The sequence below is a fragment of the Porites lutea genome, chromosome 3 (genome assembly GCF_958299795.1).
Source record: "Porites lutea chromosome 3, jaPorLute2.1, whole genome shotgun sequence".
Classification (NCBI taxonomy): Eukaryota; Metazoa; Cnidaria; class Anthozoa; order Scleractinia; family Poritidae; genus Porites; species Porites lutea.
The window spans coordinates 35,588,925-35,657,369 of record NC_133203.1 but is presented as its reverse complement, the minus strand read 5'-3'; the positions used below and the strand labels follow the sequence as shown (position 1 = coordinate 35,657,369).

The 68,445-nt window shown below is 39.5% G+C and overlaps 1 protein-coding gene and 2 pseudogenes across 1 annotated transcript; 2 read left to right on the top strand and 1 right to left on the bottom strand.

The window, feature by feature from the left end:
* Window positions 1-22,659: 22,659 nt before the first annotated feature.
* On the bottom strand, window positions 22,660-49,853 carry LOC140932215 (uncharacterized). The gene is made up of 7 exons (XM_073381848.1): window positions 49,766-49,853; window positions 47,293-47,487; window positions 38,009-38,269; window positions 36,677-36,994; window positions 34,260-34,604; window positions 26,903-26,950; window positions 22,660-22,856 (listed from the first exon to the last, which is right to left on the bottom strand). The coding sequence occupies exons 2-7, from the start codon at window positions 47,399-47,401 to the stop codon at window positions 22,660-22,662; spliced, it is 1,278 nt and encodes a 425-aa protein (XP_073237949.1). The 5' UTR covers window positions 47,402-47,487; window positions 49,766-49,853.
* Window positions 49,854-58,358: 8,505 nt separating this feature from the next.
* Window positions 58,359-60,709, top strand: LOC140932213 (uncharacterized; annotated as a pseudogene).
* Window positions 60,710-60,724: 15 nt separating this feature from the next.
* On the top strand, window positions 60,725-61,542 carry LOC140932212 (uncharacterized; annotated as a pseudogene).
* Window positions 61,543-68,445: the final 6,903 nt, after the last annotated feature.

The following is a 68,445-nucleotide window of genomic DNA, read 5'->3' as shown; positions in this document are numbered from 1 at the left end:
CCCAAAAACAGTACCATTCTGGACTCACCCGTTTCGGCCCCATTTTTGGGGCCAAATTGGCTCTTTTCATTTTACAGTGTAGACTTTGGTTTACGCTGGGCTCAGAAGACGAAACCGTGTTTTCTGACACTTAGAACCTTTTTTCAGCTCGACTGCCGGTCAAGGTTTTCAAAACACTAAATGGCCGGCAGTCCCATGTTCTCTGTAAATTTCACAAATCCAAAAAATTCAGCCGTTCTGAACTATCATAAGTCGTGATCCTGATCAAACCAACCGGTTTTGTGGGATTTCTATATCATGTTTTTGTTGGTCTCGAGTCTTTGGATGTTCGTTGCTATTTATTAAGCATGCCGTGACAGGCGACGTTTGACGTCATAACATCTTGACCTTTCATACGGCCTATGCGGAAAACCGGCGGGAAAAGTCTCCACGCGTTAGTTGGGTCTGCTGCTTCTGGAGCAGAAATACACTTCAACATTATCTTGTTGACGTTATGATGAAAGAAAAAAGCTTTTTTGTACAACGTAATCTTAACTTTGCGTTGATGTATAGAAATAATATCGAGTTTTATTCGTTCCTTGCCATCGAGTGGAATGCGAAATTTACTGAGAATATAGGACTGCCGGCCATTTAGTGTTTTGAAAACCTTGACCGGCAGTCGAGCTGAAAAAATTTCTAAGTGTCACAAAAAACGGTTTCGTCTTCTGACCCCAGCGTAAACCAAACACTAGACTTGAGATTTATAAAGCATTTCAGGATCGCTTGATCGCTTAGGAAAATTTGGTCAAAATGTTGCGCGACTTAAGGCGATTTAAGGCGACTTTAGGCGACTTAAGGTGAAAAAGGTGACATTTAGGTGAGTTACATGTTAGTGTCAATATGTTGCAGTTAATTTTTAATTTCAGTTAATTTTTGGTTTCCCTTTGTTTTAAATTCATTAGCATACATAACCATACCCAGAAACGATGGAAAAATAAAAATTTACTGAAATAAAAATGAACTACAACATATACAAAATCAAAATCTGATAACACTACCTCTCTAGGGACACAATGTTGTAGCATAAGTTAATTCAGTCTTGAAGACATCTACATTAGTCTTCCAAATTTTCAACAATCTCAGCTACCTAATATTTTGAACATTAAATATCAAGGTAGCTTGTGTTGCAGGTGTATTCTAACTGTGGTTAGTAACATTCGTGAAGCAGCTCTAATATCCTTGTTCTGGGCCCTGATGCACTAAATGAATTACCAGCATTTTGAGTTCCCCTTCAACATGATTGGCAAATGGACAATGGCATTTTTAACAGTCCAGTCCTGGCATGTTCTCTAATCCTGATACACACACAGGGGGGCCAGAACTAGGATTTTGCCACTGTTTTGCAGATGGACTTAACCCAGAGTTTAGTTCCATCTGTGGCACAGGCTAATATCAAGGGTGTTGGTTTAGTATTACATTAGCAGAGACAAAATCTGAGTTAGAAGCAACCAAAAGGGTAAATTTTCTCTTGGTCTTTAAATGCATTATTTCATAATATAAGGGACAAAAAATCAATGGTTCCTGCATTTCTTTTTCCAAAAAATAAAACCATAAAAGTAGAGTATTTCAATACATCTCTGTAACATACTGTGAGCTGGTTTGTAGCAAAAACTTTATATTGAAGTGTCTTTTTTTCATAATTTGACAACAAACATTTAAGTAATTAATTTAAAACATCTAAAATCACTTATCGATATCGCACATTATGGAAATGACGATCCCCATTGTATGTCTTGGCAGTTGCTCTGCCAATGTTTGTCCCCACACGCTTGGCTAAGAGGATGTTTTTCCAATGGAATTCAAAACAAAAAGTTTGTAGTTCTCGCCGTATATATATTGCTCCTTTCCTGTCTCAGTCAAACAAAACACTTCCAAATACTTGCTTCGCTAGTGAACCGTACTCTCTTATCCATGGTCTCTCTGGAAACTTTCCAGTCGGGTTGATTTCATGAGTGCATTTATGCACCAGCAGAAACGTAAACAACTAAGCTTAGCTTCAACCAACCTCTCTCAGTCTGTTCCACGCGGCAGCGTTTACGCTCTCAGCACAAAGGAAGCATTATGCGTCATGTTTAAACCGATGGCAGTACCAAGTGTAAACGTTTCCATTATTATGTCAGAAATTTCCATTTAAAAGGAGATCTTTATACAAAAACGCGAGGTACAACATTCTATCCGCCATTTTGCTTCTCCCAGAATTCCACTGCAGTCGCAAGCTAATTTCCATGGTTTCTCGGTCCCGCCCTCTCCCCGCCTCCAGACCAGTTAGTCACGTGATCAAAACATACTACTTTCTGGGCGGCCACAACGTAGAGGAAAGAACAGTATTATTTCGCTTTTCTACGTTCTTCATCAATAATGATCGATTACATCAAATCGTTTGGCAGGGAGCAATCACGACAACATAAACAAAGAGCAGTATTACGCACCTTCGATGTACAAAGCTTGAATTTCTGTCTGGAAGGGAAGACCTAAAGAGACGACTGTACAAGCTAAGCTAAGTGTTCAAGTTTATAAGAGTGATTGTGTTTCTGTCAATGATAGATGGATATAATTCGACGGTAAATACAGATCAGAGGTTGTGTGCCGGAGAAAAAACTTATCATTAGTTGCTCTTAAAATCTGGGTCGGTAATTTACATGGACACTTTTTTCGATTGACCTTTAGACTTGTATTAACTGCCAGAAAATTTAGATTAATGTTGTGGCGGCAATAATTGTTTTTTTTTCTCCCTTCAACCTACCTGTATTGATCTTAGTTACTTGAAATGTCTTTCAATGTTGGACTCTCACAAAGCAGTAGAAAAGAGTTTTAACTATATTTTGTTCAGGGTGCAAAGAAAGTCGGCTTTACAGCTTGCCTAGCATACACTAGCCTGAAAGCCATTTTGACTAACCCCAATTTTTTTTATGAATGGGACTGATTACAGTTCTTCTGTAATCTGAATTCCCTAAAAAACTTTACTTGCCAGCCAGGCAAGTTAAAAACGCAGTTTACTAGCCCAATCATAAAATCCAGTACCCCAGGGCTATTGCCTGGACACTACTCTGTCTACTCTCTTTGCACACTATTTAATGTAGTTTAGCTAGAACTTGAACCTTTGAATGCCTTTTTAAACAATATTTTTACTGAGAAATATGAGACAAACCTCCCGGATGAAATTAATAAAATACCTGTACAAGTGACTGGATAAAGTTGTGTACTATATGTTGTCATTTTTGCATAAACAATACAGGAATGATTATTCTTGTATTGCTTACCACTAATTATTACGTGTAGTAAATTGTTTAATGTAATTAAATGTATAAATTAGAGGGCTGGAGAAGAAATTAATGGGTCTTAAGTCACCGTGGGAGTTTTTTTGTGGGGGGTGGGGTGGGTCTGTGGCTAATATTATTGAACACGGGTTATTATACACTTTATGAGAAATCATGCATTCTGGAAATAGAAAACTAAAAAAGTAATAACTACAAGACAATTTGAACCTCGTTAAGATTTGAATGATTTAGTGACTTAAGGAAACTAAAGGCAACTTTAGGCGACTTAAGGCGATTTTAGGCGACTTAAGGCGATTTTAGGCGACTTAAGGCGACTTTGGGCAACTTTAGGTGACTTTAGGTCCCAGAGTAGGCCTTTAATCGACATATGATGGTTTAGATTAGCTAGAATCTTTCGATTTTTTGAAATTTACCGAGAATACAGGACTGCCGGCCATTTAGTGTTTTGAAAACCTTGACCGGTTACCGACCATATAGCCACAGCGAAAGAATTAAGGTATTACTAGTCCGTTGAAATTAAATTCCCAGAATTGACTGCAACAGGTACTCCGTAACTGGATCAAATAACATTTCATGATCTTCCGCAGGGTTTGTAGCCGCCAAAAATGCCAAGCCTTCCAGTCGCAGGAGTTGGGTCCTACCTATCATCATTATTTCATCAGCAATCGTAATAATTAAAAACACCAATGGAATTATAGTTTACTGTGAATAAAGCTCGGGTATCTTATCATACTAGTAATAACCAAAGATTAGTGAGTGTGCCGGGCGACAACGACCGAAGGTCCAAACGCTTCAGTTGCTCCTCGCTGTGCTTTGCGTACGTTTCGCCTGAGGAACTTACATGAAACACCGAGAAAATAATGTCTGTGATATACATGTACGATACTCGATTATTTAAATATCATATAAAACTTAGTGAACATGAGTGGCAGTAAAATCCAGAGGAAAAGGAAGCATGGCGGACATTTCACTCGTTTCAAGAGTAAGAACTAGGCGAAATAATGGCTAAAAACATGGCAAAAACAGTAAGAGGACAACTCGAAGGGCGACATCTGCTATTTGGAGAATATTTGCGGAGCTGAAAAACCCTAAACGTACAATATCGAAGATGATGATGATGTTTTTAAAGTAGGAATTATTTTGAATGGATAATAAAACAATTATTGAATTCGGCTTTCGTATCATTTGAAGAACTATGGAGATCTCGACGGGTAACTCAGGCACCCTCCTCGATCTCCATAATTCTTCATAAGATACTCAGCCTCATTCATTAATTGTTAATTAAGGTTAGTCAGTCAGTCCTAGCAGCACGCTCTTAACTGTGGTACAGACACGGATGCTTTGTCATCCAATCGTAACTTATACAACTAATCTTTTGAATGCAAGTGATTTAAGAGCACAACTTAAAACTATTACAGAACTTGTGTGTGAATAAAGTTTAACTTGGCAAAAAAACGATCGGCTGTGGGTGTTTTTCCCAAAGGGTCTGGTCAATTTGTATGTTCTAAGACATTTAATTGCTTTGATATCACTCTAATTGCATAAAGCAGAAGGCGAAACGGCCTTAATTTCTCTTTCGTCAGAAAAAGTCACCATTCTGTAATTGGTGTCGTTAGTCATATTGAATACTTTAAGAACCGTCTATGCTGTACAAGTTGTGGGAAAAAAAACAACTCTGGTCGCCATCTTAGAATGAAAGCGAGCCTTAGTACGCATGAATTACCGCGGGCAAAGTGGCTGCCATTTTGCAAAGTTGCATGTAAAGATTTTGTCACGACACGGTATGTATGATTTATTGCCGGTCCATGACACGGTATGTATGATTTATTACCGGTCCCTTTGATGAATAATGTGGTGGTTACAACTCAGAATTGGTGCGAATGTAAAGCAGGAAAATAAGTGGATGTAGCCATTCAATAGGTTTATTGTATTTATTGGTGCACTTCCAAAGGTCAAATCTCAAAACTGTGCCTGTAGTTCAAAGCAAAACATCGCTTCCACAGACATGGCATCTGCTCAGAAAGGGACGTTTCCTTGACACAACCAGGAATGTAGTAAATTACACTTGAAAGTACTCAATTAAAAATTCCGTAAGCTTGGACATAGAGCTCTTTTTAGTGAAGCTTGGCCCGAATACTTGTAACTGCCTAGGTACAATCCCCAACGTACACTACGCTCCCATTATGCGTCTGTAATAAAAATTTATTTAGGGTACTTTCCAGGAATCCTTATAACTACTTTATTTAATGCCTTACCCACAAAAGTAAGGTGGTGTCCAGACTTTAATACTTTTTAAAAATAATTGGTTTACAATATTTTAAAGTGTAAGGCCAGCATGCGTTTAAGTTGAACCTCGTAAGTTGTCTTGATAAGGTTTCTTATGCACCTATCAATGTAAAGCCGGCGGGGGGGAGACAGGGCATGGGGTGGGGATTTCACATTTTTCAAAAATTTGCAGTCAAATTCCCTAACCACGGGCAAATTATTCCAGTCAAATGCAACCAAATTTCCCCACCCCGGGCTGCACATTGCTGTCAGATATCCCAAGGCTAGACCCAAGGAAGGCACAATAAAAATATCTCCAAATAAAACTATGCAGTCTTTATATATATATTTATATTACGTTGCTGCCTCACCAAAGATACATGTTCCTGTTACAGCTGCAATTATACGTTTTAACCATAATCCGTGTTACACTGCGTAGAATACAGAAACCTTTAGGAGAAAGTCCAAGTTTTGCAAGTTTAAATATACCGTTCTTAGTAAAGGGTACAGAGAAAGTCAGTTTTGTACGCTTACAGTGATTGTAGCGAATGAGCATACACTGATCAATTGTACTTGCAAAAGTCGACTTGGTTGCTCTTTACCTCCGTTTACTTTGATACCGCGGTATCTTAAGAGGTTCAATTGATCAAAAACACACTAAAACAAATGAAATTTGAAGACAAAACAGTGAAATCCACCCAGTTTTGCTTGTTCTCGTTGGCCTCCATGATTTCCAGGTCTTTCCAGACCATACGGCGCATGCGTGAAGCGTGGAAGTGGGAAGCATATTAAGGAAGCATATGTTCAGACTCAGTCTTTTTCGTCCGAGTCGCCAGTGAAATATCTCCACGTCGGGCGAAGAAGGATTCGAATATCCCCTAACCTAGGAGAACAAGATCAGTCAAATGCCCTACCCCAGGGCCAACGAAGACAACCAAATCCCCACCCCATGCCCAGCCTCCCCCCGCCCCCCCCCCCCCCCCCCACCGCTTTTAGATCAGTTTACAGTTTTAACAGTTTTTAAGGGCAGTATACAAACAGTTAGCTTTTTTAGTAACATTATGTAAGTAGTTAGTTTTTAGTTAGTGTTATGACAGATGTAAAGCTACAGTGCAGAAATACTGTCAATGAATCGTTGTTGTTATTATTATTATTGTTATTTATTATCATTGTTCTCGGATGTCCGAAGATGAAAGAGCCGAATTTCTGACTAAAACTGAACGGAAGAAATGCAAGAATACGCAAAACATGTGTTATCTACTTTTTACTATACGGAGTATCTTCAACAAAAAAATCTGTGTTAGACGCAAGCGAGCCAAAAAATAGGACAGAGTCTTAAAGAAAGTCCACGAGGTATGCTTGTTAGAAAAAAAATATTTTGGATGAGTAATAAAACATTTATTGAATTCGGCTTTCGTATGCTGTGAAGGATTTTGCCGATCTCGGAGGCTATTATCCACCTCAGCCTTCGGCATTCTCCTCGATCTGCATAATTCTTCGCATATTTAGCCTCATTCAATACCCAGAGGGGTACTCCCTTATATAAGCCAAATTGGTATGTGCCGTCCCAAAGGGTATTGTTTTTGCTCCGATTTGGTCTGAAAACTGGTATAGACCTTGCCCAATCGGGTATGGTTTTCGAGGGAACTACGGGAGTGTATGAACTTAGTTATCGTTTCAATTCCAAATGAATAAGAAAGAAAGATAAATATGTGAATTCGAAATGGATTTTAAGAAATCTTTTTCGTAGGCGTTCTGATCTAAGTAATGATGGAATAATTTCTTAGAAGCCAGATCTGAAAACGGAGGTAAAAAATAACATTTTTTGGCCTGAAATGGGGTCAGGATTTTTGGGAACCAGGCGGCACACCCGAGAAAGAATTCCTAGGAGTAGACCCCCAGATTCAATAATTGGTAATTACAGTAAACACCCGCCGATAAGAACGCGCGGAAAGAGCCTCGTGGCAGAAATTTCCCGCTTTGACACCCAGAAATACGTATACAAGAACCTGTTTGGCCAAGCTAGATCAAACAGCCTTATGGTAAACAATCTAACCAAGGAGTGTAACTTTGAATTGTAAATTTAAGTATAACAAGAATAACATACTGTACTAAACTGTATATCAGTAAATTGGTAATCAGTTTCGTTATGGTTATAATAATAAAATTGTGAATGAATAAAATTTTTTTGTATTTTTTTGGTAATCAATACTCTATTAATCGCCTTCATAAAAATTCGCCTAAATTGCCAATTTGTACCCCAAAATAAAGGAATCTATTTTGCCAGACTTCAAAACGAGTAAAGCTGAGTAGGTTCTTATTAGCGGGTGTTTACTGTATTTGCTGCTAAACAGGAGCATTCTTGTCTGCGGCGCATGCACTCTGAGCCTTGTTCGTAAGTTATTAGCGGTTTCAAATCAAAAGATAAAAAGTTCTCACCGCGCTCGCGGCGTTGATTTAAATTTGTTGTGGTACACGCACATATAGTATCTTCCACCTTACAGTTACTATTTGCAAGGGAAAATGTTAGCATTTAGTCACGGAAACGTTGCCTCGTTCAGGTCTTTTGGCTGCCTGTTTTTTATTTCCATGTTACGTCTTTCATTTCATGCAGGTTAGTATGCATTATTGTTTCCAATTCCTTAGTGGATGGCTGCTTCCTCTTATCAAAAGAATTTGGATTGCCCAGAATTTGAGTTATTAGGGGCTTAAATATCTACACCATCTGAAATATGGGAAATAGTGGGGGCTATTTTGGAGATAAAAGATTGTGTTGAACGGAGCTGATTAGGTATGCAATTTCTTGCATGCTACCCATGGGAATCAATCCAACTGTGACAACAGACTGAACTCACTGACTAGATGAGGTCGCACGAGTGAGTTAAATCAAGGTTTAGTTCTTTTTAACCGGCACCAATTTGCAACGGATTTCTGTATACCCTCAAATAGCATCTATGGATCTAGATGGACAATGAAACCAACGATGTAAAGTTTCAGGCCGGGTTTTCATTTAGAAGAGTGTATGATTTTCCACCTGCGTGAAAAGCAGAAAACGCACTGAAAGAAGCCCTGGGGCGGGAATGTGGCTTACATCTCAATGTTGTTTTTGTCAATCAACCTCTATTTTGCTCTGTATAGTTACACGATATACTTATGGTCAGTTGCATTTCGCTGATATTAGTCAGAATAGGGACTCGGGACACTTTTGGGGGGGCTTAACGAAGAGAGCCTCTGGTACTGATAAGCATGAGATAATTCATGTGTAAAAGTATGTTATGGTTCAGTTCTTTCGTAAAAAATATTTTCTTTTCATTTAAATTCATTATCATACATTACCATACCCTCAAGCAAAGAAAAAATATTAAGCTAAAGATAAAAATGAACCTTATATATTACATATGTCACCATATGTCTCATGCCCCGCTTAAAATCTTCAACACTTGCTTACTTTGCTTTTGTGAAGCTATATTATTTTAGATTTTTTTTACAAGACAGATGGTTATTTTTGGAGCCATCAGAAATGCTAAACAAAGCTGCATTCATAAATTTTACAGAAAAGATGTCAAAGGATGTGAAATTTAGAACAATTGTCCCTCCAAAAACTCAGACTGACATTGAAAACTGTAAAATTATCATTATATCGATTTATCTTTGTCTCAGTAAGCTACAATTCTGAAATCCATTTGTTCTCTTTCAGGAATTCATTCCGACTGAATGGGCCCTTGTTTCTTTTTTATATATAGTTAATTACATCAAAGGCGGCCCAAGCTCACTACAGGAACGCGGACGTGACTCTTGCTTGCGAGCTGTGTTGTGTTACAAAGGGTTATTTACAAAGGCCTGTATGGGATGTAAACGGCTTTTCTTAAAAGAGAGAAAACATGTTATGTTTTTAAGTAAAATCGACTTACCTTATTGCCTTGTTGTATTCTTTGTTAATGCCTATAAAAGAGGTGACACAACGGCAAGTTGATCATTCGAAGCTAAGTCTGTCACGGGTACTCATCAAAATGAAGAGAAAGGTAGATTTGCTTGAAGAAGAGCACGAGAGTGAACATGAAGAAAGCGAAAGTTTGGTGACGAAAGCGAGGATGCAGAACCGAGAATAAAAGAAGAACCAAGAATAAAAGATGTTTTGAGTCATCTTTCTCGCGCAGTGCTGGAAAAGCGTGCTTCTGAATTGCTGCATAGTATGGCCGCGTCCAAAGATATTCTTTTCTGGATTCCCAGCGGACAATTACTTCGAAATAAACACACTATTCCGTCACAAACATCGCTGAGCTACTTGAGTATGTGTTACTCCCTCATAACAATGAGCTTACCAAGCCTCGTGCGCTGAATAAGTTTCTAGATGGACTTGCAGAGTTAGGAATCGATAAAGGTTTAATCGAGAACAAAAAGTTGTTAAGTGATTTAATAGAAAAGGAAAAAGGCTACTGAAATGTAGAAAATACTTCCAATAACGAGAGTAATAATGAGGAGAGTTCATCGGATATTGAAAATCAGGAGGAGGAGGAGGAAGTGGCTCCTGAGAATGGCGTTGAGAAATTCTAAGCTTGGGCTAATATATCTTCAATAAAACCACTACCCTCTTGTACTCGCTTGGACTCGCTTCTTTGATTTGTAAGGGAAATTTGGACTGGCCAGGTTAAGTAAAGCATCCTTATATGGCAGCAATATCCGCTTATTTTCTTTGGTGATGGGAATGTGTCCCATGAGTATATTGTATAAGACTTGGACTAGTGCATGTAGTTGCTGTGGAGTAGCTTTCTTGAAAAGAAACTGGCGCTGATTAGCAGGGCAATCAGCTAACAGTTGAAGAAAACCACGATTGTTGTTCACTACACTAGACATTGCTACAAAATGAACTAAGAATGGCAGTTGGTAGCCTCTTATAGAATCTCGTGGAGGGAAAACAAAGGAAATGAGGTGGTTGTGGTGGTGCAGGGAAAACAATGGAAATGTGCTGGTGGAGGAGGAAAACAGTAGAAATGTGGTGGCAGTGGTGGTGGTGGTGGAGGGAAAAACAATACAAATGTGGTGGTGGTGGCGGTGGAGGGAAAACAATAGAAATGTAGTGGCGGTGGTGGTGGTGGAGGGAAAACAATAGAAATGTGGTGGCGGTGGTGGTGGTGGTGGTGGTGGTGGAAAGAAAGCAATAGAAATGTGGTGGTGGTGGTGGTGGTGGTGGTCTTAGGGGAAGGCACTTAAGAGGCAGTCTCCCTAAAAGCGTTCCACTCGATTTTGGACTCGAAAAAACTTTTGCCTTATGATTTTACCATCAGCACTACTACCTAATAGCGAAACTGCAGTTAGAATGAGGAAATTGATTATTTTACTGCCATTCCCAGCATTTCATTGCTGGACGGCCGTTAGCGGCTAAAATATGCGAATTTTAGTCTCTGTTGTACAGGTTTTTTAACGATCGTTCTAAAGTTCTTCGGGTCATCAAATCCTAGACTATTTGCACTCATTTGGAAGCATATTACTTCTTCTTACTGTTCCAATACCGTTTAGGCATTATCTTTCCGTAATCAGCAAAAATTGGTCGTCTTTATTTCGCTAATCCAATTAAGAAAGTAAACTGCACAAAAAAATGCCTCAAAATCATCAGAAAATTCTCAAAAGTGGCACCTAAACTAGACCTAAAAACATGTTTCAGTTAAAGATTAATAGCTATTTTGTCAAGTTATGCAATAAAACTTGTGGCACAACACGATTCAGAATTGACGGTTTCAACTCAAATACAGGCAAATGTTCAATTTGCGTTGCGTGACGATACGGCTGCTGTCACAGCAAAATCCTCAGTTATTCAAATACTTGCCACTTTTAAGTAAGATATGCCTCATTTTCCCACCAAAACTATATTTAAATTCCCTTTTTCCCTTTGCCAATGATATATATTGTTCAAAAATTAGTTCAGCAAGTAAAAGATACCTTTCCAAGCTTCATTTAATTCCACTCTCCCGAACATTCGTGTTTAATAAGTCTGTTATGTCAAGACGGAAAAATACCTTTTCAGAACCAAACCTCTTCTAGCTTAAAATGTGGTCCAGTCTGAAAAAGCTGCATTGACCAGAAGTTACACCGAGCCATCATATTATAAAATCGAACGTTAAAAGAAAAGTAAATTTCCCACTGCTTAATTAAATATGGGTGGACAGGTCAGAAAATGTTTAACTTGTACTTCGCCCCATGTAAGGGTATCCGGATTCCGGAATCTGGAAAATTTTTGCTTGTAGGATCCGGAATCCGGGAAAATTCTGATATGGAATCCGGAATCCCGGGCTTTGGAATCCAGAAAAAAGCTCAAGAACCCCACTAAGGCGATGAAATCTAGGATCCAAGTTCCACTGGAAAAGACTAGAATCCAGCACCCGGAATCCAGAATCCATGGAATGGGATCCAGAATCCGAGACTGTCTTGTATTCGCTAACATGGGGCGATAGAACTGGACTGTGAACGGCGAATTACTTCTCACTATGAAACCGGTCATCCATCGAACTAAGTGAAGCAGAGCCAATACTCTCAAAAGATGGTAATCATTGACCTTAGGAAAAATCATGTGGAGCAGATGGTGATCTGCTTCTCCAGGAGGACTCCCATACATATGTGCTCGTCGTTTGCAGATTTTGGTCTCACTTCGGTTGTTTGGGACGGAAAGTAACTAAATATGCTCATTCAGGTATCGCTTAGGGTTGTGCATAAAGAAATTTGCGGAAAAAAAACCGTGACGCTAACCTTACAGAAATCTCCTTTAGGGGTCACTTTAAGCTTGAGCCACATCAACATTGGCCTCCGGTTTAAATAATAAATTAGTATATACACACTCAGTGATCTTGCTGATTTAAGCAATCTGATTGGTTCGCTATCTCGGACTATTCAACAATATTCACCTCCTAGCGACTGGATAATGTGTGAGCTCGTTTTTTTTCCCATTTTCTTAGAGAAAGATCTTTTAAAAGTCGACAAAATCCTAGGGTTGACTTTTTTTCAGCCAAGAAAAGACTTCGAAGGATTCAAAACGGCGTTTTTCCATTTACTGTTGTTGAGTTTTGTGGTCGATGGATTGTTTACAACTCCCGTTTATTCGCCTAGAAGAGGCCGTTTTGTGAACTCAGCGTTTCCTAACAAGAAAAATTTGGCTATATATATATATATATAAACGATCGTTAAAAAAACTGTAAAACGGCATCTAAAATTTGCATATTTTAGCCGCTAACGGTCGTCCAGCAATGAAATGATGGGAATGGCAGTAAAATAAACAATTTCCTCATTCTAACTGCAATTTCGTTATTAGGATGGATAGTAGTGTTGATGATAAAAATATAAGGCAAAAGTTTTTTCGTGTCCAAAATCGAGTGGAACGCTTTTAGGGAGACTGCCTCTTAATTAGTATGGAGCCAGGGGCGGATCTAGGGGGAGGGTGCAGGGGGTGCGCGCCCCCCCCCCCCCCCCCGAGATGACCTGCGGTTTTCTAATACAACTGGTATTCTGCAAAAAAAAAACTATGTGGTTTATTGGTGTTGAAGAAGAGCAAGAGACGAGTGCACCCCCCCCCCCCCCAAAAAGAAAATCCTGGATCCGCCCCTGGGAGGAAGGCCGTAAATTAGTATACAGGAAGACACAAAAAAATACATCCAGTTACAAGCCCTTACGATCCTCCTCCTTTATTGCGGATCCTGTTTTAAACAGCCTAACTTTTTAACTCCATCAGATGGTACCTTTTCCATCATATTGATCACTGGTAATAAGTTGGAAGTTTACAGCCACTGGGTTCCTTTTTGTTTACTGGTGTCGCCTTGAAAGAATTGACATCTCCGATATCTCTCCGTCATTGGATTTGTGAAAAACACTCTCACTACGGTGTTTAACATAAGCAGAATCACATTCACAGTCCTCACATTCAGAGTTATTGTCAATGTCTTGTTTTTGGAAAATATTGATGTCTGTGCTAAGGCCCATGGTCAAATATGGTCCGGCAGGCGGCAGATGTGACCCTGTGCATATCTGAGAGACTGAGACTCTCCTCAGGCCACCATGCTTATGGCTCAAAGATGGCGTCGTCTTCGAATACATCCACTTCCACCACTTCCAGTGCCGTACCGAGAGCTTTAATCTCTAGAGAACGTGTTCCTAAAAGTAATACTGGAAAGTACAAGGAAAGAGGTAACTCAGATCCAAAGAACATGAGTCCTCGTGATCGAATCGAAGAATTCCCTGGGGAAAATTTGTGTCTTCGAGGTGGAAAACTGTTTTGCAATGGGTATAAGGAGATATTGAGCTCTAAAAAGAGCATTCTCAAAAACCACTTGGCTTCCAAAAAATATGCCGCAGGCAAAGGGAAGTTAAAAGTTAACTGCGGGCTATAACTTTCTGACCCGGATTCACAACCCAGAAACGGTTGATTTTGGTATCATTTGTTAATCAGTTGGCTTTTCGAGGAGCGCACATGGGCATTTGCGAAGCTAAAGACTGTAAGACTGGAAGGTGGACTATATGAATGTTCACTGAAAGTCAAAATTTATAGAGTTAAGCTACTGACGATCTTTATTTTCCTTAAAATCAGTGTAAAATCTAAGAAGCATAATTTTGGCATAATTTGTAAAAATTATGAGCATTGCTAAAAGCATAATATGCATTTTTTTGGAGCACAATTTACCAAAGCCTAATTTGGCAGCATAATTAGCGTTGCTAGATATAGTCCAGTCAATCTAGGCATTTTTGAGGCTCAACATCAAACTAATTTTCATCATTTTTTTTTTCGACACCATTAAAGTAAGCATTTAAGAATAAAAATCAACGATAAAAATTTTGAATGACGTTTCGATGACTCGCTCATCATTTTCAAATTCTAAAAAGTTAGATTGTTAAAAGTTCTTTATATATTAAGAATGCGTGTGAAGTCTCGTTGCAAGTGATTAAAAACTACAATGTCGAATGTAGTGAGTATTAATTAGGTACTAAATAGTTTCGCTGTTATTGAGTCTGATTGAGTGTTCAGTTTGGGTTTCTTTTCCTGGATAAAAAGCATTTCGTAGATCAAGCATTCAAATTTCCCACGACATTTCTTCAGTATAGTGTTGGCTATTTACTACCTAATTAACACTCACTACATTCCACATTGTAGTTTTTAATCACGTGCAACGAGACTTCACACGTATTCTTAATATATAAAGAACTTTTAACAATCTAACTTTTTAGAATTTGAAAATGATGAGCGAGTCATCAAAACGTCATTCAAAATTTTTATCGTTGATTTTTATTCTTAAATGTTTATCGAAAGCGTCTGTTACTTTAGCATTAAAGTAAGGGTGGCGTACTTACCAATATACTAAAAATCCGCCAAAATCCGTTCGGCGGAACATGCCAAAATTGAGCATTAAAAATTTTGAGCTTTTAACACAGTACACCCACGTTAGTTGAAACTATATGTTCAAACAAAAAATGCCAAAAAAATGTGCTTGTCACTTTTCCGGAAAACTTAATGCGCTTTTCACGAACATACGAACTCTAAAGTTCAAAAGCCGCCTTCAAAATTGCGTGATCACATAATTACGATCACAAGCAACGAACCTTGAAACACAGAAACACATAAAACGGATCGAAATCCACCAATCACAAATCACAAAACTTGACCTTTTGAACCTGTTAAAGATGACTGACGGCAGCGAAAAACACAGTCGTCAGTTGGCTTTTGAACTTCAGAATTCGCGTGTTTGTGAAAAGCGCAGTAAAAAGAAAACAAAAATAGCTGCTTCGTAAGAAGTGCTTCTTTTTTGCACACAAGATCAATTTTAAACACGGTTGGCTATTGCACAGGAAGCCCGTGCTCCGTTCCAGGAAGCCCAAAATAACAGGGGGTTTACAATATAATAGACCGAACTGCCAGCTGTATAATTACAACAAATTTAGTTGTCAGGCTTTAAATCTGGAAAATGAAATCCGTTACGGCCAAAATAGAGCTCCCCCCTCAGACAGTCAAAGAGATGTCAACATAAAAAGTAAGAGCGCAGTCGGTGATTTTTTTTTTTCTTCTCATCCTTTCTTTCTCCTTGCTCTTTCTACTTTTTTGTTTCCTTTTCCTTTCCTTTTCTTTTTTGTAGTTCAATAAAGACACTTTAGTTCAAGAACGACAACAAAGTTCAATAACAACTACACGAGTTCAGAAAATGACATAAGCATTACTAAAACCCAGTGAAAATTCAGTTTTAAACACTGCGCAGTTAAACAAAGACATAAAAGTTCAAGAACGACAATATAGTTCAATAACTAATACATGAGTTCAGAAACTGATACAAGCAACAATGTTTGTTTATTTAGTTAATGTTAAGGAGGGGGTCCATCGGGACTGGGAATGTGGGGCGCAGGCCCCTTTTATAGCATATTTTTTATTTTTTTACATATTCGGACTGTACGTTATTGACAGATAGTCAAGTGACATTGTTCATCCTTTGAGATCTTTTAGGCTTGCTTAGCATTGTCTCATCCTCCAGCTTGCTTAGTTTCATTCTCCACCCAACATAGCTTTGTGGCAAAATCCCAGAAGGCGTGTCTTGGCAAAGCCGCAGTTATCCCACGAACACAGGCAGCCCAATAATTTAGCCTCCTTGTTTTACTGTCTATACTGATAAATTATATTCCTCAACGCTCAGCCATTGCTATGGTTTATTGTAGATGGCTTTTTGCGGATAGATTAACAAATTCTTATTAAGTTATTGGTTATTGGTCCGAGAATAGGTCTACATTTGTATATAGGTTGATAGGTTCTCATTTAGTTACAGGTTTTCATTTAGTTATTGATTCCAGAAGAGAAATTTGTATTTAAATTATTTTGTTAATGCACCTGAGGTTTTAAAGTTGTAAAAATAAGGGGCTGTATATTCTTTTGCTAGTGGGGGAGGGGAGGGGGTGGGATTAGTTTGTGGTGTAGTTTAGGGAGTTGGTGTGGAAACATTTTATTATCAGATCTAAGAGATGTTGAATACGCCATATGCATGATTATACTGATAATAGTATCTATATTTTTAGAGATGTTAACATGTAATTCGGGGTTATATTGTCTATGTTTATTTATTTTCTATACCTGGATTTTTGTATGTCTATAAATATCTTTTTTTAATAATTTATCTGATAGGTTTCAAAATAAAATGCTTCCTTGAGCGAGAAGGTTCTGTGGATGGTGAGGACTGATACTAGTGCATGGTGGTGAAGAATGTTTGCTGTGTAGGGTGGAGGGGGTGCCTGCCAATTGGAAGCCTGTACAGAACCAGTATGGGTGATAAATTTCACAGAGATAGTGGTGTAATATAGGAAAGCGATGGATGGAGGCATAGGTGTGGATACGGTGGAAAAGGAAAAGATTCTACAGGATGCGAGAAATAAGTTTATTTGCTACATATACAGTACAGGTTCGCCCGTTTGGACACAACTATCAAGGACTTCGCATGCCATTTCCTTACCAACAACAATTTGTATTGGAAAACTTGATTTGCATAATAAATTTTAACAAGGTCATGCTGCTGTTTGAATCTCTTTTTATATTTTTATATTTTTTGGTTTCTGCCAAAATTTGGTTGGCCAAGCGGCCTAGCTGCCCCGCCATTAGTTGTAGCTGGGCAGCCACCCGCTTGGCTTCTATGGTGGCATTCCTAATTTCTGTGGCTTTTTGCACCAATTTTTCCTCCTTTTCCTTCAGTTCTTTTTCCTTTTTTTTTTATTCTTTCTTCCTTTCTTCCGTCTCTATTGCAGCTAGGCAACTGCGGACTTCTAGCTCCTCCTCTGGGGACAGCTGCAAAAATGATTAACCCACCTATATAGCTTTTCTATTATTTGTTAGCTTATCTTTTCCCGGACCGCACGATTATGTGATACGATGAGCTCATCCTTTTAAACAAAAAGCACCTTAGTTCAACAAAATGTTGAAAGCCTTGTCTCATCAGGAGCTCAGAAGGCAATCAAGGAAACAGGTTAGGGAAGGGAGGCAAGAGAATTTGCCGTAGGGGATTGGGGCGGGTTACGGAGAAAACCTGTTTCCACACGTTTCGACGCCATTATGGCACCATTTGGCTGAGCCCTACGTGTCTTTTGTTACTTAAAGATGCTCCTTGCTATATCTAAAAATCTCATACCTGGATTTTGGGCTGTTTAGTCTTCGGGCAATTTGGAGTGCCCATGTTGGTGGTCTATAGCGGGAGAGGGTGAGTAAATTTTGGTCTAGTTCTTTATATTATTTACAAATTTAGTCTTAGCGTAAACACAGAAGATTATGTGCTATGGAGGCTTACCTTTCTTATGCTTTCTGGTGAACGTGAGGGTTGTATATGGGAGTTTCGATGGTCTGAGGAATCACTGTGGGTTACGCGATTACATTGATTACGCCAAGATTTTTTAAAAATTCAAAAAATTGCTAAAAAATGCTAAGCGACTGAATATTTGTATACTTTGAAATACTCCTATGCGCGAGCAGACGTTAAGTTTGTTTGTAAGTTTGTCCGTTAGTAAAATTTACGTATGTAAAAGTTGCAGAGGATGCAAACGACTGCAATTTTCTTATGTACGTTTTCAAAAATCCAGCTAGATAATATTTTGGCTTTAACGGTTAACCGTACGTTAATTTTCGTTAATGTGCCGACATCTGCGAATATAAGGCTTTAATTTTTTTTTTTTTTTTGAAGCTTTTCGTTTTCTTCTTTTCAAAATTGAATTGGAGCGGAGGGGAGTATACTTTTACTGATTCTTTACGATGCACAACAATCAAGGCAACGTTTTTGAGCGGGTAAATCTCCAATGCTTATGAACGCGAAGGAAAAATGCTGTTACCTTCACCAAGAGAATAATGAAGGATAAACGAATATTCATCGCATGCTATGAGAACTTTGTTTCCAGAAAAGTTTGTTTCACTTAAACGAAATAGTATAATTAGGAAGCAGTTTATGAGGGGAAGATTGAATCTGGGTAGCGAAGGCAATGCATATACAAAAATATCTTGTAAGAGTCTATGGAGTGATGTAAACTCCCCGCGCAAAGCATGATTCGTGCAATCCAGCCAGACGGTTAACATGCAGTGAGTTCAAGCCGTGTTACGCAACGGTCATCCGAAGAGAAACACAGCCTCCGCAAAAAGAGGTGATCCAGAAGATGTCATTTCATATGTCTAGTACTGACTTTCTCGCCTTCATTGTTCACTGCAATTATTTTCTGACATATAGGGATTTTCCTGAAACTGAGTTTCCTGTGGTAAAAGTTGCAAATCTTTATTATTGCCTATTTTAGTCATGTTTCACCAAACGGATTATGGCGGATTTTTAGTAAGCTGTTAAGTAGCCATCCAAAAATTAAATGGTGTTGGAAAAAATTCTGTTGCAATTAGTTTGATGTTACTCCCACAATTTGACTGGACTAATAACTCTATCCGCAATCAGGAGCCCTTAATTAAAAAAAAATGTATGAGTAAAGACTACACATCAATATATTAATATTAATCTTGTAAAAATTCTAGTATGCGCCATTAAAATTGTTGAATGACCTTGTTCATCTGAGACACCAGTGTTAGTCGAGTATGAATCGTTGTCCGTCATTTTGAATTTTGTTTTAAAAAAAACCTCTGTCCTAGCAGCCCGGCTGTATCTTGCGCCCATGACCTACTCCAGGGGTAAGGATCTGGCTCCTTTTTCATAGGAAATTCATAAATTGTCTACCAAAACACTGTGTAATATGGAGGTAAGACCAATTTATGCACTAAAAGCTGCTCAGATATCTCAGAATTGGTAAAAAAACTATAGAGAAATTGCTCAGAAATTATGCAAAAATTGCTTGAAACGAAAAAAGTTGCTCGAATACTAGAAGTTGCCAAAAACCTGCCAAGCAACTTGCATGAAGAAAGCCCTAGGAGGGACGGGGAAAGGAAAGACTGCTCAATAAAGCTTTGTTTGGAGAGTCTCCGCCCCGAGGTCCAATCCCTTACCCTATGTATACCATTTTTGACAAGAGGTACCCCTTTCGTGTATCTTCCATTGAAAAATTGTACCCTTTTCACATATTTGCTTCATGAGAATAAATCGATAAGAAAGGTGGTCTTCCGGTCATTTTCGAGTAACCCTCAACTGAATTTTCATGAAAATGATATTACCATAAGGCGTGTTTCTTCGAAGCATTTTAATAAAAGGTGTACATGTCCTTCTATAGCGTGTTTCTCCAGAATCGCTGTGAGTGGTGTGGTTGTTTTCCATGTGCTTAGGTTCTCGGAAAATCCGGTTGAAAAGTCAATTGAAAACGTCTTGTCGGGTCGTTCCACCATATCCAAAAGGACAGGAAATGCTGCTGGAATGTTCCAAAAGGAAATTTCATTCGTTAGTAAATTTCTTTTAATGAAATTGATACTGTTCCAGGCTTTGGCGGAGACTTTTCGGTTAGCCTGAGTATCAGGCGTTTCTGTGGGGAAAGAGGAAAGATGGAAGGGAAAAAGGGAGAGAGCTCCCGCCTCCCCCATCAAAAATCTCCTCTCCCCTAGCCCCTTAGGAAGGCCTGATACTCAGGCTACTTTTCGGTGAAAGCAAATCCTGAAAGGAAATACATGACTCAAATTAGTCGAGTTAGGGGACCGCATTTTCTTTGCGCAGGGACCATAAATGAAGGAAGAAAGCGTATATGTAAATGAGGATTCCTAATTTAAAAAACGGACCAAGAAAACGAAGGTAATAAGGCGATTATTATATGGCTTTCTTAGCAAACAGACAAACAAACTAAAGAAATGGGCATTTGCCCAAAAGTTTTTTTTGCTGACGTTAACACTCACAGATTTTCCAGCAAAAGAGAGACTGTTTGCAGTCTACTCCCTTTCAAATTCTGTCATGCAGACATGGATTTTTTTCACACTTGAGATGTAAGCTGGAGTCAATAAATCTTTTACAAGGGTAACTTACAAGTGTAGCTACTGTTTTCAGACTCTAAAGTCTATGCTAATGGCTATACTTGTTAATTTACGCTCGTAAAAGTTTCATTAAACTGACCCCTGGTGACTGACCATTCGCAAATTCAAAAGTGCAAGGGTCGTTGGTTGCCTGGGTCGGGTTGCAAAAAACATCTTAAGATTAAGGGAACTCGTAACTATTATTTCAAAACAATAGGTTACTGTTCCAGAACAAAACTTAAGAGCCCTCTTATCTTAACAAGGTTTAATGCAACCTAGCCCTGGTGTCTGTGTTGGAGACCTTCTGGATCCTGAACTACTGGTACAAGCGAAGACAAAATTCAATACGAGTAAAGTGACAAAATGTCTCTCGATTTTCTGCCGCAGATTTTACATTGCAGATGAGAGGTTAAGGGAAAACAACGACTGTTCCTTTCCTGTATTTTATTGCCACTTTTTCATCAGCATATCCATTTTACAAATTACAAATTTTAATAATCTACAAACAGCCTAACAATCGATTAAGTAATTAATTTCTTACAGCTGGGAAAAACAACTGAAATTTTTACTTCAGTATAATCGTTACGTTAAATTCTAGTCCTTGCCTCTTTCATTACAAAAGTTTGATCATTTTCTACTGCTTTACATGATTATTCTCTCTTGCAGAAGTGAAAGCAAACTCGGCTGTTTTACTGAAAAAAACGATTGTGATTGAATCATCACTTTATGACTTTGCTGTCCACGGCAACCCAGACGAAGCTTAATCGCACGAAGGATTTTCATGGGCTAAAGTTTGCAGCTAACCTTCAACATGCGCTATTTTTTTTCGAATTTTTCAGGTGAGCAGGAAGCGGTCGTGGAGCGCGCGCGGCCTTCCCCTTCGCCCATGTTTCGCGCTGAAACATGTTGATCATTCACCTGAAAGCTGTTGAGCTACGGTTTTCTTTCAGATTATGTTGTTGCTTCTAGTGAACAAATAAAGAAGTCCCGTTATAAACTTTAAGTAAACTGTAGTGACGTTATCAGCTCCATTTAGTTTACAGGCACTTAATATACATGCCGAATCAATGATTTAACAAAATCCCAATTGGCAGGAAATAAACTAGTCTCGATAACCATGAAAGCCGACGCCCGTTTTCCTTGGCTCCCACCAAGTTAGTTTCAGCTTGTTATGAGGAGAATACGATTGGGACTTCCTCAAGCGGCTGGAAATCGAGCCTAGAGATACACATGAAATCATCATTTACAGTCAATGTCGATTCTACCAAAAAAACGACAAACCAGCTAACGGTATGTTTACAGAATAATGTAATTTAGGCATTGAAATTCCTGTCCATCCGTTGCAACAGAAGAGAGGAAAAAATTTCAATGCATAAATTACATAATCCTATAAACATATTATTACATATTCCTATAAATACTAAATTACACAATATATAAGGCTATCATATTACCTCACCCAAAATACTGTTTACAAACAGTTAAAACCAACATTTTTAAGTTTTGAAGTTCTGCCTACAAAAATCGCCATTATGGTTAGTGCTCCCCGAGAAAATTTGTGTGGAATCTTCTTCTTATATCTAAGGACCTGTTTACATGGAGGTGAGGGACCCCAGGTAGGTGAGGTAACCCGCATGTCCATATAATCTCTCAGTTTAATTTGATCACGTTTACGTGATAGCTGGGGTAACGCGCCAAGACGGGTAGCCCGGTCTGACAGACCGTGTTACCCTCTCAGCCGGGGTCACATTTTGCCATGTAAATGTATCAAGGTGGGGTAACCTGCCTAGCCGGGGTCGGTTAGGTGATACATCAAATTCGCGAAAAATCACTTCGGCGCGGCTTTGCATCATTATTAAGGGTAACAATAGAAAGCCACAGCCCTGAAGGTTGCAGCGAGAGCAGCAAGTGAGCGTTGAAGAGTATTTTGTTAGTATTTTGTTTTGTTTACGTGCTTAGCGACCATTTAATAATATTGAGAAAGTGCAACCAGGGATGGCGGGGTTGTAAGATTGCATGTAAAGGAGGGTTATGTTTTTACCCCAGCTAAGAGGGTTACCTCACCTATCTGGGGTCCCCAACCTCCATGTAAACAGACCCTAACTGAGCACTTTGTGAGGCATTAAGTAATGATCTCAGCCAAGTATCCTCGTGACAAAGCCCCTTTTAGTGGTTTCCTTTGCTTGATAAATGATTGGATGTCATCTTACGTTTACACGCGTGGTATCCTGTGCCAAACTTTTTACTAATTAAGTGATAAGCCGAAAACAGGATCAAAAACAAGGCCAGTCCAGACGTTAAAATCGTAATCGCTGGAATCCACTTGTCAGCTGACTTGCTGTTTCCCTGGCCGGTTGTTGCTACTAGAAAGAAATTAGAAATCCAGACTCAGTTAAAAGTGGGTATTAAACAAATGAGGTAATGTTTGGGTGCTGCTCGATATATATACGAAGTCAATATAATTATGCACTATTGTCTCGTTCTATTGTGTGAAGTCTATTGTGTAAGGGATAACGATCATTGTTGTGTTCTTTGTGACGTATCTCGAGACTTGCTATTCACGTGGCATATCGTGCACCAGCCGAATGTTTATTAGTATCGAGCCTTAATCTATCTAGCTAGCATGCGCCAAAGACGGAACTAATCTTCTAACAAGGGTTAGATTATTTACCAGTCAATTCCAAAACCTCCCACTCCCAAAGGATACCGCGGGCATTTTTCCGTACAGTGGGGAATTTGACCCAAAATGAGGCTCGACCTGTCGGGCATTGACTTTCGTGTCAAAATGTTGGTCAGCGTTTCGTTCAGCGTGTACATCACGTTCAAGGATTATTGACGTCATTGCTCCTATATTCACTGTTTTGTTGGAGCATAAGAGAGCCTTTGAAGCTACGTGCAAACGGACACAACATTGTTGGAGTACATTGTTGGCCAACAACTCCCAACATTGCGTCCGTTTGCACGTAGCTTGAAAGAGCCCGTTAAATGTGGGCTTTCTGAAATGAACAATGTTATTGGAATGAAGAAATCTCCTTAAGACAGTTTTCCTAGACTTGAGATATTTCGGTTCTGTGGAGGAGAAAATTTAGATTTGAATAAGCGGTTTGACGCATGGGCAAAATTTTTGATCATGGAGAGTCGCTAATGGAGTGGAGGATTTGACAGTTTTTGAAGGGCTAGCCGGTGGGGTATTTGACCATCTAAACTGCCAACATACCGGGGAATTTGACCAAAACCTTCCAAAAAAAATCAGATTCCCAAGGGTCTGCGCAGGGGCATGGGCAGTTTTGTTATTGACTGGTACATTATGTCTGCGACCTGACGCAGGCTAACAGGGAGCTTAAAGCCTGGTTTCCATATGATCGCTACGATCGCTACGATCGCTCTGATTGCTGCGATCGCTGAGAAACAAAAGTTCAGCTATCGCAGCGATCATAGCGATCATATGGAAACCTGACTTTTCAGAGTTCGCAGCGACGACGATCGCTGAGATAAAACCACCCTTTCATAAAGTTTAACAAGTAAAATCCCTACCCTTTCATCGATCTAATGCCTGAAAAAGGTACCCCTTTTTGAGCCCCCCGTATATGCCATTATAGGGAGTATCCCCCAGGGATTAGGCCTTTCCCAATTGTGCTCGTAAAATGCTGGAAAGTTGCTCACTGGAATGCCAAAAAGTTGCCACCTAAATTTCTTGATATTTTTACATAAACGTTAATTAAAAGCTTATTTTTCGTTCCTCACAATAATTACTAACATCAGTAAAGAAAAAAAAATAAAAACGTTAAAAAAACATTAAAAAAGGAATTAAAAACATTGAAGTTTTCTATGAAATCGTTGACTTTTTCGTGTTTGATATGTGCTTTAAACCGAGGGGCCACTAAACCTATATTTTGCTCAAAAGTTGCTCAGAAAGGCAAAATTTGCTCGAGGTTGCTAGAACCGCAAAAATTTGCTCCAAACGCCAAAAGTTGCCAAGCTCAACCGGGAAAGGCCTACCACAGGTAACCCACGCTCTGTGATAGTACCGCAGTACGGTTCCAGTAAAATTACAATATTTGTATGGGGTAAAAATGCGATCCTAAAATTTCTAGAAAATACTAAATAAAGATCAATGAAACTTACTCTGCAGTTAGTTGTCGTTGCCCTTAATGAACGAAAATCACGCTATATACAATAATAATATACAAGGTAGGAGACACGAGATGCCATCTAGCCGGGCCCGATCAACGCGCGGCCAAGAAAATGAGGCCTGGGCACAGTACAAAAAAAATCCATCCCGGGAGACCCGGGCGACCTTTCTGGGAACCGATACATCATTTGCCCAAAGCCATCCTCCCCTGCTGGAAAAAATACCTGATAGAAGGCAATTGTTCTTCCTAGCCAATCACAATTCGCCAGAGCAAACCCCGCACACGCGCCTAAATTTAAATGTCGTTGTCGTTGGAGCATTAAGGCCAATAACAACTAACTGCAGAGTAAGTTTCATTGATCTTTATTTAGTATTTTCTAGAAATTTTAGGATCGTATTTTTACCCCATACAAACACTGTAATTATTACTCCGAGGGGGACTCCGCCTATGAAAGTGGTGGGGATGCACATCGTCTCGCTTATGGGTGTAAATTTCGGATTTTGGTCTCATTAAGGGTGTTCTAGGCAAAACGCCATCATATTTAGCCGTAAAGGTCTCCTTTAGGGTTGCACGCGAAAAAATCGAAAGATATATTTGATATCTATATTTTTAATTCGTTTTATTTACTCCATTCATATAATCCAAGTTTTCTCATTTGTCTGTGTTTTAACATGGCCTCTTTTAGGGATCAAAAAAGGCTAGTGCCACGCCCAGACCTGTCTCTTTTAGGGGTTTAATTCAAAATTTCTGACGAGCATTCCCACCCCGTTCATTGGCGGAGTCCCCCCCCCCCCTGGAATTTTAATTGAACCGTACTGTGGTACTATCATAGAGCCTGGGTTACCTGTGGGCCTACCCGGGATTAATACACTATATTTTGTTAATTTGTGAAAACATGTCTTTAGACTGGAGCACGATGCAACTCGTTGGTAATTACGGGTGTCAGTAAAACGCGGTGTCGGGGTTGGGGTCTATCATCTTTTTAAAGAATGCTGTTTTAGGGTTAGGGTTAGGGTTCGGGTTGACACTAACCCTAACCCTAACATACACCTAATTGCAATAAGGTTGTCATAGAAAAAAGCAAAAAGTTAAATAGGAATTAATTAGCATGTAATTATCATAGCTTGCAACATTCACAACACACACGCTTATGGCTGAATATTAATCACGTAATATGAGAGAAATCATTTGCATCAGTTTCTTGGTGTCATTCTAATGCAATTCGAGGCTGATTCAAACGTGCTCGAATTACAGAGCACATCGGATAACTACTAAAGAAAATTTTTTTCCATTTTTTTTTTCAATAAATATAGCCTGGGGTAAATTCCAGGAACTCAACGCGTGTTTTAGATTAGTGCTAAATAGAAAAGCCAGTCTGCGTATGGTTTGCAGTGCACAACACCATCTGATCACAATTTTGAAGCAACAAATCAGGGGCGTAGGCAGGACTTTTCATCGCGGAGAGGGTGGGGGGGCCCTCCGCCAGTTCCTCACCTGAGCCACAAACCAAGCTTCGTTTGTCAGGACATAATAGATTGGCGACTGAAAGTGCGACAACTGATACTTAATATTGCTCGGGTCAATTTACCTTTTTCTTTTTCGAATTGTGCGACTTCTGTTGATGGAGAATGTTGGCTCTAAAATGACTATGGCGCCTGTCTATCTTACAGCGCGGAATTACAGAATTATCTCTTGTTATTGTGAATGAATTCCTAAATAATTGTTGAATACTGAATTAAAATACGCAAATGTAAATCACATGGCTAATTTATTCCTATTTGTCTTTTTGCTTTTTGCTTTTTTCTATGACAACGTTTTTGCAATTAGGTGTAACCCTAACCCTAAAACAGTATTCTTTAAAAAGAGGGATAGACCCCGACCTCGGCCCTGGCCGTGAGCCCGAGTTTTACTGACACCCGGTAGTTACTTTTGAATTCCCATAACAGTCCAGCGACCCAGGGTGGGTCTGTTTTCTTCCACTGTTTCGTATTATTTGAAACGTGATAATATCTGGATACTATTTTTAGATTTGGTTGGCAATTCAGTAGCCACTGGTAGCGGATCAAGGCCGGGAGGGGCCCGGGGGGCCCAGGCCTCCCGTTATTTTTGGACCAAACTGAGGCCTGGAAGGTGGAAAAAAAATTAAGACCGCCCCCACCCCTTATCTAAGGGTCTGGATGACCGCCGCCTCCCCCTTATCTGAAGGTCTGGATCCGCCACTGCAATTAGTCCCATTCCAACACTATACTTAGTGACCACCCCTTAACATCACTGACCTGTTGAAGTCGAGCTACTGGTCTTTTGTGACGATGGTGTCGAAAAATCTGCAAATAAAGTTGGTAAAGGGGAAACCCCAACATATTACTTTCATCGATATATAAAAAAGGAAATTTTAAATGAAAAGAGAAACAAATACGATTACTTATATAAGTAAACATATGAGTTACAGTGTTGGTTCTTATATATATGCGGGTGTTTAATGTAGTTCACATTACATTGCACTTTTTACATGCAATTCATTTAACAGCCGGAGAAAGAATTAGGAAATGAAAAGGGAAATTTGTAAAGAGGGAATACGTCAGCACAGAAATGAATGGTAGGCAAATGTCTGTAATCGTGCATCCTTCTGCTAATAAGCTAACTTGATTCAAGCGTTCTCTTAATGCAAATTGTTGTTAGACTGAGCCTCTCAATAATTTCCCCACAGTGATTTGTGTCTGTAAAATCGTTTCCAATCAAAGATTTACTTGTATCTATTGCATCAGGATGAGTTTCGTGAAGCGAGGGAGAGCTAATCCAAAAGAAGATTTGTAAATGATGAACATGGGTCTGGCAAACCCTCAAGTGCTTACACACTGTTATTCGCCTCTCAAATCGTAAATCCACGCTTACTGAGTGTCTTTCGGTCCATAATTTTGGTCAAACTCGATACTTTCTCTTTCGTGGTCAGAGTTTATGACGCTTGTTTAAGAGAACAAAATGAGACAAAGAAATGTAAATTGCATTTTTTTTTATAACTTCAAGACAGCTTCTTCACAAAATGTCACTGAACAGACGAAACGCACACAAGTAGAAGTATAAAGGTGCAGTAAATGTCACAAAATCAACCCAAGCGGACCGTTCAGGCATTTTCTGTTTTACGTCATCCCTAACCATTTCATACTTCGGGGAGTTCGGGGATGAAACGTCATCATTAAACATTTCCCAACGATTCCATACCGTCCCTGTTTTTAACAAATCGAGTGTTTTTCTAGTATTCTTACTGCACATTTCCGACTGTAAGTAATATCATCAACATATTTCTAACACCGATTTAATATTAAAAGTAATCTGTTTTGCAATTGTTTCGCTGATAACAGTTCGAAAAAACTCAACCCCTGAGAGCCCCTGAGTTCGAATAACTTTGACTCGCAATTAGGTTTGATTACCAGCCGCTGTTTGGGAAATGAACCCCCGAAAAGTCCCTTCTCGGGAAGGAACATTAGAGCAGACCCAAGAGGGGGCGTAAATTGAGCAAACTCGCAGTTATTCCACGGAAATGCATATACTGATGTCGTGCTGACCTGTTTCGCCGACGCGTTTCCTGGTATAGTTCTGTTTGCTGACCCGTAAATATTGCATGCCTTGAGGAAAAACATGAATTCAAAGAACTGTTGGATGTCATCAACGCGCGCAGTAAAGGAAGGTATAGCCCCTGGAAGGTATGGTATACCTGCGGAAACCTGGAACATACATGGCGGTATGAAACTCGCATTTTGGATTTTCTCAGGCGTGAGAAATTCTGTTCCAAAGCCTGGTTCAAAGGAGAACACGCAACAGCCAATTTTCAATGTGCTCAGGGAACTTTTTACTTGACTAGTTCCAGTCCCCTGCGCAGTGGTATCACCTGGAGCTTACAAGGAGTTCCAGATCCTCAGCTCCTCTCTTTAGGACTATGGCTGGTCAGAGACGTTCAATAAACACAGTCGTGTTGTTGGGTGGTTAAGCTTCTTGCACAGCGCGTACCTGTCCATCCTGATGCGGAAGAACTACCACCGACCGATTGGAGCATTTTGATCGACAACGAACACAACATCCCCAACTTTTAGGTTGTCCGTCGCCTCCCCCCATTTCATTTGGGTATTAAGTGTTGCCAGAAACTCTTTCTTCCAGTGCCTCCAGAACAGCTTTACCAGGAAGAGAATCAGTATCCAACGGCTCCTGGGATCAAACGCCAATTCACTGAGGTTCTAGATATACGTTTGATTAATTTCCAATACTCAGTTGGCGTCAAAAGTCTTGTAAGTCTCTTCACTATCTGGGGTTAGGCGTCTGATGAATCTTTGATACTCGGTTGGCAAGAAAAGTCTTGTACTTGTCTCCACTGAATAGGGTTAGGCGTCTGATAAATCTGTTAGTAAAATCCAACTAGTGGTCTATTATCAATGCCGCGTTCTGATTAGTTGAGCTACTACTAGGCTATATGTTATAGCCCACTAGTAGCGAAAAGCGCCGGCTTTTTGGCGGCAAAAAAGGATGAAAGTCTAGCTTTAACTAGCTAGTTGTTTTGTCTCGATGTTTTTTTACCAACTTGTTGGATTTTACTAAAACAATCATTCCTCTCGCCTTCATGGCCTCTGAGTCAATAGCTCATTCGGCCTTCGGCCTCATGGACTACTGAATCAGAGCCCATTCGGGTTCGAGGAATAATTGTTAAATATTCCGTTGGCGACAGAAGTCTAAGACCTCCTCGACTGACTCTGGATCCAGAAAAAGACGCCCTTACTGTCTGTTCAGCATATCACGGTACAGCTTTCGAAGGGAATCTCTAACAACTCTTACACCTTTCTTTCTTGCCAAGAGCTCTAACCTGCTTCCCTTTTTCTTCTCGAGCTGCATCTTCATATTTGTGCCCAACGTAAGTTACATCTACATATGCCAACAGCGACACGTCCCCCATTGTATGAATAGATGTGTAAACAACAATGTTCTCAGCAATGCGATAGCACCTTGAAAAATGTCCTCTAAAAAATTCTGGTAACACACTGAATCATTAATAATTTATTCTTGATGCGTGTACTTTGGGGGGTTTCCATTTAGGAAAAAAACCCGGAAATTTCGGTGGTAGCAAAAGTGGACTTTCCGATTGGTAAAAAGTTGTTCCATTTGATCGTAAACCCCGGTACGTAGCGGTGCCCGACCGTGGACCTGGAACTGGTACAAACTACGAGAAACTTAAATGGAACACGACATTCCGTGCGGAAATTCCAACCGGGAAAACGGGACCACCTTTTTAGATTTTCCACTTTTTCTGGGAATTCTCCAGTGGGACGAACCGACGAAACGAAACTTTGACTAAATGGAAAGCGCCCTTTAAGTCGTCCTATTTTAAACCCAGTAACAATGTTCCCTGCAAATCCATCCTTCCTGTAATGGGTAAAAAAGCATAGAAAATTTCTTTACGAACCTTCGCCTAGTATAGACAACATCCTGCAAGGGATTCAACTTGAAAAAGGTTAAACACATCCGTCTCAACATCTTATTGCTTTCCTTATGCTTTCATGGAAGGTAGTTCTGGCCTGTTACTACACCCAGACCGCATTTTGAAGCCTGCCTTGCCAAGTGGCTCCCTAAGCTCTTCTCGAGCTTTAATCGCTTCATCGTTAGTGCTCAATGAAGTCATAATGTCATCCAAGTACACCTGTAATAGGTCAGATTATGGCTATTGCTAGCGGGTGGTCATTTCTGTTATCTTCTGCATGTTGTCGCACAACGTACTGGGCAAGGTAAAGTGAGGCGCGGTCATCGAACGCCAAGCTCATTGCTTTCTAGACTTCTGGAAGTCTAGAGAGGTGTAACCTCCAACCTCACATTTCCGTCAGATCTGCTACCAGGGCCACAAGATAACTGCCGTATGTGGCTATCCGTATATGGATAACCTCCGTATATGGCTACTGAATCATACACTATCCTCACTTTAGTGGTCTCTTTGTCTTCTCTCACTACATGAAAATGAGGTAGGTACCAACTGGATGTAATCCGGAAGTAACCCTTGGATTCATTCTTTCATACCTTGGCTTCTTTAACCTCGCAGTATTTCTCAGCAACCTTCAGCAATAGCTGAAGGTGTTTCTCAATAGATAAGTCGGTCTCCAGCAGTCTTTCTGTTTGAACACAACGGCGTATCATCGTCCTTCCATGGAATTGCCACCTCATAGCCCCTCAGCATAACGCCTTGATTGTGCCTCTTTGCGCGCAGCAAGCACCTCTGTTGTCAAGCGCTTGTTTTGATCAGCAATTCCCGCAACGTCTTCGTCCCACATTCTATGCATTATCTCATCGGCCCTCATTTCTGGAGTAAAGGTCATATGGTATGAGTAAACATGGCAAGTCTCATGACACTCGTTTGCTTCCTCCAAGACATTTCCAACTATTGTCTATGTGAGTGGTTTTCTTTACTCTTACAGGCTTCCCCAAATGTCCTTTGCGATATTCAAGTGGTAAAATGAGTTCCTCATAATAATCACTTCTAAATCAGCTTCTATATGTTGAACTGACTTTATTTTCCCCAGGTCGCGATTATGATCTAAATTCTTGCATTGACCGACCAATCAATTGCTTTCATTTCACAATTTTCCACAAAAAATAATTGCTTCTTGTTGCTCCAATTCACACCCTCAAGGCTGGCGGACAGTTACAGTTTTGCTATCCGCTACATTCGACTTCACTCCAAAAGCAGCAACACAGAGTGCGTACAAACCCAGTATGTCAGCGATCTCGTCTTGAGGAAGGATGACCCAGACCAAGACCCAGACCCAGACCCAGATACCATGGTGGGTATCATCTGCAGCGCTACCCTTTCAGGGCGTGGTACACTTAACGGTTCAAGTCTTCAGAACCTCAACAGCTCGTGTGATTAGTTGGTACTTCAGGTGATGACGTCTCTCCTGTGGCTTCTTGCGAGGATTGGAATGTCTCACCCGACGATGTCTTCTACTGTGGCATCTAAAGCACAAACCCAACTTTCCTTACAATTACCATCCTTTACTTACAGTTGATTCTTCCAGGTTTCATACAATGTCAGTACATGGTTTTCTTAGCTCACAAAACATTACATGAGTCTTCGCATGTTCTTTCTCCTGAGCCACTCCGATTTATTTGAATTTGACTTGGGTTTCTCTTGTTCAGGATTCTCTAAATTACTGGACCAACCAAAGGCTATCACTTTAACTTGACTCTCGATTTCAGCCGCTCATCTAGGTCGCTAAGGTCAACTTATTTGGGCTGTAGCTTTAACTTTCGCCTGCTTCACCTTACTGCAATTTTTGGAGGTACCTTAAAGCCTGCTCCATGAATGTTCTCACAATGTTGCGCGAGTTGTCAAATTGTTTTCATCCTGATCTGCTCATATCTCCAGGAACTTTGAAATTAGAGCTGGGTTTCCAAATCGTGCAGTCACCTTTTCATACTATTGCACAAAAGACTTATATTTTGGACGTTCAGGGGCTAACAAATTTCGCAGCACGCCATATGCATCTGATCTGATAAACGCTATAAACGTAGCAACTTTGTAATCCGCCTTGACATAATTCGCGGCAAAATACAATTCCACTCTTTCGATATAACTTGCAATATCTTCTTTACCGTCCACATACTCTCCAACTCGACCTACAAGCGCCATCCTCGTCGACAAAATTGTAATATTCTGGTCTTAAACAACAACACAAAAAGAACCATTTGCCAGTCATTATTTAAATGCAACTGCGCATGTGCAAAAACCTGCCCTAAAATATAAGAGGTCTGGAACCTAATACTGATTACTCAACCCAGAAGCTAGATTCTGATTCGACTATTGTATCATGTGAAACGATTATGCAGATAAAGGAGGGTGTTACGAGGCGCCGTCCCATGCATAGGTATTGCGACAGAGTTACTGTCTGGCACCTAGTAATAAATAGTCGCACGAGTAGAAATTTCAGCTATAATTTACACTATAATTATTTCAAGAACAGAAGTAAACTTTACCCTCCAATCGCCCTATCCGTTTAAAAGGAAATTTCAAGTGCACGTATTTATGGAATTCGCTGTCCACCTATTTCGGTAGAGTACGACTTTTCCTTCCCTATTCACAGACCTGAAGGCGGATGATTTAAAACAATAGCAACAACAAAAGTATCAAAAACTCATGAACGAACATGTAATTTTAGACCCTGTATCCAAACGGCGCAAAACCTTTCCCTGGTTCAGACCCAGATGGTTTTAAGCAATTCGCTTACAAAGGGAGTACCCCCTGACCGAAACAAATGGGCTATGACGACATGGTTTACTGGTTCATTTTGATAATTTTGCCAAATATGTCCTTATTCTCAATGGAACTCAGCTTAAGTTAAGAAATCACTTGGAAATGACAAAATCGCTGCTTCATGTCAAACACATTTGTGCCCCAAACATTATATGAAAAGTTACAGACAAAAAAATGAATTTTGAAAAACGTTTAGGCTATTTGAGTTTCCAAAAACCTCAGTGTTAACTTAGTAAAAGAACTATTCAAGGAATTTTTATATTTAATCTAGCAGGCAAAAGTAGGAAAACCGTAAACGCCCAACAGGAACCACAAAAGTACCCGCTTTGTTCGAGTTTTTATAAGTTTTTTACCGACCGCCGTACTTCGAGGATCAAAGGATTAACAGTTTACCTGGTACCAGGACCGATTTAATGCTTATTCAAGGAAATTTAAGAAAACAGTCGACAGTGAAGTAAGTGAACTGTATGTTACCTTCGTTTGTTAATTTAGTTTTTTTCTCTCGTTACCTTTTAAACAGACCTAAAGTAGCTTAAATTGACTTTGTTTCTTTCAAGAACCACGCAATTTCGCTTGTATCAACGTTTAACTTTTATCGGCATTTATTCCGCGTTATCTAGTTTCATTTATCAATCATTGTTATGATTACACTTATTGAATAGAATATATTTGTACAATTTGATTTTAGATCGAATGAAATTAGATCAAATTACTGTTATACAATTGCGAGTTATTCTTCGAATTGAATTTTTCGTTTTCTAATGAAACACTCAGTTGCAATCAGTTTCAACCCTTCAAGCTTGTCCATACATGACTCCTTTTGCATTTTCTGTATTACTGTTTTGAAACGGGGAGGGGGGGTACTTCCTAATAAGAGGCTAATGGGGATGTGCCGCTGGATGGGGTCCCATTTTCACGACTGGATTGACTATAATGGGGTCGCACATTTTCGGATTTTTAGGGGTAAGACAGTTCTCCATATTTATGGTTAGCAAACGTACCAGAATGTTTGTACTGCAGATGAAAAGTAAAGTCTTCTTAATTCAATCTAAAAAATGGGTCAGTTCATAAAAATAGAAAGCGACAAAGTTGGGATCGCGAAAATTACACATTTGCCCAAAAGTGACTAAGATGGGGTCTATAACTGGCCACAGAATAGACTATAATGGGGTAGGGGCTCTGAGAGGCCAGCAGCATATACCCAGCAAACATTTTCCTAAGTACATCCCCCTCCCCGGGGTTTTGAGCGGTTATTTTCATGCTTCACTCAATTTGGTGGGGTTTTTCACTTTTTGAATTCAATGATAAATTTCGTGACACAAGACCTTTAGATATCACAGGAGTATCAGTACCTTCTTCTGGAGGATATACTTTCAACTGGATAATTGAAGACCTGTAAAAGCTGGGGTAGTCATTCTCGCAGAGCCACTGACATTTATACTTTCCCTCGTCTGCTTCAGTAACGTTAACAATGGTGAGAATGAAATCTTTTTTGCACTTGGTGTTGGTTGTTCTTTCTTGTATATCATACTTTTCACCAGATTTTAATTTCACTGAGCTGCTGTTAAAATACCACTGTAAAGAATTGTCCCAACAGTCGCTTGGCCTAACAGATACTAAGCACTTTAAACTGACATTGGAGTAGGCTGTCACCGAAACCGCGGGAGAAGAAATCTGCGGAGCTTTAGGCCATAAACCTGTATCAGATGATAAGAAGACAAAACGAGCAAATATTATTTGGAAATCGTTACCATTTTTCTGTGCAACCGTAGGGGGTAACATTCTTACTCTTCCCCTCCCCTCCTGTGTATTTGTGACAATATATGGGGCATCACAACGCTTTGGAGTTTTTACGTGTTGATTTTGTTTATTCCACTGGTTTCCTCTTTTTGCGACTTGTCTCGTCACGCCGTCTTTAGAGACGCTCTAACGATAGGTTGATCGGATGAACCCCACTTCTCTTACCTCCCACCAATATGACCTGTGCCACTAAGGGTTGATTTCAATAGCTATTCGGCGTCTCGTTTTCTCCTTTTAACAACCACACAACACTTTACATTGGAATCTAGATATAACGAACAGCTGAACGAGGACCCAAAGGACTGGCAAAATATGCTCACCATAAAGAGGTTTTGTTATATCGAGGTTCCTTTTATTTATTGTACAGTCAAACCCCGCTCAAGTCTGGAAACCCGCTTCAATACGGACATCTCATTGTTACGGACAGTTTGCTTTGTCCCTGAGGACAGAAAGCCCTTTCATTTTCTACCCGCTTAATAAGGTTACCCCGTTAATACGGACTCTTTCTTAGTACGGCGCCTTCAGTGTCGCCATTTGCGGGCTTTGGCTGTATTATTTCTGGGGAGGAGAATATCGCTTACTATTAAAATTGAATCATTGGATAATGTAATTCTAGTGCTCTGATTGGCTTAGCCATTATGATATATGACCCATTATTAATCATTCAAAATATTTCCCCGATTCTGATTGGCTAAAAGTACACGCATAATTCGCCATTACCAGCTATTTATGACAAAATTTGGAAGAATTTTGCGTTTAATGAACCGATGACGTGAAAAGTGCCGCTTTCTTACAGGTTAATGCACCTTTAACCGAGAAGACCGGGGACGACGTTGACATTTCACTCATTTCAAAAGCAAGCACTAGGCAAAAAAATAGCTAAAAACATGGCAAGAACAGCAAGACGACAACTCGAAGGGCGACATCTGCTATTTGGAGAATATTTGCCGAGTTGAACAACCCTAAACGTGCACTGTCGAGGATGAACTTAACATCGATAGAGGTAAGCATGTTTTAGCTATGTTTTTAAACTAGGAATTTTGAATGAATAATAAAACAATTATTGAATTCGAACTTTCGTATCATATCAAGAATTATGGGGATCTCGGAGGGTGTTATGCGCCTCGGCCTACGGTCTCGACGAATAACACCCTCCTCGATCTCCATAATTCTCCGTAAGATACTCAGCCTCATTCATTAATTGTTAATTATACCATGCTCTCCAAATATGGTAACTGTACGCGTTTGCTCAAAATTACAAACACGATGAAAATCGGTTGTTTTTACATATAAAGTCGGGACGAATTCTTGATATTTGTGGGCGTTTTTAATAGAACAATTATTCCACTCGCGGCTACCATCTCATATCCAAAGCACACTCATGTAATAATTGTTAATTATACCGAGGACTTCGTTATATAGAGGTTCTACTGTATTTTAGGTGATAACACTCCCCTCTCATTAATGACTGTCCTGCGCTTGATTCCTCAGGCAAGATCACATGTGGCCGGCCTGGTTAAATTTTGTTGCTTCTCACCCTTATTCCGCCATCGCCGCCCAAACAACACATCACTCCCACGTTAATCCTGCCAGCTGCGCAGGGTAAATTTGAGCCACAATGGTACACAAAGAACCACTTTGTGGATGAGCAAACGCCACTAAATCGTTATTTATTTATTTATTTATTTACTTATTTACTTATCCCTTGTGATCCGAGGGGTAAACAAATAAAAATTCCAGCGTCCAATTTGTCTGAATAGAAGAGGAAGGTGGCACGAAGTTATATTCTTCTAAATTCAGAGAGAATGAGCTGTCCCTCTTGGTCTAAATGGGATACTTTCCATTGCTTACAGGACAAACACGGCATTATCTTTTTATGACCCTGATTCAAAGGAGCTACTGTTAATTAACGTGGTTTTTGTCAATCCGTATGTATAAGAAGAAATAAGAAATTTTAAAAATGACTCACAGCGATAATACAGTTGAATTATTACTGAGTTTTTAGTCGACCAGCCGGTAATGTTGTTCATTCCAATGCATTTATAAGCCCCTGCTTGTTTTTCTTGGATATCAGGATTACGGAGAAGGGAAGTTAAGGTATCCTCTCCAACCAGCTGCTCTGAGATGTAAAAACCTTCAGATCCGTTGATGATTTGTTTTTTATCTGGATTGTACCAAACTACACGAGGACGAGGCCATCCCTTGAAGGTACACTTCAGTTCCATTTCTCTCGTGTCAGGAAAGTAGTCAAGGGGGGAACTTGTCCTATATATTCCCTGAACTGGAACTGAGAAGGAATTCTTCGTCTTAATTTCAAACCTCGTAAGTCATGCACCCAGTCATTTAAACTAGGGAGCTTAATTAAGTGACCAGCTCGAAAGCCTAAGCTCCTTTGGGCACTGCGCACATTTCACCTTTGATCAGGATTTATTTAATCTGCTGTTTTTTTTTTCTTCCTGTTTTGGTAATATATGTGTAATTTTTATAGCAACATCTTGAATTAGTGCAAAAAAATATCAAAATCTGAAATGTGAAAATCTTAACCACCACGACGACAACGTCCAAAAACAATTAGTTTTAATGTGAAAACAACAGTTGCTGCACATGCATCAAGCTTCTTAGCACATTTCTTTGACGTTCACTGCACGACTATGAAGTGAAACCTCCTAACGCGACGTTTTATAGAGAAAGTGAACATACGACGACGAATTCTCCTTTTCCTTTCTGAACCTGGATAAAGTCCTTAAGAATTCGCCTACATTTGACAAATTAAGCAGCTCCAAATAGACGCGATAACATTTGAAAGGAGGCAAATTTAATTTTTTGGCGACATTTTCACTGCTGTCATCGTCGTCGTTGCTTAGCTCATGATTTTTAAGATACCTACGGTCAAACGGAGCAGCCATGTTTTACTCCACGCCTTGTTCATTTGCAGAAAGTCATTTTTGTGGCACAAACCTGCCATGCTGGAGAGCGAGTCCCTGCGCACTGAGTCAAGCCAAACAAAAAACTAACATCATTTAAAATGATTCCTTTGTTTGTTGTTTGTCATGTCCCTTTGCCTTTTTTGCCCTCCAGCATGGCATGAGCAACTAGAGTTTCGCGGTGAACAATGTTCAAGTGAGGTGATTCAGCTGGCCATAACTTTAACCGTTTTTACCGTATAAAAATTGCCTCAGCTGAGCTTGAATGTGCCTAAACCTGTTCCTTGGCCCTCATGGGATTCGTCACGGATTAAATCCATTTAAAAATAAGACAATAAAACTAATTCCGGCACTATAATACAAAAGAACATACTTACTGGCAAATTTTATTGAAAAACATTCACGTGACCGATTTTTATCCTTTGAATTGTTTTGATGTAAGAATAGACCGTTATTGGCACTGAGGTTTCTTTCAAGGTCCTGCCAGGTCATGTCTTGAACTTTTCCCCCATTCTTAATTGAGCAGTTGAAAGTCACTCTAGAGTCTTTCGGCGTTACTGTACGGGTTTTTGTCTCCAAAGGTGGTTGACATTTCTGTGCACTTATTTCACAGTCTAGGTTCCCTGTGGGTGACACATCTATCGCGTAAAAAAGGAAAGAATAAAAAGAGAAATTCTTTATTTCATGAAACATTCGTAGTTTAGGTTTCTGGGAAACTGCCCATCTACCCCTTCCCTAAGCCATCATCTTGCCCTAAGCGAGAAGTAAGTGTTAATGTTAGCTTAGGGGAGGGGTAGCTGGGCAGTTTCCAGAAGCCTAAATTGATCCAAATGTTCATTTACTAACACAAACCTCTTCATGAACTCTTGACAGGGGCACCCAAGGACTTTCCTCCTAAATACATTCAAAACATTTTTTAGGCTATCCAGAGTACTTTTACATCTCTAGAAATGCATTTTCAGTGGTGCTATAAAATTTGTATCTGTTTGGTCGTCCTAGGGCAACTTAAGTCTTTTCGAAATTATTAGAGCTTCAGTATTACCTTCCCGAAAATTTTAGTTGCAATTTAACGCTTTGCGAAAGTGAGAATTTTTCTAATTCCTCTCTCCATGGCATTTTTGAATCCGAAAATTGTACGTTTCCGTTTTACTACGAATAATAGAGAAACCTGGAGAGTCAAATGTGAAAAATTAAACTTCAAAAAATCGTAGGGAATTTAATAGGTAAGCTTCGAAAATTGTACATGAATGGAACAGTCACCTAGAAATTTGTAGCCGTCCTCAAATAATAGAAAATTTCAGGCAATGTTTGCTTCTCCGAACAGATATTATACACAAAACAGTCGTTGGGTGCCCCTGCTACTATCCGAGTGGAAGTCACTATCCCAGCCCATGAATGTTTTTTGGCTGGTTATTGTTCTTTGGTAAAGTAATGGGCTTTTTAAAAAATAGTTTTGCAATGACTGATTTGACACTCAGTCTTATCAGCAAATGATCGGAATAATTAATCCTACTGATGGTTGAAAATAAGCAGTGATTATTATATTTTATAGTTATCAGGAATCAATAATTAAATTCAAGTAGCTTTTGCAATACTGTAATACTTTGTTATAGTAATGCACATAAAACTTATTGTTGTTGTTGATAGACTATTTTCGTCATGATCAGTAATAAAAATAAACAAATTATTTGGTTTCGTTAATTTCCTAGGCAATTTTAGTCGAGGCAAGAATTCACGAAACAACAAGGAATTAGCTTCTGGATTGAAAACAAAATTATTTCCGCCTATGAACGCTCCACGGAAAAATCGTGAACCATCGCAGTCCTTTGATCGCCTATAATGTACATGTAGCCGAATTTTTGAAAACGTTCCTCCAAAAGGCCCAGAATATCCCCAGCGGTGAGAATTTTCATAGGAGACTTGCCGTCTTGGTTGGTCTCATCGTCAAGGTCAGACCCTGGGCTACCTATATATTACTGATCACTGTGTCCCTATAATATACAGCTATTTATACTATGCCGGATACTCCCTATTTATACCTATCCGCTATAGTGACGACAGAACCTTGCCCTTTTTCCTCACTAAGACAGTCTCCGTTGCAGTTCCCGCCGAAATCATCAATGACTTCCTTGTTAGCTGATGTTGAATGAGGTGGATATAGGCAGTAGATATTCTTTTGACCTGCTATACAAACTGTATTGTTGATATTTGTTTTGTTGTTCTGATCATTTTTAACGAATTTCAGGTGAACTGAGCTTAACATGCAACGAGCAATGCCACGATTACACTCTTCATTCGTGCTACATTTTAGAGTGAATGACCTTGCGGAATATTTAACAATTACTCGAGCCCAAATGGGCTCTGAGTCAAAAGCCCATGAGGCCGAAGGCCGGATGGGCTACTGACTCAGAGGACATAAGGGCGAGAGGAATAATTGTTTTAGTAAAATCCAACTAGTTGGTCAAAAATATCGAGAATAAAAAACATTTAGCTAGTTAAAGCTAGACTTTAATCCTTTTTTGCCGCCAAAAAGCCCGCGCTTTTCGCTACTAGGGGGCTATATCACATAGCCTAGTAGTACCTCAACCAATCAGAACGCAGCATTGGTAATAGACCACTAGTTGGATTTTAATAAAATCAGCTATATCGTATATAGTGAGTTTGTTAGCGAGAAATTTATTGCCGATCGAATTTTCCTGTCATTTAGGATGTCAATCGCCCGTGAATCCTTCTTCCCTATTAACCGGCGCCCCGGTTTATAAATCGCCTCAAAAATACAAAAACAAAGCAGGCAGCTAAGTAAGAAAATGTTTTGGTCCCTTTTGTTAATGATCGATTCTTGTTACTGGACAGGTCGTTTTCAGTTAGCGCTCTACATGCAAGTGCAAGAAAAAATAATTAGAAAATGACTCATTTTTCTGTTTACTTTTGTGACGTCAACAGTCGATGTTCACTTTGCAAACACAGACCCGTTTATCACCCGTTGTGTCCTTCTTCGACAGCTGAAAAATAACCGGCCTTGTTTTCGTCTTGATGCTTCCGGGGAAGCTTACATTAAGTTTATTTAAGCTTTTTGAAACATTAGTGACATAACGCAGAGATGTCCTGCCTCTTGTTACTTGTGAAACAAAGACCGAGAGCGACGCTAAATAAGGAATATTTTTTCCGGTCTACTGATACACATATAGAGAGAAAATACTACTGTATGTCTTAAAAAGATGACGTACCTTGAATCCAGGGAGTTGTCAAAGAGAAAACAGAAACGATTTAAGGAAACAAACTTTGAGATCTTTTCGTACGCAGTCGTTCTTCATGTTTGCTGTATACTGTTCCATCTGTTTGAGCGACTTGAAGCTAGTAATCAACTGTCTCGATCAATTATTAAATAAATGTAATTCACTGCGTTTCTTCATATAACTCGTGTAAATAACATCCCAGGGAAAAATTGCATCGAGCTGAGATAGTTAGTCAGTCGCATGGATACGGGAGCCTAGTTGTATTATGTTAATATATCTTCTCAACAGGTGTTTCAATTGCAATATGTCATCCGAGGAGCCTAGTATCTCAGAAAGTCAGCGTTTGTATTACGCACTAATGTAATAATCGACCACTATTGTAACACTAACTATATACTAATGTAATAAATATCAAACATTAATGTAATACTAACCATTAATGTAATAAATATCAACCACTAATGTAACAAAAAGTCAACCACCAATGTAATAATTTTTTAACCTTTAATGTAATAAAAACCTAACCACTAATGCAATAACATTGCGACTATTAATGTAACAAACTCAAAGAGAAGAGCTGATTGGATATTTAGAATTACTAGGATTTCAAAAAAATCATACGACCTGTTTTGATGTCAGGGATTACTGTTTCAACGCAACAAAGTCACTCAACATTGTCACTTTCAGACTGGGTGTTAAAACTTCCCCTCAAGAGTTAAACGTTTTGCAGCATTTCATGCCGCTGTCAATGAGTGTCTATAAAGTCACGGCTCAATGAGTAGCAGCGTTCAGTTTTCCTTCAAGCAATTTTCTTTGTCCGTTTTGTAAGAACAAAATACCATTTGGCCTTTTGCATTAAATGTTCACGTGATCAACTTTCGGGAAACACGAAACAGTTCGCTTTCGAAACTGTCCTGAAATATTTGTACTCCTTTTTTAAAGCGAAATGTTCTTTTGTTGAAATTTTCATTGGGTTTCAATACATCGAATTAAACAATGCATGATTACTGTTTCATTCTCAGGCAAGCATAAGGTATTCATCAGGGATTATAAACCACACGATTATGAACGCGAAATGGTTTCACATGTACCTTTCCTCGACCTTAATACGGTCAAGAAGGAAAAAGAATGACAATAAGTCAGTTCAATTTGTGTGTGCTCATGTTCTTCATGCGCTTCAGGCTTCCTGTACAGGGTGTGTCCCAAAAGTTCGTTCCTCTACTTTATAAGTCTGTAACGCAGTACGATTGGACTTGATCAGCACATAATCTAAGCCAAAGTTGCGACTTTCAATCTAATTTAATATTTCATACTTCTTGTGCCATCTTTTGACTCGAAATTCGATTAGTGTAGTTTCGCCCCAAAGGTGCGCTGCCCGAGTAAATTTTCCCGCCATATATTTTTCGCATTTTGTAGCCCGAAATGCTCGAACTCCTAATTTGTTTTGTGTGAATATCCTGAGGGATTAAACCCTCTCAACGAAAAAACACTCAGCTACGTGCAAGCAGAAGCATGTATTTCTATCTACTGGCTTATCAGTTAAACGAATTCCTAAGAAAATGGAAAAATCCGAATGTTGGGTGATAAGATGGTCATAGAGAAATGAAGGTTTTACGGACAAGAAACGAGGGGTAAGACCGAAAGTCCTCAATAAAACCGCTAAAATACTTTTAAAGAAGGCCCTGTACAAAACAGGAAACCCAGCGAGGTAGCTCTTACAACAGATAGCAAGTTAAATCTGGAGCAGGTTCATGAAAAGCAAAGTTTGGAGACCCCTGAGATGGCAAAAAAACCCTTTATTTCCGGCCAGGGCCGTCCGCCAAGCAATGTCAGCTCGTCTCAAATTTGTAAAGAACAACAAAAGCCTTACTGTGGAAAGGGGACGGAATGATCATCTTTTCTTGGATCAATGCCCAAAATATCTTGTTTCAGCTGCCTAATCTAAAAAACTATATTGTTTGGGGGTCGAAGTGACTCCTGCATACTAGGTGATTAAAAGCTCAAAATGAATCATCTAGGGCTCCACATGCCACATGGCTTATCTCACTTAATGCCGCAACGGCTACAGAGTGTGATAAAAAAACAAAGAGGGGATGCCGGTAACAGAACTTCTGAAAACAAGTACTCGATAGAGTAAGAAACATATTTTAGAAATTTCATGTAAAAATGAAGTTATAAAAAGTTATAGCGCATGAAATTAGAGAAACGAACTTTTGGGACACCCTTTAAGAGGGTCTCAATGGGGTTAACCGATAGGCGTAAAACGGCCAAAAATTTAGTCGATAGCCGTAAAAATTGAAAAATTTTAACCGTTAGTCGTAAATAGGGTAAAAAAAAGTTAACCGTAAAAGAAATTGTTCCCTAGATTTGCTCAGGTACTAAACTCACTTATGGTTGCGTTTTTTATTTCCCGGCTAGTGTGGCTCCGTACGCACGTTAGGTAAAGCGCCTTTTAGGTGAAGACCAAGACCCATTTCCATGTCGGCCGCTCTCTCGGGGAACTTTTTTTTTTTCCATAACGAAAGTGTGGCTTCCTGTTGGGGATTAATATTTGCGATTTTCAGGAGGTCGTGCCCTCGAAACAATAGTGAAACAACACGAAGAGATCTCACTGTTTGTAAAACAAGTTGCCGATAAACAATATTTCCCTGTTTTTCTCTGACGCTACGGTAGACATTGCCATGCCTAGTCCCTGTACGGCGTCTTCCCACGCACTGTTTCGGTCAAGGCATTTCGGTGGCGAACTCGCTCGGACCACGTGACCCGAAACGTATTAGCCGCGCGAAATAATAAGGCCTACGGACAAGGCAAAACGGCTGACAGTGGTTCCGTACAGTCCTTCGCTACCATTATAAACACTGGACACGGGATTTATGTTATTGGCCGTTTTCACACTAGAGCTAGAAACGGATTATCCGTCTGAGACTAGTCTGTGTACAGTCGCCCCCTTCCCGACAGATACCCCCTCTCCGATTTTTTTTCTGAGGGGAAGGGGCGGCTGTACACAGGCTATCTGGAACGGATAATCACGTGTTCAAACTGTCCGTCGAAGTTGAAGGATAAACTCAGGCGGATCGTTCATGCAAAATTAAAACTATTCCGTTTTCAAATTAAGACGTATTACCTATCTGACGCGAATCATCAAACGGATAACCCGTCTCACACGAATAATCCGTCTTTAGTGTGAAAACGGCCATTTCTGTTGTAATGAATGTCGCGCCCCGGCCTTGAGTTAGGCGTTCGCGTGTGTGCTTTGCTTTTTCACAAAGATTATTTTTAAATTGACTATTGACATTTTTATGAGTAAAATAATATTAGAAGTGGAATACTTTATAAAAAGTATGATCTATCAAATGTTAAAATTTTTCAAAAGAATAGCTTATTTCACATCCTGAGATGATCTTAAGACCTTTATTTTGCTTTAAAGATACAAAAAATACAGGTTAATTAATATTTAACTTTTTGAAACAAAACAAGTTAATTTTTAACTTTTTTGTTAACCGTAACTGAAAAAAATTAGCCGATAGCCGTAAAAGAGCCAAAATTTTAGCCGATAAGCGTAAATGCCACCACCCCATTGAGACCCTCCTTTAAGAAATGCTTTAAAAAACAGTTGCCAGCATTCTACTACTGAACCTGGACAAAAACAAAGGTTGCCCTTCTATGATATTTCACTTGTTGCTCAAAAAAAAATGTTTTTTTCGGATATTATAGGACAAGTTGGTACACGTCCCAGAAGTAGGAACACTATTATATCGTGTTGATCGTGCGCCCGTTGCCTAATACTACCGTAGAGATTCATATGTTAGTGTGCGTTTATATTCATGCCACCAAGTGGCTCTTCTCTTTGAGTTTGTTACATCAATGGTCGCAATGTTGTTACATTAGTGGTTGAGTTTTTTATTACATTAAAGGTTAAAAAATCTTTACATCGGTGGTTAACTTTAAGTTACATTAGTGTTTGATATTTATTACAGTAATGGTTAGTATTGCATTAGTGGTTGATATTTATTACATTAGTAGTTAGTGTTACAATATTGGTCGATTATTACATTAGTGGGTGATACAGCGTTAACTGACGATTAAAACATCTCGGTTTTAACTTCGGTTTTATTGGAGAAGGCCCTCCTTCTACCTGGATTCAGTTACAGATGAAATACATATTAGTTGCCCTTTGTGCCTTCCGCCATTTTATCACCTACGGACTAAAGCGGAACACTTAGTTGGGAGATTTCACTCTTCGCTATTTCCAAAGACTATAAATTTTGCTGTAGGTATTCATATTTTCGGCGCTCTGGTTGCCTATGGTTAACTCAATGGCAGTTGCCAAAATTAGCTCTCGTAACCTTAACCTTAGTTTCACGTTTCTTTTGTAAAATAAACTGAGCCATTTTTATGCAACTAGTGCTCGCCGTTTCTCAATGGCGGTCACTAACGATAGCTTAGCAAAACACCTGGGATTATGTTGGATTAAGAAACAGTCTCTTTACACACCAGAGCTGTCCCCAGTCTCTCACTCTCCTTTCACCCTCGACCAGGATTTTTACGTAGGAACAACACAAAATTACGGTCTGTTAAGCATCTAGGCATGTGTTCTTTATTACGAATATATTTTGGTAAAAGAATATTAAGTAGTTTCTTTTTTAATAACTTTGGTCATTCCAAATCAACGCACCATTGGCGCTTTTGCTATGCTTTAATACCCAAATTTTAATTATGAAGTTAATGCTTTTGTTTAAGTGTCGACGTAGTGGTTGGTTACAAGAACTTAAAAACAAATGAAACGGTCCAGCTGGTGACGCACCAGAGTGGTCCGCTTACAGGAACTGTTGCTTAAGAGAGCTTTACATTACAGCGCTTTTAAAACTAAGTTCAAACGGTGTTTCACTGAATGCTGCCCTTAATTAGAGGTGGTCGCTCATGAGAGTGTCGCCAGGAGAACTTCGGCTGTATTTTTAGGACGCTGAAGATGGGAAATAGCTAAATTATCGGAATAAATTAGCATACTTTTAATTATTAAAGTTATTTTTCAAGCCACCTTGCAACAACGCCAGTGTCGGTGGCGAAGTCCCTGGACTTTTTATTCTGAACCTACCCCTAAAAGCTTTCATACTCTCTTCGCTCTCTTTTAAAACAGTGTTTTTGAATTTTTGCGTTTCCTAAATGAAAACTAAAATTAATCGTTTGGTTGCACAAGTACTCTAAGTATAACTGCTGTCAAATAGTAAGTTTGGGAGGCCAGTACTCTTGTAGCCGCCATCAGTATTCCCACCAAAATTAGCACTCGTTTGCTCCCAACTTAAGGAGAGGTGATGTTGAGTAAGGGACGATCCTCAATAGCAGGGGTGTAGCCAGGATTTTTTCGGAGGTACGCACAATTCTCCAAATGCCATTATCCCCAATCCAATCCTCGGCGACCTGGCCAGGGTTATTTCAAGTGAAGCAGGAAAATAACGGGTAAATTGTTGCTAAGTTTACAACTGAACTCAAGGGCTCTTTGGACACTTTTCTTACATCGTTTCCACAAGCATATGATTTTATTTTCTCAGTGCTGATTTGCCAGTTCAAAGGTGTCTGGAACTGTCTAGAGAGGGGGGGTGGGGTGGGGGTCTCAACAAAGTTTTATACTGGGACGCTCCGCTTCAAGGTCCAATCCCTTAACCTTTTATTTCCCGTTATCCACGTCAGTGAAGGCATAAGTAAAATTTAGTCGATCGAAAACAAGACCCTGCTTTTGCAACAAAAGGTAGCCCTGTCGTATGCCTTCTACTGCATAACAAATGGTACCCCCCCCCCCCTCTTTTCACTTATCTAGCTTCGAATGCTGCACCCCTTTAAACTGCTATAAATGCGCTGTCTTTAAAATGTCGTGAATATATCACAAAACCAGAAGGTTTTTCGACTTTTTCAGAACCATAAAATGTAGCCTGCGTAGCAGGCGTCGAAAGGGGTAGGGGATGGAGGGATGAAGGTAGGTAGGAAGGAAGGGGAAAAGGGAGGGAGATTGGGGTCCCCGTTTTCGCGTTCTTCTCATAAATTACAGATGTTTGACTGAAACAAATTCCCGCCATAACGAACTCTTGCTAATGAGGACATTAACTCAAGGTCCCTACAGTGTCCGCTATAAGGAGAGTTGACTATAGATTTGCAAGAAAGTAGCTTTTTTTCACTCCTCATAACCTCAAAATGGTAATATTGCATACGCAGAACTTGGAGTTATTTTTCTTTCAAAAAATTTTCCTTCCAGATCAGTCGATGAATGACTAGCCTTGTTCTCTTGATTCTTGGGGTAATATGAGAGCCCTTTTTTTTAAATTTTTTGTTTTTTGAAAATAAAAAGAGTGAAAATAATGTTTTTGGTTTACTTATACACAAAGCGTACAGAATATATCATTTTTACCGAATTACTTACAAAGATAACCTACCTTGGATCCAAAGACTCATCAAAGAGCAAAGTAAAAGGAATTTAAGGAAACAAAGTTTGAGATCTTTTCGTACGTAGTCTTTCTCCATGTCTTTAGCCTGTTTTTCCATTTGCGTGCGAAGTACTTTGGTGCCAGTAGAACTTCCTCAATATTTTAATTGACTGCCTTTCTTTATAATAGATCCTCTGAGGAAACCTTTGATAAAGATTATTATCAGATTAATGATTAATGCCATATATTTTTAGAAATTATTTGGAAAAGCTCATATTAATGTCTTGACTGTACATCTTTGTCTGGAGGGGAGTCTTGTTCCAAGTTAATTTTTTCCATTCAGTTGTAAATTAAACAAGGTGTTTGTGGAAATATATTCGGGTTGAAACGTGTTGCGTTGAATGCCTTTCAAAATACAACAGACATTGGAATTATAGTCCAACCAATGCTACAACCTCGGACAAAACCTGTTGAGAAACAACCCCGTTCCCCTTAATCACGAGAATTATACACGTTGCATACTTTTTAGATCAAAACAACTTTGAATAGGGGGTGTGGAGGGGGCTTACTTTTTCTGTTTAGAGGAGATGGTAGTATAGCAAATAGATGGAACTCTGTCAGGGACTGGTCAAAAAGTATAGGGGAGGGGGGGGTGTGGGCCGGAGCGTTTGGAGATGTGGTTGATAAAAAACACATGGTCCACCCCCTCCGGCCCAAAAATGACTGACCCACCCCTAAAGCAAGGTGGGAAGTTGCATGACCCACCCCCTAGTTAAAACATGGATGATTGGTTTCCTCTTAATAATCCAATAAAACCTTTTTCTGTGTTTGACAAAATTTGTTGACACACTGCTACAACCAATATCAAAATCACAGAAATCATACCTTTCACTGAAAAGACAAACGTGAAAAACCGAACATTTCTTGTTTCGATGGACGTTAGGAGTCTTGACACAAACATACAGCAAAACGAGGGTATATTGAAATTGCAATTGTCTGTCACAAAGTATATGACAATTTCTACAAAGACAACCCATTCCTACACATTACTTGCCGGAAATGCTTAGATTAATCCTCAAAGAAAATTTCTTCCACTTCAATGGAAAGCACTACCTACAAAACCATGGAGCTACAATGGGCACAAAGACATCAGTTTTGATTCCTTTGCCAATATTGAAACAACAACCCTAAGCAAAAATGTCTTTAGAACAACAGTTTGGAAATGCTACATACACGATACCTTTTCCCTATGGGACATGAGTAAACCTGACATCGAAGCCTTCATTGAACACTTATGACAGGCTTAGACCGGTTGATGAATTTGGGTCCCCGCTGCTTAGGTAAAATTTTTTTACCTAAATCACAGTAGGAGCTGAAAGAGGAACCACACTAAAAAGAAGACAAGCCTTACGAAGGTGTTATAAGCCGGATTAATCCTGACACGTTTTAGCGGCAAATTTCCTCATTTATTTATTTATTTATTTTCCTTATTTATACTTTAATAAGGTATACAAGTTTTCTTGAACGCCTGATATGTAATACAATAAAACAATGGGACAGGGCTACTCTTTCTTTGCTGTTATATTTTTCGTGGCTAAAGGTTTCGTGCCGGCTTGGTTAAAAAATATACATCACCGGAAGTTTCAGTTTTAAATGCCTTAATCGTAGTTGCCATTGTATTGGTAAAGGATTACATAAATAAATTTGTTAGAGAGAAGTAAATACTTCAAACGTTTATTCGTTAGAAACCGGAAAATAAATGCGCCTGTGTTGTTGTTAGACACAGGCAAATTAATGCTCCAGTGTATTTGCTAGACACGGACAAATTAATGCCCCAGTGTATTTGTTAAACACAGGCAAATTAATGCCCCAGTGTATTTGTTAAACACAGGCAAATTAATGCCCCAGTGCATTTTGTGAGACACGGGTAAATTAATGCCCCAGTGTATCTATTAGACACAGGTAAATTAATGCCCCAGTGTATTTGTTAAAAACAGGCAAATTAATGCCCCAGTGTATTTGTTAAACATAGGCAAATTACGGTATTTGTTAGACACAGGCAAATTTAACACCCTAGCGTATTTGATGTATTTGTTAAACACAGGTAAATCAATGCCCCAGTATTTGTTAGACCCAGGCAAATAAGGATCAATTTTTCTCTTGAAATATCGCTCTGTATGCATATATATTTTATTCTCAAGTTTACAAATATTTCCTGAGGAAAGATCCAGAATTTTTGTAAGCCGGCTTATATTTACACGTGTCGGGTTTATAACACACAAAGCTTAACATTTCTACGAGTAAAATGATTAATTGTCCTGTTCGAAGTTCCTCGGCTTTATTGACAGTAACGCCATAATGTTTAATAGTTTCATTAGCGACTGATCATGAGCTGGTCCTTATAACCATTTATAGCTAAAACGTTTTCTTTATGTCAAGATTTGTAATTACTCACCTTGCGGCCGTGATAGTAATTATTTACCTGTTTCAGTGAAGATCACAAGATTGCCAGCATGTGCGCAAGCGAAACTTAAACGAAATAAAATTCGTCTTGTACGAAAGCCGAGAAGGGTCTTCCGACTTCCGACTTCCGACTTCCGACTTCCAACTTCCAACTTCCAACTTCCGACTTCCGAATGGCGCGAGATTGCCGCTGCTTAAAACGGACTGAGTCGGATTGAAAAGCTTGCTAATATGGATGAGGAGGTGAGTTGAATTCTGTGTGTTAATAACCTTTTTGTATTTGGGGTATTTTCGACATATTCAGGGGCGTAGCGTCCATATACGCACGTACGCCCGTGCGTACAGCTGAGATCTGAGAAAAAATTTTTTCTCATTAAATTTGCTGGCTAATAATTTCATATTTTCACATTATACTGGCGTTTTTTATTAGAATTCCCATTATCCAAGCATCAATCATTGAGTGCTGGCCACTAATAATGGCAAATGCATTTGAGTGGTAAGCAAAAAAAGGAAAAACGCCTCATGTACCCCTCCCTCAAGGTCAGCCAGCCTCACCAGTTTTCCCAGCCCCGCAGGTATTCTTGAAGGAGAGGTTACTATGCCATGACGTGTGGCTTCAGAACAAAACGTATTTGCCGTCAAAGGAGATTAGGAATATACTTGTGAGGTCAAACAGTGAAGCCCCAGTGATTGATTTTCCGAAGAAACTGTTAGAGAATCCTATGAATATTTCTGCGACTTGAGGAGCGTGATCACTGGCTTCTGTAGTGTTTTCGTGTGTTTCGTGAGACACGTATGGCTGGAGACACATATGGCTCGAAAATCGATACAGGATTAATTCAACGTAATTAACAAGACAACTAAACAACGTCTACATGCACTGCCGAACGTAGCTTCAGTAGCATGAAGAAACTAAAATCTCCTCTGCGAAGTACGATGACGGACGAAAGATTAAGCTCCCTAACAATCCCTCATATACATAAACATAAGAACGTGGATTGACAGGTTGGTAACGGAGTTTGCCCGTCGACGCCTCGCCCTTTGCTTGTGACCTGTCTTCATTGTTTTTGTACAACTTTCCACTGAATTTTTGCCGCATTATTTATTGAAAATGCCCCGCAGAAAAACCAGGAGATGGAATTTCCAAGACCCTAAATTTCAAAATTTTCTGGGGGAGCATGACCCCAGACCCCCCCAGATATAAGCGCCTTCGGCGCTTAGGAAAAATTTTTTCTCGTGCGTACATCTTCAAAATCCCACGCTACGCCCCTGATATTTGCAGTTAAACATTCAGACTGTAACAGTTAGAAATAGCATGTTCTCATATACAGGACACACGTTAGGGACTGTTCGTTATTTATGCCTAAGGGGGGGCCGGTGTTTAGAGTGGGGGGGGGAAATTTTCAAAATCAATGAAAAAGGGGGGGTGTTTTTTTAAAATACAAATAAGGGAGGGGGGGTAAGCTTTTAGAAACTGTTATTTCAACACTTGTGTAGCCGTTTTGCAGACACATATTTAAAAAGTTGAACTCTGTATCGAGAATTCTATTTTAATACAAAGCGCCTGGTCTTTTATAGTTTGAAAAGCCAAGAAAACGTGACGTGGAGTAGCGTTATTTAAAGATTCCAATATATATTAACTTATTAAATCCCTTTACACGCAATCTGATATTTAATAATAGCATTGTTTATAATTTTTGTCTCCAGTTTCAGAAGTACATCCTCGTGGTTCAATCCTTGCAATGAGGGGCAATGAGGTCCTTACAGACTTTCCTACCGTTGACTTCTCTCTTAAATCTGATCTTTTCTGGGCCCAAGTTAACACCGGTGTCACAGTGATATGTGTATCCCCGTGATATGTGTATCCCCGCACACATATCCCTAGTGATATGTGTATCCCGGGTGGGGATACAATAAACACTGATGCTCATCCACGACACAATAAGGAAATATCTTCTCTTGCTAAAGGAAATGTCGTTGATATCATCTAACATAACTAGTAACACAACTAGGGTTAAGACAGGAATCAAACAACATGCAAAGGTGGAATATTGTGGCCCTCGCAGAAGGGATACACATATCACTGACCCGGCGCAGAGATATGTGTATCCCCTGTTTTTCTTCTCTTGCTAAAGGAAATATCGCCCATATAATCTATCAGAACAACTAGTAATACAACTAGGTTTACAGGAATCAAACAACTAAAAAGGTGGATTATTATGGTGCTTGCACGGGGGGATACACATATCACCGGACCAGCGCAGAGATATGTGTATCCCCTCTCTATTTTTTTACTTTTCGACTTATCCCTTGCTGAATGAAATTTTGTCAGTCATACTTATTTAACGCGACTAGTCACATATGAATTATAATCACGTTGGATAAGGAGAGGAGCAAGAACGAATGTTTACATCAACATTGCGGCCCACGAAGAAGTAAACTCGCCAGAGACAGCTTTCCGATTATTTTGTCTCGAATCGTTGCTCTTTTGTCGATTGTGTTGCTCGTAATCTTGAATCGTTTGTTGTCCCTTTGACGATGATTCGCAAAATTCACAAAAACAACAGAAATAAAACCGACACTTGTTTGGAGGGGTGGGGGGTAGGGGATACACATTTCACTGGCAGCCATATTGGAGGGATACACATATCACTAGGGATATGTGTACGGGGATACACATATCACGGGGATACACATATCACTGTGACACCGGCGCTGCAAATTCGCTTTCCTTATTTAGAGCTTCCATACTGTACGATCACAAATGACCTTGCAATGGATTTTGGTATATCGGCAACCGGCCAAACCACGTGTTGTACGCAATTTCGCAATCGGAGGCACGTCGCGTCCTAAGGGGAGGGGGGGTGGGGGTAGGGGGTTACATTTTGGACCTGTCACATAAACGGGCGGGGTAATTTTTTAAAATACCCACTTCCGGGGAGGGGTAAATTTTTCATATGCCTGAATTGCTTGAAAAACACCGACCCCCCCCCCCCCCCCCCCCCCCTTAGGCATAAATAACGAACAGTCCCTAACTAATTCTACGTGTAAATGCTGGGACGTAAAATAAGGAACAACAAACTGACGTATAATCTTGATATAAAATAGAGACAAATTTATTTGTTGGGTCGGTTGTAGTTGTGGAATAAAAATGTCTCCGCACTTATGCTTGCGCCGAAAGTGTCAACAAGCTTTTGAGTCTCGCAGCTGTTTTATTTTGAACTCAGAAATAACATGCAAAGCTCTTCCACTAAATGGGGAGCTTTGCGTGGATCAGCATTATACCGCTTGTGCCCGAGCGTTTGTTTCAAAATAAGGAGATGTTTTTGCAAAAGGTTATTCAAATTTGCACCTTTACTGGGCCACTAGTTGTATTCATATAGAACACCCTGGTGAATAATAATATGCTCATTTCAATCATTCTTAACCGTGTTGTGTGACATCATTACATCAAAAAAGCTTGCTTGTTAAAAAGATTATGCTTCTCATTTCAGCTCAGAGTTTTCATGGACGAACACTGTGTTGAACTGAAAACAGTTTTTGACAAGCATGAGTTTGGTTTATAAGGTCCAGTTAATCTGTTATAAAACGTTGTGTTTCAGGCGTGGGATTCAAATTTGTCTCCTGCCTCAGTCACGCAAGCTCCCTGCCTCTTCCCCGGGGAGGACGGTAAAAACACAGGTAGTACCTGAACAGATAGGCCCTTTGCAGCTAGCCATTCACGTGGTACAAAACCGCCGTGCTGGAGAGCAAAAGTCGCACTGGGACAAGACAAACAGAGAAAATTACCATTTACAATTATATATGCTCCTATGTATGTCTTTTATTTGTCTTGTCCCAGTGCGACTTTTGCTCTCCAGCGTGGCGGTTTTGTACCACGTGAAGAGCTAGCTGCAAAGGGCCTATTCAAGGCACAGGATGCGCAAGATGCCGAGTAACTCATTTCTTGGCCTATTGGTAAATAATAAACAACGCAAAAGGCGGGGGATGGGCAATCAGTGAGTCTTACAGAAAATGTTTGCAGTGCATCAGTCAAATCCAACTGCGCCGTGCCCCCTCCCTTCCGGGCTAACTCCTGGGCATTAGCATCTCTTTTTTCCTTGGATGGGAAATTCCCGGTGGCTGGGACATTTGAGATGTCAAATGCCCCGCGGTGGGGACGAAAAAAGAGGGCAAATGCCGCGTCCACAATCCACACTGTAACAGTTTTAATTGATCGCGCGGTCGAATTATGGTGTGTCAGTTAATGTCTGCCTTTGTAATAGCGCTATTCTTACTAAGCCGTGACAAACCATTTATTATCTTTCTTTTATGAAAGTTCGCGGTAAGAAAGTGCCAAAAAATTGAAATCAATAATAATGCTTGAGGCGATCTGTTCTGAACTGTTTTAATAATATGAAAGGAAGCTCTTCAATAATAGATTGATCATACATGATCATAGGATTAAAATCATTACGCCTAAACTTTATTCAAATCCTAGATCAAAAGAAATTGAATTCATCAAGGCAATAGCTCCCGATTTCGCAGTACAAGTTGTGTCTTGACATTTAGCAATGAAAAAATGCATGCAAAAAATCGGGAACACATGCCTCTAAAAACCTCTACAAGTTTTTCGCGTCCTTGATAGAAGAGATAAAAAAAAAAAAAACAATAAAGGATTTTTTTATGTAATAAAGAACAATAACTATCCAAAGAATCACGTTCACAAAAAAATTGTGCCACCTGACCATGTTTTCCCTTTACTTGTCGTTTATTACTCAGTTACTCAATATATTATATCTTTGCCACAAAAGTAATAAGTTGCTCCATGTCTCTTTCATCGTCATGATTTATTTCGCGAACAGTGTATATGCGGCCATTTCCGAATTTCAGAAGTTTGCCGTTATCGTGACCCTAAATCTATATATGGTTTATCTACGACGAAAGGACGTACGCCGTATCTTTTGTATTTGCACTATATATTGTCAGGTGTACAGTTTGCCTGCTGTAAAAATGATCTCAGACGCACAATTTGAGACGATGAGGTAAGCCATCGGGCAATAGCTGTGTTGAAGGCGTTCCTGGAAAAGCCAGTCAGGGGTATGGATTTACTAAAATATTATTCACTTGACTGTAAATACCCGGGTGGCTATCGTAAAATAGTCAGAATATAGCAGAAAGTAGGTTAATTTTAATAAAAAAATTACACCGTTAAAGCTAGTTAACAGGAATGGAAACCAGTTTCCGCATCCTTTTCCAATAAAACAAAACCACTATAGAACTAACTTTCTTTAATGACGGCGAACGGTGTTCCCTCCCCAGTAATATGTCAACATGAAGAAAGGAGAACCTTGATTATATACGTTTTATACAGACGGAGAGGCTCCACAATGAGGTCCAACCCCTTCCCCTTTTATCAAAACCCGATTATTGACAGAAAAAGTAGCGCTTTTTTTATACCTTCCAAACTGCTGTAAATGCGCTGTCTTTGAAATATGAAGAGACTGCAAACCAGACAGTTTTTTCGACTTTTTAAAGATATAAAATGCATCTGTAATCCCTTTCGGGCCTTCTTACAAACCGAAAAGACTTGATTTCCCAATCCTTTAATATGGTTCCGGCAACAAGTGAAATCCCTACCTTTTTTACCTGAAGCCTTTGGGCTGGAGCCTTCCCGTACAGACAAATGTAGGGAGTTTCCCCCAGGTACTATAGAAAAATTGTTAGGATCCCCCTGCACTTCAGGTTATAAACAATGTATCAATCAATTTTTCCCCAGTGGAAAGGGAAGAACGAATTAATGACTTGGTAGAGAAAATAAGAGCACAAAGAGGAAATAAAGCAGAAAAACAAAAGTCTAAGACGGTGAACGTTGCAATGCCCAAGAAACCAGCGGTAGTGAGGCGCCGCATGCTTTATATATAATATTAATATATAAATATTCGGGCACGAAATCAAATTGAGCCAATTCGCAGACGACACAAACCTTTTTTGTGCAGATTTGATCTCCGTTGAAAATGCTTTGAAAACGGTGGGAGATTTTGGGAGGCTAGCGGGTCTCAAGTTAAACATAAAGAAATCGAAAGCAATTTGGTTGGGAAAATGGGAAAAAAACAAAAGTTATCCTTTACAACTAAAATGGTTACATAGTCCGGTTCGCCTCTTAGGAATTCATGTCTCTTATGATGAGAAGGGTAACAATGAATTGAACTTTAATCTGAAAATACGAAAACTTCAAACAAAGCTGGATATGTGGAGATCTAGAGACCTCACACTATTTGGGAAGGTACTGATAATTAAGTCCCTAGGATTGTCACAATTAATTTATTCAGCTTCAATTCTTAATGTTCCTGAAGATATCGCAAGCACAGTGAAAACAAAGCTTTTTAGTTTCTTATGGAAAAACAAAAGGGATAAAATCAAACGAACTGGGCTCTATCAGGATCTGGGAAGAGGCGGAATACGTATGGTAGACATCGACATAATGTTTAAAGCTCTAAAACTAGCCTGGATTCCAAGATTACTGACTTCAGGGAACCAGAATTGGAAAACAGTTCCTGATTATTACCTAAGAAAATTCGGAGGTTTGAACTTTTTACTGAGATGTAACTACGATGCGAAATACATAAAATCTATTCCATTGTTTTACCGAAATATTCTAGTATACTTCAGTGAATTAAAAACTCTGTACAGCTTTGATCAAGCACAAAATATAATTCTATTCAACAAAAAAGAAATACTTGTTGACAGTAAAACCTTTTTTATCAGGGAATGGTTTAAAAAAGGTATCCTGTCAATACAAGATCTCTTACACAATACCGGTCAACCAATGACCTACCAGGAATTTACGAATAAGTATTCCTGTAAAACTAACTTCCTTCAATACTATCAAGTTATTAGCGCTATCCCAAAGCACCTATTAGCCAAAGCAAAATCAACGAAGCCAATTAATAAAGAGTTATATTCTGATAATAATCTTAGTCTACAATTAAATGAATCGATAACTCTATATCTGAACAAAATCAGGACTAGCGACTTCTATACGTTATTATGCACAAAAATCCACACAACAGGTCATTCTGGGCCACAGAGATGGAGCAAAGATCTTTCCTTGGATGAAGATAAATGGGAAAAAATATTCACCTCCCTAAAAACCGTCTGTAGAGAGACCAAATTAAAGGAATTTCAATATAAATTAATCCACCGAATTGTAGTCACCAAAAAGGAACTTTACCGCTATGGAATCAAGGAAGATGATGAATGTATATATTGTGGTGAAAAAGACTCTATTAATCATACTTTTAGAGATTGTCATTTCGTCAAGATTTTCATTCAACGGGTTATCAACTGGTTCAATATAGAAAACAAGATCAATTTCAACCCATCTAGCGAAGAAAGACTGTTCGGCATCCTCTCGGACTTACATGAAAAGGTACTAGTAAGGAAATTCAATTATACCATGTTGTTTATGAGATACTACATCTACGCCAACAAACTACACAACAAACCAATTCTCCTCCAAGACTTCGTTGGTAAAATGATAATTAAATACAGAATTGAAAAGCTATAAAATAGACATGAAAAATAACTCCTCTGACCTACTAACTATTTTTTTTTTGTGTGTGTGTTTATGTGGGTGTGTGTGTGCGTGTGATGTACTAGAATTGTAAGTAGTGTAACCATTGTAATTATTAGTAGTACGAGCATCGTATGGATGGTATTGTCAGTATAGCCAATATTGTAAATAGTGCAAGTATAGTGAATATTGTTAGTAGTATTTAGTTTCAGTAGTGTTTAGTACTGTAAACATTTAATATATGTCTGTAAGGCAAAAAATAAATAAAATAAAATAAATAAAAAAATATATATATATAGGTTGGCTCCACCGATAAAGCGCGGATTCGCGATACAAGCAGATAAAAACCAAAGGACGGTGGAGGTGTTCGAGACTTCTATTACAATGATGATGAACAGATCACTGTTGAATCCCTCAAGATGAAGGCAAGAAAACGTTTCTCTCCGGAGGGTGTGTCCAAGTATGGTGCTATTGAAGATATGTACGCGACCCGAAATGATCCCCGAGGAATTATCGGAATCGAATGGGATGACGTTTAATTCCCGAAGATGCTAGAATTACGAGAATAAAGTAAATTAAATAATTTTGACTCGACTGGTTTAAAGTGTTGATTTATTAATATATTTTGGACAATTTTTTAAATAATTATAACTCCTTTTTATAATAACGAATTTTGCAAGAAACTTTAGAGTTTAAATTGAAGGTTTAATCGTGCAAATAGCATCTCGTTAGACCCGGTTTAAACGTCAAATTTCACATGTGCCGAGTCTGATACCTATTTGGTTCTACTTGAATAAGTAAATCCACCATTTTAGACGTCGAATCATGAGCGAGTTTTTATAGAGTTGGGAAAAAATTGAGAATTGTGGGTTATGATAAATTAAACATGATTTAAAAATTTGATTCGGCACAAAAGACAACGGTTGAACTTCTGTCGAGATTTGACTGGCTCAGTCGAAGATGCCACAGAAGTCGCGTTGTCGAATTTAATTTTAGTTAAACGCCGAACTTCCTATGCATTCAATACCTGAGTTAAATTTGGCACATGTGAAATGCGATGTTTACACCGGGTCTTGAAAAATGTACATTTCAAGAATATTTGAGATCTCGCTGTCTGTTTTCAAGCAAATGTCACGTGTACCTGATGTCAACACAAGACGACAAGGAAGAGTCGTCCCCCTGCAACCTAAATCAAGCCGAAGATTCTGGCCTGGTATCCTATTGTCTATAAGACAAAGCCGAACGACCATCCACATCGCAGTTGGGAGTATTTATGGGATGTAGCAAAACAGAGATGTCAGAGGAATTTCAAAGTTTAGAGATGAAGAGTAGTACGCCTATGAGAAACTCATCAAGAAGCCAAAGCCCACTCTACGCACCAGCTATTGAAGGGGGCGAAGGAACTTTGTGTACTGTTGAAAATGTAGGTGACCATCGCCTATTAATAACTTATGAATCTGTTACAGAATCATCTTTTTCGGAAGTCCTTCTCACCACAGTTTTGTTTTCAAGGGAACAGTGCTATCATACTAACTCGTTTTCACAACCGTTAACCAGGGACACCCCCTTAGATGAGTATGGCCCCCTGGAAAACGGGTTTACCGTTGTGGGTATCAACAAAGGTGATAAGTGCTTTCTCGACAAGCCCTACGATGATTCTGCAAAGCCATCGTCTAACGAGCCGCCAGATTTCAAGTATGAGTTCCCTCAGGCGGTTGAGAATTCAAAGCGTCTAATCCTCCATAACTCATCGCAGGAGCCCATCAAATGGAGCCTCCATCCCCCATACATGCCCTTGAAGTCAACCCTTTCCCGAGTAGATTTATAATTAGAACGGTTCCCAGGGTAGACTTCGCGCGCCGACGGTGGGAAGAGCCAATCACAACAACGAAATGACACTGCTATTGTACTTCATCGAACAGCAGGAAATTCGGTGTTGACAGGCCAAACACAATCATAAGCTAGTGAAAACGTGACTTTAGCGTTTTCACCCCTCAGAGATTTTCTTTCTTTTCTTTCTAGTGGGTAGATTGTACTGTGGAGAGTTTTACACTCTGACTATGTTAATCTTCATTTTGGTTGCTTGTCTCACAGTTAGAGGCCATGAAGCTGGTCTGTTACATGCATAATGATTAACTACTACCTGCAGTCTGTAGTTCTGACAGGATTCGTTTTCTTAAGCCAATTTTTTTGAGCGTTAAGGTTCTTATTTCGGCTAAGTGACTCAATATTAATCAAATTTCTAGTTTTTCAAGGCTTTTTTTTTCCAAAATGCGTTTATCTGAATAAATACTTGTAGTCCTTGTGGTTGTTTTGTCCGTCAGATAGTGTGAAGATTCCCTGCTATGTTTTGTAACGCCGGGCCCAGCCATTGTTTGCTCGCAAAAAAGTGATCCACAGATGCGAATTCGGAGGAAAGAATTAAGCCTAAACTTCTGCATTAACTGCTGAGAATTGTCCTGTTAGTCAGTCATAATTCTTTTGGCGCAGATACAATCCATTTTGTTTTTCTTGAGATAAGTGGGTCTTTGGACTAGAGCGCGATGTCACAAATTCCTTCGTTAGCAAATTATTCACGGTCGAGCAACTGTTGTTTTCTGTTCAACTTTTCAAGTGCCAGTTTCATCAGGCAACTCTCATGATGATACAAGTCAGTTGTAAAGGAAGACTGCAATTTCTCAAATTTCGGAACTGAAGCATTGCTCGTTAGTTGCTACTTAGGTCATCGCTTTTGCATGCGGTGCTAAACTGGCGAAATCCACTCCACGGTGATGACAAAAATCACATGATCCTGGCACTTTTTCGGCGCTGATCATCGAAAAGTTCCAAATCGTCCACAGATGCTTAATCATCGACTCTTTTCAAGGGGCATGTAAAGCGGCACAAAAAAAAAAAACAAAAACAAAAACACTAGCAAAGATAACCTTTCCGTGACCCTCAGTTCGCTGCCTTTGTCCGATCGCTTCATGCTCAGTCTCAGTCGGGTAGTTCATTAACTTTTATTTCATGATACCCAGATCCCAGCAGCTGTAAAATTGTAAAAATGGACGTATAGTAAACAAGGATAACGGTCGAAGGACGGGCTAATGTGTTCGACTTCATGCAACTTTATTTTTTTCACGGTGACATAGGAGACTCACGGAAATATGACACTTTTCGCGGGAAACAAGCCGTTCTATTTATAAATCTACTCGGGAAAGGGTTGACTCAAGAAATTAATGGAGATGGAGGCTCCATTTGATGGGCTCTTGCCCATCGGAAATCTGGGGCTATGATGGCGACCAACTGGTAATTGGGGTAGTGGTGTCATGCCACATGACTCATGGTGCGCGTTTTGTGTGGTTAAGATTAAAGAAGGGCATCCACTTTGTTGCCTACCAGTTAATAAGCCTGGCAGCTACACTGTAGAGGTCTCTCTTGGTGATGAGAGAGAAGTCCCCGATCCAATTGAGATTCGCCCAATACGCTTGTCAAGAACCTCGCAATCACCATCCGGAGAAAAGGTTCCTGAGGAAGGTTTACATGAAGGTACCTGTGATGGTGGTCATGCCGGCGAACAGCAACAATGCAGAAAGGCAATGCAGCGGTTCCAGCTGTACCAGTGTTGGATAAGGAGGAAATTACATTTTCTGAAGAAATTGGGCGCGGTTCGTTTGGTGTGGTCTTCAAAGGCTCTTGGGCGGGAACTGACGTGGCCGTCAAGGTTTTGGATTGCGAAATGCCAGACGTCTTCAGTCTGTGATCGAAACAGAAGTTCGGGTCCATGACATGATTCGACATCCAAACATTGTACAAATCATGGCCGTGTCGATTTTAAAGAATTCCATCTACGTTGTTTCGGAGTACATTAATGGTCGTAATTTAGACGAGGTACTTTTTGGCGAAGGCGAAGAGTCCGCAAAACTCACCATTCAAGAGAACGACAAGATGAATGTGGCGCGGCAGATTTCTCAGGCGGTTGCGTATTTGCACAATTTAAAGCCCCCGTCGTGCACAGGGACATTAAGCCCGCGAATGTTCTTGTTGCCAAAGGCTCCCTTATAACTAAGCTGTGCGACATGGGCCTCAGTAAGTTAAAGACAGAGCAGTCTTTAAGCCGCAGCACTGCCATCGCTGGAAGTCCAAGCTATATAGCCCCTGAATGCGTTTTACAGAAAAAACAAGCAACAACTCAATCCGATATATGGTCACTGGCATGTACGTTATTGGAACTATTTACCGAACGCGATTGCTGGTTTTAAGATTGGTTGAACGAAAAGAAGCCTGCATCGAGAGGGAATTGTGGAGGTTCTTTTTAAGATATCCAGTTTTTGATGGCTGCCATGGAGACGAAAAAATCGCCTCCTGTGTTGGGATTGCCTTCAGAAACTTGATTGCAACAGATTCTTACAGACTGCTTTGAGTATGACAGTGCCCAGAGGCCTCACGCCATTGACATCGTGAATGCTCTACTACATTAGCTATAAGCCGTGAAGTAGCTTGTAAGGGGTTTGTCTTTCCATTCTTCAACAGGAGATCAACAACTAGTTGATATTGTAAGGAGTGGACTTCCTTCCGGTTGGTGAACTTAAAAAGATGTATCATTTCTAATTATCTACAAGTGTTTTCCATCTGCCACGTTTTTAGATAGGTAGTGTTGTAATCAGTCCAATTATGCATTATGTCCCTAAATCAGTATGGGTGTTTTTTCCCATGCTATACGGCTCCGAGACATTAACAAAGTCTCCTATCTTCTATCTTCCTAAAAAAGGCGCAGTAGAACAACACTTGAAAGAACAAATAGAACAGTAATAGACAATCATCGAACACTATTAAACTGATCATGTAATCATTGTCTCTACGGGAAAATTGTAACTAAACACTTCTGTTGTTTAGAGTGTTTAATAAAGACCCTTTATTTTATTCAGTTTGGCCTGAGAATAAAGAGGGGCCTGGAATTCTGGACCCTTCCTCAAGACCCGCTGCAGGCGCTAATGGTGTATTCAGGTTAGGGGTGACCATTAATTGGGGTCCAAATTTTAACGGTTGCAGTTGTATTGCAATAATATAGGCCACACGGATATTGCGATAGTTTTGCGATAGTGGATCGGAGGTAATATTGCAATAATATTGCGAAGGTGTTAAGGAATATCTGTTTTTACTTAATGTCTTGTACTTAAAGAAATAACTAAGAATTGTTGGTCATAGAATACAGGTACCATGAGGTTCGAGAATCAAGACGCTAAACCATTCTTTTTTGCCGTTGTTGTCACCTTAAGAATCAAAGATGGGTAAAAAAAATTGCCTTTATTTTCCAAACAAGTCAAAATGTTAGAAGTATAGAAACTATCGATAGTTCGCTACACTATCGCGAATGTTATCGATGTTTCATTTTTGCTATCGATCCATCGCTATATATTGCAGCGTTAATATTATCGCGACAGTTCGATGTATTGATACAGCCTTTAGTCAGATATACTTTCGTTTCATTGTTTTTGTTTTTAGTTTATAGCTGTAAAACCCCAAAGGTAGCAGCACCCTGTCTCTATTAATCCTTTTTTTTTACCACTAGCTAGTTTTTTTATGGGTGTACATGCCTTTCTATAGTGTGTTTCTCTAGAATCGCCATGAAGTGGTGTGGTTGTTTTCCATGGCTTAGGTTCTCGGAAAATCCGATTGAAAAGTAAATGGAACACGTCTTCACGGGTCGTTCCACCATATCCAAAAGGACAGGAAATGCTGCTGGAATATTCCAAAAGGAAATTTCATTCGTTAGTACATTTCTTTTAAAAAAACTGATACCGTTCCAGGCTTTGGCGGAGACTTTTCGGTGAAAGCAAATCCCGAATGGAAATACATTACACAGATTAGTCGACTTAGGGGACCGCATTTTCTTTGCGCAAGGACCATAAATGAAGGGAGAGAGCGTATATATGTAAATGAAGATTCTTAATTTAAAAAAGGGACCAAGAAAACGAAGTTAATAAGGTGATTATCATATGGCTTTCTTTCTGTAAAAAGCAAACAAACAAACAAACAAAACAAACTAAAGAAATAGGCTTTTGCCCCAAAGTTTTTTTTTGCTGACGTTAACACACACAGATTTTCGAGCAAAAGAGAGACTGTTTGCAGTCTACTCCCTTTCAAATTCTGTCATGCAGACATGGATTTTTTCCACACTTGAGATGTAAGCTGGTGTCAATAAATCTTTTAAAAGGGTAATTTACAAGTGTAGCTATTGTTTTCAGACTCTATGACTATAATGACTATTCTTGTTAATTTAGACTCGTAAATTTTCATTAAACTGACCCCTGGTGACGGACCATTCATAAACTCAAAAGTGTTGGGGTCGCTGGTTGTCTGGGTTGGGTTGCAAAAAAACATCTCAAGATTAAGGGAACTCGTAACTGTAATTTCAAAACAATAGGTTATTGTTCCAGAACAAAACTAAAGAGCCCTTTTATCTTAAGAAGGTTTAATGCAACCTAGCCCTGGTGTCTATGTTGGTGACCTTCTCGATCCTGAACTGCTGGTAAAAGCGAAGACTAAATTAAATACGAGTAAAGTGACAAAATGTCTCGCAATTTTCTGCCGCAGATTTTACATTGCAGGTGAGAGGTTAAGGAAAAACAACGACTGTTCCTTTCCTGTATTTTATTGCGACTTTTTCATCAGCATATCCATTTTACAAATTACAAATTTCAATAATCTACAAACAGCCTAACAATCGATTAAGTGATTAATTTCTTACAGCGGGGAAAAACAACTGACATTTTTACTTCAGTATAATCGTTACGTTAAATTCTAATCTTTGCCTCTTTCATTACAAAAGTTTGGTCATTTTCTACTGCTTTACATGATTTTTCTCTATGCAGAAGTGAAAGCAAACTCGGCTGTTCTACTGAAAAAAGGATTGTGATTGAATCATCACTTTATGACTTTGATGTTCACGGAAACCCAGACTCAGCTTTATCGGACGAAGGATTTTCATGGGCTAAAGTTTGCAGCTAACCTTCAACATGCGCTATTTTTTCGAATTTTTTCAGGTGAGCAGGAAGCGGACGTGGAGCGCGCGCGGCCTTTCCTTTCGCCCATGTCTCGCGCTGAAATGTGTTGATCATTCACCTGAGAGCTGTTGAACTACGGTTTTCTTTCAAGTTATTTTGTTGCTTCTAGTAACCAGCTAACGGTATGTTTATAGAATTATGTAATTTAGGCATTGGAATTTTTTTCCTGTCTTCTCTTGCAACGGATGGCAAGGATGGACATGGATTAAAAGCTTAAACAGTTAAAACCAACATTTTTAAGTTTTGAAGCTCTGCCTACAAAATCGCCAAAAAATATTTTGGTTAGTGCTCCCTGAGAAAATTTGTGTGGAATCTTTTTCTTATATCTAACTGAGCATTACGTTTTAAGTGCCACCCTCAAATGAGCGCCGCATTCTTGGAGAAAAATTTAATAAGCTTCGGTACATTTCCTTATGCACTGTGTATTTTGACGTTTACAAATAAATTGCTCGTAAAGGGACGACCTTAAGTAGGTGAGGTAACCCGCTTTGGTGGGTAACCCGCCTGTCCACATAATCTCTAATTTAAATTTGATCACGTTTACGTGATAGGCGGGGTGACCCGCGGCATGTTACCTCACCTATCTGGGGTCCCCCACCTCCATGTAAACAGGCCCAAAGACTACTGTACAGCTGATAAGAACGTTTAGTATATGGCTCAGTCTGTTTTCGCCATGCGATTGGTCAATTTGCGGTCCGTAACTTGCTATACGGACAAAAATTTTAAAAACAATGCTCATTTCGGAGTTCTAAATATCTTTTCCTCGGAAAAAAGTTTTAACTAAAGTTATAAGACGACTGTCAACGGTGAGGACTTGGATGTTGACTTTGGCCTTCAACATTTTAAACTGCGTTTATTTGTGAACGAAGGCAATGAAGAAACTAATTTGTAATCTTATCGAAGAGGATTCTAGTCAGTGTTTGAAAATTTTATCGTAGTACACAGTTGAAAAGACGAAAATCGACTGGCAGAGATTCGAGATGTTTTGCCTAAGAGAAAATGAGTAATTCCTTCGCCAAATATGATAACATACCTGCACTTGTTCACCTTAACAAACTTCTTTGCCATTTGCAGTGTTTTTTCAAAGACCAACGAAAGAAAGATAGAAGCGAGTTCGAGCCAGACACGATGTCCAGTTTTCAAAAGACTCCAGCGTCACATTAACGAGTGAATACTTACAGTGCTCTTAGTTTTGACCGAATAAACTTTAAAATATGTCTGTAAACCCTGAGGACTGAGATGTTGACTTTGCCTTTCCAATAACCTAGAATCGGCGACAAAATGAGTTGAGACACTTCGCCCAAAACTGCGCTTTTTTACGTTTTATCAACTTCAAAAGGAGGAAATATAGCTTTCCTCCCCCATCCCCTCCGTGCAATGTTGTGCCCTTGTTCTAGCTACCTGTAGAAAACAACAAACACCCCAACTTTGAATGGAGGGGACAGGGGAAGGGTGCGGATTCTTTTGTTCTCCGAAATTACCCTATTTAAGTACAATGTCTCAACAATTTTGTCGCCGATTGTAGCTGTTTTAATGAGAACGAAGCTGATGTAGAAACTGAATCGTAACCTTACCGAGGAAGAGAATTCTAGTCAGTGTTTAAAAATTTTAACGCAGATCACAATTGAAGAAGAGAATGAACTGGCAGAAAGAGAGGTTTTCCCAAAAACAATTAACGAGCGAATCCTTCGACAGTAACAACAAACTCACCTTGAAAAGCTTCTTTGCCTTTTGCAGTTTTTTTTTTTTTTTTTTTTTTTTTTTTTACAAGGACAAACGGTGGAAAGATGGAAACGACTTCTAGACAGACACAGTGTCTGGTTTCCAAAATACTCCAGCGTTACATTCTAAAGAGCTAAAACTTACATTGCTCGCAGTTTTGACCGAATAAACTTTTTCAACAATGCGAATTTTTTTTTTACTTTTTCGGAGAGCCTTTGTTATGTGCTATTGTTTTCGTGCGCCAATAAAAACATTCCTTTTTGATGCCTGTCAAATGACTGTCAAATCATGCGGCCTGCACTTGCTTCCGGTCCCTCAAACAGGAAGAAGCCATATAATAAACATCTTATTAGCCTCGTTTTTTCGGTCCGTACTGTAAATTACGGACCAAGATTTTTTTTCCATCGATTTATAACCCGCGCTTCGCGCTCGGGCCATAAATCGATGGAAAAAAATCTCGGTCCGTAATTTACAGTACGGACTAAAAACTCGGCTAATAAGAGGTATTTCTAACTAAGATAGTACGCGCGCGCTCTGATTGGCCGAGAGATGTGTTTGCATGAGAGTATGTAAACATGTGTGGAGTCATGATGTTTTGCTCTTCGCGCGCTAATCACACAGTTGAAAACTCGACAAATTTACTTTGTTTACCCATTCCCTCGTCGAATGAAACTTGGAAAATCTTTACAAACATGCTGTGCCAATTTTTTTCGCTTAAGCTGACATTTTAAGCGAGAAAAACCCTTTTTTGGAAAGCATCTTTATTGCAGAACAAGAACTGATTACACGTACATTAAGCTTCGTGTACAGGACTTCGCGACTGGTAAGAATCTCTCTTTTAATCAGTAACCTAAACAAAGAGTTTTCCTTTTTTCTCGGGAAAGTTGTTTTATAAAAGCAATAGAAAACTTTTTTCCTGCGTTTGCATAGCATGATGTCAACGCTCGAGGGGTTGGGAGAATCTTGACAGTTATGCAGACGCGAGACGAAGTCGAGGGTTTGCATAACTGTCTCGAAATAAATATTGCTTTTTTTGAAAAATACTGTTACTTTGTCGTTTATAAGCAATTTATTTGTAAACGTTAAGTTTCACACTGCGTAAGGAAATGTCTCGAATTTACGCGAATTAGCGCCGCGGTGCTTATTATTTTTCTAAATACCATAGTAATACCACTTAGCACCGTATTTACACGAATAATAATTAACTCCCCCTTAAATGCGGCGCTTATTTGAGGGCGACACTTATTCAAGTCTGATTACTGTAATTGCCAACTTAAGAGTTTATTTATACATTTAGGGCAAGTTGTTATTACGTTAAGGACTTTATTACCTTTAGGGTCGTTTATTACATTTAGGCCTTCTACAGTATCCGCGTGACAAAGCCCCTTTTAGTGATTTCCTTCGCTTGATAAATGATTGAGTGTCATCTTACGTTTACAAGCGCGGTATCCTTTGCCAAACTGTTTGCTAATAAAGTGACACGCCGCAAACACGATCAAAAACAAGGCCAACTCCAGACGTTAAAATCGCAATCGCTGGAATCCACTTGTCAGCTGACTTGCTGTTACCCTGGCCGGTTGTTGCTACTAGAAAGAAATTAGAAATCCAGATTCAGTTAAAAGTGGGTATTAAACAAATGAGCGAATGTTTGGGTGATGCTCGATATACCAAGTCAATATATGCACTATTGTCTCGTTTTATTGTGTGAAGTCTACTGTGTTATTGTGTAAGGGATAAGGATCATTGTTGTGTTCTTTATGACGTAACTCGAGACTTGCTATTCGCTTGGTATATCGTGGACCAGCCGAATGTTTATTAGTATCGAGCCTTAATCTATCTAGCTAGCCTAAGCCAAAGACGGAACTAAACTTCTAACAAGAAGGGTTAGATTATTTACCTGTCAATTCCAAAACCTCCCACTCCCCAGGCATACCGCAGGTATTTTTCCGTACAGTGGGGAATTTGACCCAAAATGAGGCCCGACCTGTCGGGCATTGACTTTCGTGTCAAAATGTTGGCTAGCGTTTCGTTCAGCGTGTACATCACGTTCAAGGATTATTGACGTCATTGCTCCTATATTCACTGTTTTGTTGGGGCATTTGAGAGCCTTTGAAGCTACATGCAAACGGACGCAACATTGTTGGAGCAACATTATTGGCCAACAACTCCCAACATTGCGTCCGTTTGCACGTAGCTTGAAAGAACCAGTTAAATGCGGGCTTTCTGAAATGAACAATGTTATTGGAACGAACAAATCTCCGTAAGACAGTTTTCCAAGACTTGAGATATTTCGGCAACCTCGTTCCAAGGTTGTGTTTAGAAGGAAATTTATATTTGAATAAACGGTTTGACGCATGGGGAAAATTTTTGATCATG

Bases quoted from the DNA above. Each gene is read 5' to 3' on its own strand.
- LOC140932215 (XM_073381848.1), bottom strand. From the start codon at position 47,401: ATGGAAAAACAGGCTAAAGACATGGAGAAAGACTACGTACGAAAAGAT. The intron at 38,270-47,292 runs GTAGGTTATCTT...TTTACGCGATAG, and splicing joins GATGAGTCTTTGGATCCAAG to ATGTGTCACCCACAGGGAAC. The intron at 22,857-26,902 runs GTCAGTGATGTT...ATTTCTTTCTAG, and splicing joins CAGTAGCTCGACTTCAACAG to TAGCAACAACCGGCCAGGGA.